The following is a 72089-nucleotide window of genomic DNA, read 5'->3' on the forward strand; positions in this document are numbered from 1 at the left end:
ACGTTTAAAAAAGGTCTTCCACCTTTGGCTGATCCTGGGGAAAAGTAATCCTGGGAGCCATCAGAGATGGGGATGTGGTGACCTTTTCTGCCAGCCCCAGCTTGACAAATGAGAGGACTTCTGACCTAATGCATAGAGAACCTATGGGATTCGTGAGAAAGACCTGCTATTGAATTCCTATAAGTGTAAGCCAGTTTTGAATCTGATTTGTTGATACTAGTTGCTGACAAGCTATTTAATTCCTCCAAACCTCAGTTTTCATCGTCTATTGTTTACAAGTCTTTATGCCAAAGAGTGACTTACTGCTTTTTATTTTCAAGCCGTTTCTCTGCAGCTATGTATGTACCATAAGTTTTACCAAGGAAGCCCTCGTACTCTGTAGACAAAGGATGTTCCCCCTTGCTGTCATCATCATCCACACTTGCAATCTGCTATTTTCATTCCCCTTGTTTCTTAAACTCTCCCCTTCCTCCAGACCCACTTGTTAATCCTTTCTTCCTACCGCATTTCTCCAGTATCGCCACTGTTGTGCTCCTACATCCCCCTGCAAACCCTTACATCGTCCAGGCTGGAACTACCTTAATCACCCCTTGTTGGTGTCCCTGCCTGCATCCATGTCTTTCTCCTCCAGTCTCTGTCCACACCAGTCTGTCACACCCAACGTGTGTGCATACCTACATCATTCCTCTCCATGACTTGTGTTTCCTAGCTGTTGTTGCAGATGGGGATATCAGAGTCATCCGTTAGCTCACCTCCCTCTCTTGGTAGCCTCCCAGATCTCCCCAGGCTGGGTGGGTCACTGCATCCCGTGTCCTCCTGACTATTGACACTGTTGATGTGACAAGTGAGGTTTGCACGATGTGCACACTGCTGCTATCACGCAGACACGTAAAACCTAGACGGCGTTTCTTATGTGGTATGCTATTTATTTTTTATACATTCTCTACACTAACTGGTGGATTCTTTGAGGATAAAGGCTGTGTGTTTTCGAGTAGGTATTCCAAGAACATGGCACAGTACTTTGTATATGTGAATGATCAAAGGCTAAATGAGCTAATGTAAGAACAACAGACTCTATACTAAAAAAAAAATGACTGTCCATTTTTTCCATGACGGAGCCCAGACAGTGAAGGTATCCAGTCTACGTGTGTCTTGTGTGGGTGTGGGGAAACATTTTTTTTTGTAGCGACTTCTAAGATTTCCTTTTAAATAAAGGTGTTTCTTTGGTTTGACACTCCTGGGCTCTGCTCCTGCTCCTTCCTAGTGAGAGGTGAAAGGATGCATTCTGATGGGTAATTTTGGAAACAGGACCTGAGCACATGTAGTTCGGCTCGTCTCTCCGGCTTTATTTTCGGGCGTTAACTGTTCATGGGAAACACGTTCTGCTTTGTGCCTCATGTCACGGAACACTGAGTGCCCCCTGGGATGGGCAGGTACATCTACCTAATTTTGGTATGTGGGATTCGTGGGCACTTGAGAATTACAGTTCTAGGTTCTTTAAAATGGAATTATATCTCCTTCATGTATTTCCAGTCCCATCATGGACATTGATGCTCTCCTATGTTTCTATTTGCAAGTTTAAGTATGTGTTGAATAATTGGAACAATAACTTAAGTAAGAATAACACTTACTTATAAAGAAGAGTAATAAATAAGAATAATAATTTAAATATTTTTTATAAGAATAAGAAAAACCTTTATAAATACTTAAATCTGTAAGGTAGCCTCATTAACATTTATTAAGCTAATTTTAATTTTTTTTCTAAATTTGCTAATTAGTTTTTTTCATGTTATAGAATAGCCTAATGTGTCACAAAATATTATTAAGTGACATAGAATGTGACAAGCCCTGTGTAAGCTGACAGGTGTAGTTCATTTATACCATTTTGTTGTAAATATTAGAAGTTTTCAAAAGTCATTTACTCTGAACATTATTTGGTCTTTAATAATATTTTCTAAATTGTGGGAAAAAACAGACCTTCGAAGATTTTGTTTCCTCTGTCTTACCTTATTTTCCTTCCTACCTGGTCCTGAGTCTCCTTTTGGCCTCTATTTTTCTTTTCTTTCATAGATGACGTATTCTTACTAGTTAATCATCCACAGTCAGCTATGGGGAGATTGCTGCTTTAAGGTTAAATTCATCAGCTTGGTGGTTTTGGTATTTTGATGATTTATGGATGTTTATGACTCAGGCGTGGATACAAACGAGGGCTGTCACAAGACCACCGTCTTCCTTTCCAGCTCACTGTAGTGCCTCACCATCCATGAACCAAACCAAATAGACAAAAAACTATAATTGCGAGCCCTGTCGCACCTCCAGCAGGAAAGAGCCCTGTGACGGATAGCCCCAGGCAGTGCTAGGTAGCTCTGCATACCACAGTGACGCAGATGTCTTTGCTTCCTTTCTAGAAACAAAACTTGGTTCCAGAAACTGAAAGTTTTTTTCAGTTTCGGAAGCAAAAATCAACATGACATTTAGCCATTCCCCTTAGACACATGGCCGTCATTAGGAGGCACGTTGTTCATTTCCATCTCTCTGGTTTACACGTTCCAGGCAAGATGTTGCAAAAGAGCTGCTTAATGGAAGAAAGAGGAAATATAAACATCCTACCTGCTGCAAATTTTTTCGAATTAATCAGCTCAGTGTGATTGGGTGTGCGTGGTGATAACGGTGCGGCTTGCAGGCATCCAGGAAAAGTGCTGTTACACACTCAGTTTGTGAAACTGTCAAGTGCTGACAAGGATGTATGAACCGGAGCAGTCTAAGAGAAATGGTCCTTGGCTCATGATGTAGGTACTGTACCTGGGACATTTAACGATGGAAATTATTGGCAAACATCAGCCTGTTTATCCAGTTCATTATTTCAACCCTGTTGTTTGGAGCAGGTAGAAATGACTGCTTCTAATGGAAGGAAATGTAGAAGAACATATAGTGGTTTATATTAAATGAAAATATTTTTCATGGCTAAATCAAATAAGCCTGACGTTTTAAGGAATTAAATATACTCTTAACTGCCAGACTTCTTTCAATCATATTAAAAATAAAAATATACACAATTAAAAGAGTCAAAGGTAATTAATATAATAAAAGTGATTATTATAGAACTCTATTCTTAAAATTGTACATTGTATCAAAATTAGTTATCTGTATTATAGCCTTGTTAATATTATACTAAATATTTAACATTTATTTCTAAAATAATCTATACAATGTTAGAGGAATTTTAATTTGTGTTAAATAAGAAATGGCCCTCCTATGGCTGGACAATATTCTTAACTGGTTTGATATGTAAGAAAGTCCTCTCTAAATTATGATATGAAATTCCCCTGTAATCTTTTTAAAAAATAGAATGAGAAGGTTTCAAAGGATTTAGAAGGCTTGTGATACTCAAGGTTATTGGGTATTTAAAAAAAACTTAGAAGACAGAACGACTCCGTACCCCCTGCCCACAAATAGCACAGTAGGCAATGCAACTTCCAAAACACTGACTCTTAAATGTTGATGTGTGAAGTCTTTTAATGATTAAAAGCTTAATGCAATGATTATAAAATAACATTATTTCAGTTTCAAATACGTATATACAGTTCCTGTTTTAAAATTTGGACTCATTGCTCATGTTTTCCTTCTGATTTTCCTACTTCTTCCTCTGTCTTTAGAGACTATACCTTTACACATTTCTCTCCAGACTTTGATCAAGTCTGAAATGTGTCATAACCCTATGTCAACTCTGAGGAAGCGAAGACTATCTTTCACTAAAATAATGGAAGTGTGTCATGACAGGAGAGGGATGTGTCTCAGAGTTTGCTACGCAGTTCATGGACGCAAGGTTCCTTTGCTGACCGATAATACTGAACCTGACATGACGATTCAGGCATGTAGGAGGCCTCACAGCCGGCCTCTGCTGGAGAGAAGGGGTTCCCTGGCCTGCACGACACCGTGGGACACCGCAGCCATCTATGGTAACCCCTGCATGGATGAATGACTCCAGTAGCAGCGGGACGGCCAGGCCTCTGCCTCTCAGCAGTTCTGTGTACATTTCTGGCCTGGGAGGAAAGCCCTGCCAGAAGAAACAACCTGGGCAAGAGTCCAGAGCTGGGAGGGTGCCTAGAGTGTTTGGGGAATGTGTACAGGTTTCGTAAGGCTGCCATAACCCAGGAACTGAATGTCTTGCAGTTTAGAGGCCTGAAATCTAGACGAAGGTGTCAGCAGGGTTGATTCCTTCTGAAGCTAGGAGGCTTTTATCTTCTCTGTGCCCTGTTTTTATTGTTTCGCAGCTGAAAGCCCCACATAGAACATAATTGTAAATACCTGCCTGTGCAAAAGTGGATAGGGCTTAAGTACAAATGGGAGACACAATTTAAAAAAATGTTTAAACACAACTCAGGTCCTGCAAGCCCCTGGACTCCAGGTCTGTGTAGTGGAGCCGCCTTGCCTGGAGGTCTACAAATCTATCTCAGGCCTCCCTCCTAGCTTCTCAACGTTTGCTGGCAATCTTTGGCATCCCTTGGCTTTGAGATGTATCCTCTGATCTCTGCTTTTATGGCCCCATGGCATTCTCTCTGTGTGCCATGTCTTTGTCCAAATTTCTTTATCTTAAAAAAACACCAGTTGTGTTGGATTGGGGCTCCCCTCTACTCCCAGGATGACCTCATCTTAACATCTGTACTGACCCTATTTCTAAATAAGTTCGCAGTCTGGAAATTAGGACTTCAACACGTGAATTTCTGGGGGGCACAGTTTAATCTGTAACGGAATATCTGAGAGGCCAGTGGTTCTGGAACACCATGAATGGGATGTGGTGCAGAGAGCGGTAGTGGATAAGGTCAGAGAAATAACAGCTGCCAGGTTATTTAGGGTCTTATGGGTCACTGTGACATCTTAGGTTCTTACTTTGAGTGATTCAGTGTTTGGAATGACCAGTTGCCATGAACTGGTATTACAAAGGTAACTGGCTGATGGATTGAGAATAGACTGTAGGCTGGCAATGGTCAAGGTGCAGGGAGAGACAGCAGGCTGTCGTGGACACCCAGGTAAGAGACAGTAGCGGTAGGTAATGGTCACAGTGGGAGAGCTACTGGCAAGTGGTCAGGTTCTGAGCTTAAAGAATTTTGAATGTAGATGGGACTTGCTGAGGAATTCCTGTGGCGTATAAAAAATAGAGGAGTCGGGGAAGATTCTACTGTTTCAGTCTGAATAACGGGGAGGAGAATATTGCCATTAAATGCGATGAGAAATGTGTGGGTGTAGTGGGTGTAGGCCTGAAATCAGAAGTAGTCTGAAACTCCTATTATGTGCCTGTTTGTTTTCCTAGATCTCATGGTTTCTCTTTCTTTGTGTTTTTCCTTTTTTTGTTTTTGTTTAGTTTTTCCAGCATTATTGAGGTACAGTTGACAAGTAAACATTGTTTATCTTTAGGGTGTACAATGTGATGATTTGGTACACACATACATTGTGAAATGGTGACCACAGTCAAGCTAACTAATACAGCTGTCACTTCACCTAGTTATTGTTTTTTGTGTGTGATGAGAACACTTAAGATCAACCCCTCTGGCTCATTCCATGGGCACACTACGGTAGTGTTAGCTTTGTCCCCGTGCTGTACACTAGAGCTCCAGCACTCAAGTGTCCCGCAGAACTGAAACTTGGTACACTTTGACCAATCTGTCTCCATTTCCACACGGACCTTTGAGGTACTTCTTTAGCTGAAACTTTAGGACAAAAATTCCAGTCTTGACAAAGGTCATTCCCATTCTCAATTTACCTCTGCAATGTGCTTTTCTTATATTATGAGGTTTCATTTATATTAGCAAGAACGTAATGACAACTTACCACATTTCAGAGAAATGTGCCCATTTGATCTTCCCAGTTCTTTACTCTCTGCCTTTGGATTCTTTCTTGTCATGGCCCAGCAAACAAAGGGGAAAAAGTAAGCATGGCAAAATACACTGACTGACTTTAAAACACACAAGGGACTTCTGTAGCTGTCATTAATATGCTTGAAGTTTCCTTCTTCCATTTATTTAAATAGCTTCCTTTACAAACAGCACACACGAGATTGTTCTGCATTGGATAAAGACAGTCTTCTTTTAATGTGATTATACCTCTTTACAGAAAGTAATATTTGGGAACATTCAAATAGATAAGATTTTTAATGAGTATACTGATGTTTTTGTGTAGACACTTAAAGTAAGAATTATTTGTTATGTCTAACACCTAGCTTATCTGACATTAATTAATTAGTTTATTGTTCATTCAATCAAAATTCATTATTGAGATTCTACATGTGTCAGGAATTGTGGAGAATGAAGCACAAAACTTACTTTTGACCTGTTTGTTTCCCTTGAGAAGCTGTTAAAATGCTTTAGCGATAGGACTTTTAAAACAGAACATACTCGTTTATAATATAATGAGGCTCACATGGGACATTTAGGTGTTTAAAGCTGCTTGTCCTGGTCCTCGATTGCCCCAGGCTACTTGACCGCTGGTGTTGTGCAGCTATTGTAGCCTTTCCTTTGCTGTCAGCCACTGGTTTTCTATGTTCCTGTCTAACATCCGTATATGTCTGAGGCCCATTCCTCTCTGTCTTCCTAGGGGCAGCAGTGGTGGCATCCAGGTAGAAGAGTCTGGGAGCCAAGGCAAGTGGAGGGAGGGAAAGAGAGGGAGGGGATGATACCTGGTGTATTTCAAGGATGAAGTTCTGTCACAGAGAGTCAGAGCCAGTGAATAAGATAGAATTTTTTAATCAAATTTGGAAGACAAGATGCTCCTAATTAGAAAAATGAAAAAAAAAAAAAGGAGCAGCAAACTTGATAGCAGAAGAATTGAGAGTCAGTAGGAATTATTGAAAAAGTGCTGCCCAATTCTAAAAGTTTATCCCCAGGGACTCCCTTCCTCCCTGCACACCATACACACACCCTGGTATTTCAGCTCTTGTAACAAAAGTCTCCTTAGTAGATGGAGACGCATAAATCCTTAATGGCTACAACATGCCTTCATAGGCCAATGGAAATCACTGTATAATATATGTGTCTAGACCTGGTCTGACAGGAATTCCTTAGCAACCCAAAGTGAGAAGAGACCAGTTACTTTAATTCTCGTTGGTCAGCCTCTCTTGGTGGGAGAAATCTCTGCCATTTATCGTAGGCCCAGGCCCCGGACTCTTTCTTAAATTCTCTTCAATACCCTGGTTTCTCTTCAGATCGTACAAATCTCTCGCCTTTTTAAATGCTCTTCAGACTCTAACTTCTGCCAGTGGACTAACTTTCCTTCTGCCTCGTCTGTTGTTCTTACACTGACTCCCATTTATGAGTGCGGCCATCTACCTCAGTCCGAATGGAAGTATCACCGTGTTCTCTGTGAGGTGTACGTCATCTTGGTCACATCCTGTCTGACTTTGCCTTCTACTCAAGACCGATGGTCCTGATCCATTTTTCTTGCTTAGGACCCACTTTTTAATAATAGACAGAAGGGAGCCTCTGACCTCTACTATAAATTGATTTGAATTGACTAAATTTGGAGTCACTCTTTTTCTTACTGTTCAGAGTACATCTTCATTTACTTCTAGGGCCAGGTAGAAGTCTGACTAGGATAAAAATTTGATTTTGTTGATGGTAGGATCAATAACATGCATCAACAGATTATTGCTGTTTCTATATGTTATTCCACACTGTTTTATACTATGGTCACATGATCTCCACCCCCGCCATCTGAGGATATGTTTATTGACTTTAGAGAGAAAGGGAGGGAGGGAGGTGGGGGGGGAGAGAGAGAGAGAGAGAGAGAGAGAGAAACACTGATGAGTTGCCTCCTGTATGCACCCTGATAGGAGATCAAACCTGCAACATTTTGGTCTACAGGAAGACATTCCAACCAACTGAGCCACCCAGCCAGGCATGTCACTGATCTTAAAACAACCACAAACTTTTCCTGTTCATTCTGATTTTTCCTTCTCTGGAGTGAAGGAAGGGAAGAAACATGATTAAGTCAGAACATGTTTCTTTGTATTTGTATTTGCCTTTAATTTTCCCAATGGAAATTGGAACTCACGTCTCAGCAAACTGTTCAAGTGTTCTATGGACACAGACGACTTAAAAATTGTAGATAGTTAGAAGTTTAAGTTAGAATTTAAGATTCAAAAATGACATAAAATTTAAAACTGTTAACATAAAACTAAATTAATAAAATTATAAGGATTCATGTATTGTACCAAAATACCGAATTGTGGCTTTAAGAAAAGAGGTCATTGTTGTCTTTGAAGTCAGCAAGAGAAACCCTGTTGGAAGAAGGTGTTCACAGATCTCTGAAGAAAGGCAGAAGTGCTTTCGAGTGGAGAGGAGTGTTGGATATCATTGCAAGAAAGAAATATTGGACCACACCAGTCTTCCTGATACTTCTGTCCTTCAAATACCTTCTCAAGTGGTAGTTGTTGTATATTCTTTGATGGCTCTCTAGTGTGGTAGAGGAAGAAACTTTTCTTAATCTTCAAAGTTTATTTCTGCTGGTTTAATAATCAAATAGACATGAGACAAATTAACAAGAGAAAGAAGCCAAATTTACATACGTATGTATGGGTACCCTGCATTCATGAGAGTCAGAGATCCCACATACATGAGATGTTGAAAGAGAGAAAGGGAATGTGTGTGTATAAGATTCTGAGCTAATGAAGAGGTAAGACACCTTGGAGCTCCAGAAGGTCATTGCAGGGAGAGCACCTGTTCAGTAATTAATATTTAGTCCAGCCCTGGCCATTTGGTTGGAGGATTGTCCTCTAGACTGAAAGATCATGGGTTCAATTCCGGTCAGGGCACATACCTAGGTTGTGGGCTTGGTCTCCTGTCAGGGCAGGTATTGAAGGCAAATGATCGATGTTTTTTTCTCACAACAGTGTTTCTCTCTCCCTTTCTCTCTTCTTCTTCCTTCTCTCTAAAAGCAATGAAAACATATCCTCAAGTAATTATAAAAAAAAGTTTGCCCTGATATATAGATAGGTCAAAAAAGTTACCTTTCATAATCTCCTTGTATTATGGGCAAGGCCCCTAATTTAAATTCCTCTAGATAGTTACAAGTGGGGTGGGGGCCAGAAGTTTCTCTTGAGCCTGTGGAGTTTTGGTTGCCATTAGCTTAATACAATCTGCATACCACACGGGCGCATCTTAGGGTTACTTATTATCAGAAAAGGTGGTTTTGTAGTATGTTACTAAGTCAGTTTTCAAACATCCTGATATTTTAAAATCAAACTCTAAGATAAAAGCCTTTGCTAGACCGTGTGACAATATAAATTTGAAAATAGCAGCCTAAATATTACAAATTGTTTCAAAACCTAAGCATACCTCTTTTGGGTTTTTTTTCCAAGTGGAAAGATTAGCTTTTTCACTGAGTTTTGAAGGTAAATGAGGATTACTAGGCAGCACTGGGCATCAGGCTTTTACAAGCTGTGTGGATTTTGCTGCCTTTATTGCGATTACAATGCTCTCATCACGTTCGTCACCATGCTTCATGGTATCGCATATAGCATGGACTGAGAATAGGGGATACTGTTAAATTTATTTTAATTTTTATTAATAGATATTTGTCTTTGCCAAGCTTCTATTTTCTTCTGACGGCTAACAAAAATAATGCCCATTTCAGGAAGAAATATTCTGGAATGGAGCATGTCCCTGAAGGTGGCTGTGGCGAGGTCATAGTGGCTCAAAAGATAGCGAGGAAGATTTGATAAGGCTTATCCAAGGATTGAGAGAATTTAAAGAATGTTCCAGAGCTCTGTGAAACAGATATCACAGGTATTGATATTTGGGGGTGACTGTGTTGTCAGTAGACAAAGGATATGCCAAAGGATGAAGATGTACTCAGCAGAATTTCGCTTGATCTACTCAGTGCTAGCGATGTCACACACTGATAGATTCAGGGGGCTTACATTTAGCTGGATCATTGTAGGTGTTGACCTTTTCCTAGTGGAATATGCCTGAAGTTGTTCTTTATTCTTTAGTTTTATCTTTTAGTTTTATCAAGGTTCCTACATCCTTCTTCCCATTTATTTTCCTTTTGATTCCCATTCCTGGGGTGTTGAGGACATATATTGGCTTTTCTTATGTTCCAGAGAAGGAAATTGTGACTTAATTAACTTCCCAAAGTGATTATGTAAATTAGCAAGTCAGAAGTTGCACATGATAGGTTAATAGATCCAGTAGTTGAGGAACAAAGGACGATTCTAATGAGGCATTGCCAGCACTGCTTAGTGTGACAAATGGAGATTTGCATGGGTTTCTCCATGCAAGGAAAGGAGTATGTATTTCCCCGTTGAGGAAATACACATAGCATACCTTCCATCTCCACATACCATTGCATTTGGGGATTGATTTAATCATAAAAATTTTGGAAGGACCCAAACACTCAAGTCTAGAGCAGCTTTCCCTCAAGAAAATGGTTTATGTATGTACTGTATGTATAATTTGTATGGCGATGATAAATATAACACTAAAGCGGACAAAAATGACCTTTGGAAATTACCTAGCCAAACAGAACAAAATCTTTTAAGAGACTGCATTGTGGAGTGTGCCAGAATGTTCAGGCCCCTGGTAGAGTTCCTTTGAGAGCTCCACTTTCTTTATTTTAAATAAAATGCCAGAATATTTTCTTCCGCCTAAGACTTGGGTCTCTGTGGAGTGTATAAAACCAATAATGATCATAGAGGAGTCTCCTAGAGGAGACAGTTGTTTTTTTAAAATCAAGTAAATTAAGTCTTATGTTCCCAGATTTTATAGCCATAACATGATGTCACTTTCACATAAAGAATCTTTAGAGCACTTTTTACTTGAAGTTTTATGTCTGTTTCTATGAAAAATCTATTTCAGTGACCGCAGGCTCCGCTTTTGGCACGAAAGTTTTGCTGTGCTGTTCAGTCCAAATCAAGCCATATTCTTCCACCTGCTGTCAGCTGCTGCAGTGCCTGAGAAGCTGCTACTGTTGTTTGCCTTCTTGCTGCTATAAGTGCTTGTCCCTCACGAAACACGCCAGAGGGGAGCCCATATATTTAGCAATCAGTAGAGTTTCTCACAGAAAGACAAAGAATATAAATACCAGGCAAAAGTGTTTTCTCCTAAGCTTATGGGGCCTAGGAAGAAAAGAATTAAATGAAATACAGATAGTGGAAGAATTTTTATTCAGTTCAGAACCCTTGACTGAGGAAGGCAATGGGTACCCTAAATGTGAAATTTTTATTGTATTTCCCATTTAAAAAGCACAGAAAAGAAGTCTGTAGTGTTTATTGTTCCAGGAAAGTGGGCTTTGTTCCCAATATAACAAAATAGAATTTATGGAGTCCATTCTGTTTAGTCGGTAAACTTAAATTTTTTATTGTATTTCCTGGTGAGAAATTCTATATAGGAAGAGATGAAGCTCACTCAACAGACGTATCTGTGAACACTTAAGACAGCTTCTTATGCCCTGACTATGGAGAGGAGGAAGGTGAGAGGCCCGCTCCGGGTGTCGGGCTCTGGCTCAGGGCTGCTTTGCCTCCACACCACAGCTATCGAGGATCTCCAGGTCTCTGGAACTGACGAAAGTGCAGTGAGTGCTTGGGAAGTACCTGCAGGAGGTGCCAGGAGGTGCCAAGAACTAAAACACCTGCTCTTAGAGCATTTTTAGGCATGTGGTGTGCTTACAGTTCTGATGTGTTTTTTTCCCATACCACCGAGTAATTCTTCAATTCTATGAAGATTTCGACTGGGTGTTCAACAAATGTGGTTCAGTTCTAACACTGCCTACCCGGAAATGGCCTCAGATCCCACAGGTTAAGGGCTCAGTCCTATAAGACTACCCCTACTTCAGACTCTTGTCCCAAGTCCAAGTTGTCAGCTGTGCTTCTGATTTGCCAGTTATAAATTGTAGCATTGTACGACCCCCTGTTTTCAGGCTTGATTAATTTACTAGACTGGCTCATATAACTTAAAGACACATTTACTAATGTTATTTTAAATAGTGGAAAAAATCAATGATTTTAAGTATATGAGAGAAATTATAGTGTAAGTTTCCATGTGAATCTGTGAAAAAATCATATATTGGAAAAACATAAGGTGAAAAGAGCTAGAGTAGTAATAGTAACTTAATTATGTGTTATAACTCTACTTCTAGCTGTCAGTAGCAAGGTGACTTTATAAAGTCTCAGCAAAGTGTTTGGTCTCTAGCATCCCTTTGTTTATGTTATCACCTTTATATACTCTCACACACATACACACACACACACAGACCAGAACTTGGCTTCCACTACCACAGGGAGATGAGAGCATGGCAGTAATGCAAGGAGAAACAAAAGCCTTTCTACTTGCAGTAGCTAAGGGCCTGGCCTAAACAGTATGCTTGGGAAAATGCTGCTGGGGAAGTAGGAAGGAAGTTGGAGAGGACATAAATGTCTTCACTGCTGTAGAGGGAGCTCCGCACCAGGGCCCAGTGAGGAAGTGTGTGGGAAGGCAAGGAGTGCCTGTGTGCAGCCTGGTGTCTTGAGTGAGTCTCTGCTTCTACTGTCTGTTTGCAGTTAACTCAGGATGACCCAGAGGGATATCACAGAAGACTTGTCTTGAGACACTTTCACCAGAATTCCTACAGCTGAGCAGCTGAACTCTGTCCCCCAAGAAAGAGATGAAAGTGAGGTGAGAAGGAGAATGAGAAAGTCAGAGAGAAGGGGTGGGGCAGAGCGTGGGAGAGAGCATGTAAGTGGACCTGAGGGCATCTGGAGAAGGGAAAGGGAAGGGGTCCCAGCCCTTGGGAATGGGCTATATGATCAAACTGAGCTGAGAGGAAGGGTGAATCAATTAACACGAGTCATGGTTGAAGCTGTCCAAGGGCCAGATGCCTGCCCTGATGCCAGCATGCTACTATACAAGCCTCAGAGAAAAGAGGTAGGGAAATGAACCATGTATGTGTTTAAGTAGATTAACTGAAACAATCCTGAATTGAATGAATTTTCCCTTTATTAACAAGACAAAGCGTTCTACAACCAGCGATAATGGCACCTTGAGATTGAAACTGTAGTAGTTATAAAAAATTAAATTGCAGATTCACACAACTGAGCTTTGTGGATTGAGAACACGCGCACACAGAGACACACACACGTGAATGCACACACACTGCATTGCAGACAACCAAGCCAGGGATGTATTTGTAGGTGTGCAGAGCGGGCCTCCAGGAAATGGGCCACTTTGGCGTGAGAATTATTTTGATCTGAAGGCAGTCAAGACCTTGCAGGCTCACAAGAAACTTTCGCCTTTCCCTTAAAGAATTTAAGTCAGGGGCCTTGTCTGTAGAAAGAGTTATCGCCAGAAATAACTTTCTATGAGCCGTCTGTAGGGCAGGACACACTTCTAATTGGTGAGCATCTGCTCTTTGTATCATCTTGCAGTGATCTGCCTTTTCCTGAAGCCCCAGGTGACCCTTAGCTCTGAATGTCGTGTGTACCTCATGTAGCCTCTCTGTATCTGAACGTCTCACGTATGTGGGTCTCTGACTCATGTAAGCGGGGTTCGCATGCATATGTGTGTATTACATTTGGTTATTTTCTCTTGCTAATCCATCTCATGTAGTTTTAGTTATTAGACCAGCTGAAAGAACCTTGAGGGGAGAGAAAAGTTTCCTCCTCCCTCACGTAGTCATTCATGAAGTCAGTTCTCACCCGACTTCATGAACGACTTCATGTAAGAGAGGAGCTGTTGTAAGGAGAAGGGTATGAGTGCAGCCTGCAAGAAGAGCCTGGGTGGACAGTGAAACTGCGGCCAGCAAACCTCCATCGAAGCCTCTCCTCATCGGGAGGCGTGTAAAGGTTCCTGCCTCGAGAGTTGTAGCTTGCTTGGGTGACATAGAGCACAGCCGGCACTTATATTTCCTGCCAATTCCTATGAACAGAACGCTCTTGGCATTTTGGACTGGATGAGTCTGTTGTTGGGAACTGTTCTGTACTTTGTAAGATGTTTAGCAGCATCCCTGGCCTCTTTGTTACTGGCATCCCCACCCCTAGTTGTGACAACCAAAATGATCTCCAGATGTGGCAAAGTCAACTTTGATGGAGCAATGCTGTTCTAGAATATAAATTCTTTAGTGTACAAGTGCCTCCTGGACTTGTAATATAGAAAACTCAAGCACCCAGCATTCTGCATGTATGACAGGTAGCCTGATGAAGGTAACACAGGAGATGTGATGAAGGGTGTGAGCGAAGTTGAAATGGCAGGCGAGTGGATATTAGAGGATTGGCTGTTAGAATTTCTACTTACATCTCCTTTTGAATTAAACCTATATAAGTCATTGAAATTCAAGACCTTGCTCTGGAAAACTGCTGCCGAATATATTCTGTTATAGCAGCTTTCTATTTTATCTAAAATACTACTTTTCATCTTCTTTATATATCCTATTTCCCAAACGCTTGATCACATTGATTGCTCACCTTTGGACTGGCTCCAAAGTCGGCATGTCCGGATAAAGTCTCAGGATGCTGGTAAAGAAAAGAGGAGGTTGGAGAAAGAGTGAGGCTATCAGAGGAATTCCTGAACTCGAGTAAGAGAGAAAACTTTACTAGTAAGTGCTGTAGAGCCGTAAGGGATTTGCAAGGAAGAGGATAAAACTTTGACTGAAGAAACTTCTTATATTTCATGTTCAATTTTAATGAGATGTACTAGCGCAACACTGTGACTTTAAAGTTTTGAGAATAAAAAATAATCTACAAGAAACCATAAAGTTAATGAGTCAGTAGACGCTAAGCTAGAAAAAAATCACTCTGCTTACACGCACACTTTCCTGATTTCTCTCTTAAGTAAAGTTTTATTTAGGTTTTGGGAAACAGATTCACAAGAGATGTACTTTTCCTCCACTTGCTTCAGCTGTTCTGAGGCTTATTTGCATTTCCTGGGGCACTGTTTTAGGCTGCCATGCCCACAAAGCCTCCATTTTGCTAATAATTTGGATGATACATGGGTTTGGGTGTGAAAAGCTCAGTGTCTTCACCTTATCTGATTCCCAAACTTACATTTTCCCTCTGAGTTAGAATTATTTGCCTCTAAATAATTTAGCAACTTCAAGTGAAAAAATATTTGCCCTATAATGAGTTTCCAAGGGCCATGGAAGCCTCATCTTTCAGGTGAGATGAAACTTGGTGTGTCTCCACCAGGCAGCCAGTGTCCCAGCAGTATCCGTCCATGGTTATGTTAGGGTAACAGTGAGCCCCAACAGTCCATGTCGACATGAGCCTGGGCGTACACTGCTGCTTGTTTCAGCTGGAACATGAGAAAGTGATTTTGGCTTTTTTATCCCACCGTGTGCTGTCACCTGTCTCATCCTAGAGCAGTTTTCCGGGCCAGCGACTTCGCGTGTTTAGCATTGCACATATCCTGACTTATCTAAGCATCCGGTGCCTAAACCTTTGGCTAACCTGGCCGAACAAGCCAGCGCTGAAGGGGTACTGCAGCATTTCCTAAGTGAGTAAGTATTCTAGAAACACAGTACTGAGGCTCTTCCCTTTCCCTCTCCTTTTGTGTTACTTTGCTTTGTTTCCTTTTATTTATTTATTTTCAGATTAGCTGAGAGCATTTGCCTACCAGATGTATCTTCAACAATTTATTATAAGGCATTTCCACTATTTTTTTTCCTGACATGATTATTGATGTTAGGTGTGAAGGCATTTTTTGCAGAAGTGATGCTGAGAAAGCATCTGGTTGGGTTAGCTAGACTGGTTCAAGAGGTGATTCTCAGGCTCATTAACTCTGCGCTGCCATCATCCAGTAATGGGCACCCTGGAGTAGCTGCTCCAGAAGGGAACACGGTGCTTCCTGCCCTACTGCCTTTATGGAGGCATGCTTTAAAGTCAAGCCATGAGAGATTGTTTAGCAAGTATCTTTGTTTACCTGCTATTTGCATAATATGTCGTTTTTATAAATGCTTTGGGTACTGAGAAAATAAAGTCATGTATCCTGTATACATTATTCACCAAAACATTTTAAGGAAAAGCTTGACTGTAAAACAGAATGACTCATTTCACTGAGGAATAGGCTGACATTTTAGTGACTTGCCATAAATAGTGCAGTGGGACTAAGTAAGCTGACTTTAATGATGAGTTTTACAAGGTAGTTTTTTCCTCCTGCTTCTTTGTGGGCTCAATGACCTTTTCCCCAAGAGAGAGATATTTATGGGAAATCCACATGTCTCTTTTATATTCTTCCAAACCTTCAGCTCACTAAGTAAGATCAGAGGAGGCAAGAGAGAATACAATAAGGAAAAAGAGGAAGGGAGGGAGGGGAAGAAAGAGGGAGGGAGGGAGGAGGAGGAGGAGGAGGAGGAGGAGAGAGAGAGAAACGAAAATGCTTTCACCAAGTGAAAGTACCAGCAGACAGCTTTTCTTTTGGGGGAGGAAATTAGAATCAGAAGTTTTTAGTGAAACACGAGAGTCCTGACCATCCCTCCACACCCCATTGCGGGCAGTACACGATACCACCGCAAGCAAGGTTCCCTGGCCCCAAACCCGGTCTCCACCTTGGCTGTTACCTTTCCTTCTGTTCTCCCACCTGCTCCTGCCCTTTCTCTGCATCTCCCATCCATGCTGCGGGTCATTTCCAATCCATCAACTTTCAAAGTCTATTTCACCTATTTTCCCCTTTATTTTGTCATGAAATACTTGACCCACATCAGTGCATAAATTTATAGTATACAGCGCGACGGTTTGATTTACACATAGTGTGAAATCATCACCACAGTAGGTTTAGTTACTATCAGTCACCTCATGTAGATACAATAAAAAGAAAATAAAAAAAAAAGAATTTCTCCTTCTGTTGGGAATGGTTAGGATCTACTTTCTTAACAAGTTTTCTATGTATCATTCAGCAGGGTTAACATATTCAGCATCTCAGCATGCTGTACATTATATTCCTAATACTTATAACTGGAAGTTCGTACCTCTAGACTACCTTCCTCTAATCCCCCCTCCCTCCACATCTTGCCTCTGTAACCAAAAGTCTACTCTCTTTTTCTCTGAGTTTGGTGGGGTGTTTTTATGTTGGTCCTTTTTTTTTTCAGATTACAGATTACAGTATTTGTCTTTCTCTGTCTGACTTATTTTGCTTAGCATAATGCCTTCAAGACACACCCATGTTGTTTTAAATGACAGGATTTCCTCATATTTTATGGCTGAGTAATACTCCATTGTGTGTCTACACACAACTTCTGTGTCCATTCTCCCATCCATGGACACTTAGGTTGTTTTTATGTCTCGGCTATTGTAAATAATGCTGCAATAAACATGGGGGCGCAGATATCTTTTCAAGTTAGTGTTTTTGTTTCCTCTGGACATATTCCCAGAAGTGGAATTACTAGATCACAAAGTAGTTCTGTTTTTAATTTTTTGAGGAACTTCCGCACTGTTTTCCATAGTGGCTGCACCAATTTAAGTTCCCACCAACAGTGCACAAAGGGTCCCTTTTCTCCACGTCCTTGCCAGCATTTGTTCTCTCTTGTTTTTGGATCTATCTTTGTGTCTTAACTGAGTTCTTATCTTTCTGTCTAACCACTATCACTTTTTCTTGGGCTGCCAGAAACACCTCGTAACTGGTCTCCTCATTTCTATTCTTGTTGCTCACACTGCCTCCCCCACAGCGTAGCTGCAGGGATCTTTGTGAAACTAATTCTTGTGGGGTAATGGCTTCTCAGAACACCACAAATAGAGATCTCAAGTGACTTTTAATCATCAGAAATTACTATATTATACTATCTGGGTATATACTAAGTGGATTATGTGTGTGTGTACACATGCAAACAACATGCATATTTTAGATGGAATGTCTCAGGAGTATATTATTCATAGAACATCCAATTATCTAGACATTTTCTCTTTCCCAGACATTTTCTAGGAATGAGATTTTATTAGAATTTCTTGTTATGCTAATGAACAGAAATCTTAAAATGTTTCTTATAGTACAGGTGAATCTTTTTTAAGACTTTTCCTGCTCTTAACTCATAGGTGCTTCTTTATTCTGCCATTTGATTATTCACTTGAATATGGAGAGACCTGGCTATGTGCCAGGCATTTTGCTGGAAGTTGAGTAAAAGAGTTAATTCTGGACTTCAGGAGTCTGGTGTCCAATATGGGCATCGCTACAAATACTCCTTAGACTTCTATTCAGTCTTAAACTTTGATAGTAAAATGACAATGATAAAAATAACAGCCATCATGACAGTACCTGTTAACATTTATTTATAACTTTTCATCACTGGCATTATACTAAGACCTTTATACGCATTATGTCATTGCACACTCATAGTCGTTCATAAGGTAGGTGCTGTTATCATTACCATCTCACATATGAGAAGCTGAGTTTCAAGAAGGATCTTGGCTAATGTGGCATATCTAGGAGGTGCCAGAGAACAATTTTTACCCCAGGTTTTTATATTCTAAAGCCCGAGTCTAAACCAACATGTAATAGCAAATGAAGATTAGGAAGATAGAAAATGAAATGATAATAATTTGCATCTACACTTACTATAATATTGTTTTAATATTGTTTACGTTATGGTGATCATTCAAAATACAACAGGCTGCATGGCTGATGTGGCTCAGTTGGTTGGGCGTTGTCCCACAAAGCAGAAGGTCGCCAGCTTGATTCCTGGTCAAGGCACATGCCTGGGTTGTGGACCTGGTCCCTGGTCGGGATGCATACAAGAGGCAACCGATCAATGTTTCTCTCTCACATCGATGTTTCTCTCCCTCTATTTCTCCATACCTTCCCCTCTCTCTAGATAAATAAATCAAATCTCTAAAAGAAACAGAAACAAAATAGGCTGTTTTGCTTAAGACAAAAACATGAGTTGAAATTATTATCTCATGGAAATTGCCCTTGAGAAGGATGGACCTTCCTCTCAGTGCATGTGGAGAATGTCACATGGGTCATCATAACCAAGAAACATTATAGATACTGAGAACAAGGCATCGTTTGGCTCTCTAGTAAGGTAGAAATGACAGCTCTTGTGTTTTTATAAAATATACTCTCATATGGATTTCTCTTCAATAAAGAAAGTAGCAAAATAAGAAGCTCTGCTTTAACTTTTCATAAAGGAAAATTTTATTGGATGAGGCTGTAATATCTTTAATGTGACATACATTCACCCTAAATTTAGAATAGGAAAACACCTACTCCAAGCACCTCGTTTATCTGAGCAGGGATAGGCAAGCCTTTCCCACGGGACAGAGAAGCACACTGTGCTCTGTGCCCTGTGGAGCGCTGGCTGCTGACCTGGGACAGAATCCAGGAGGGTCTGTGAGAACTTACACCAGGGTTCTTGAACCTTGGCATTATTGATTTGGGAGTTGGATGATTCTTTTCTGTTTTGGCAGGTTCTATGCCTTCAGGATGTTTATCAGCATTTCTGACGTCTATCAACTAGATATCCCTTCCTTTCCCTCTTCCTCAACCAGGCGACAACCACACGTGCCTCCAGACATTGAGATCTGCTGACTTATACTGATTGGTAGACATATCACAAAGTCACAAATCCATTGCAAGCACATTCCTCTGGTTTCATTTCTGAAACTCACTTTGTATGTCCTGAAACAAAGTGATCCAAAGCAACTGAACTGCACAGATGAAAAAATTGCTTTACTTGCATGAGATTTTTCTTATGTGCTCAGTGGCACAGAGGAAGAAGATGCCTTGGTTATTTTGCGAAGGTAGATAAGGTAGACAGTACAGTGTGTACTTAAGAGAATATAGTAATGAGGGCATAAATATGCTTTCCTCAGGCGATACTGACTTTGTTAATAAAGGTTGTTCAATTAAGTGATTCATAAATGATATATTTTTTGTTCTGAGGATCTAAGCTCCACATTTTAATCTAGTCTTTCAAATGTCAAAATTAAATTTGTGTAGTAGGTAACTTCAATCCTTATTTATCTTTTTCAGTATAACTTTTTGATTTAACTACAAGTAAAAGGTGAATATCTTAAGATTCCAAAACTCTTAGCAGAAATTGGGAGTTAATTCATTTTTTACAGTAACTCAGCTGATAGATTTTTTCTGTCCCATTTGTCATGGCCAATCTTTATGGCCATGAAAATAATGATGGAGGCCATAATGGTCAGACTTTATCGACTCTGATTCAGTCTTCAAAACTAAGACCAGCCCACAAACTTTCTGGGAAATCTCACTCAGCTGATGATATATTGAAAAAACACCTTGGATCTTCAATTTCCAATTCAATTTTAGTTCTGTCACTGAAATGTAAATACCCACAATTAACCTTGTATATTCTGTAGCTTATTATTTGTAGGATTTTAGGAATTTCATTCACTGGTGTCTGAAACAGTTGATGACATCATGACATAATAGTTACTGGCTACAGCCATATTTTGCCAGTAGTTTCTGTTAATGTTTTTTTCCTTTCCTAGGACCTCATTCTTCAAAATGGAATTCATCATTGTCCTCTACTCTTTTCAAGTGCCTTCTGTCTAAAATGACACTGGTGTGAAACCTCCGAAACCTTCTGCCTATTGTCTTTGAGGTTGTTTTCTCCTTCATTGCTTAAACACTGCCACTGAGTCCTGCCAATTTTACCTTCAAGTGCCTCACACATAATTAAAACCACAAAAGCTATTCCTCCTGCAGGGCTTATTCTAATTCAGGCACTCTTTCTACTGCCTTTTAATTAATCTCCCAACTTAGGCTTTTACCGCAGTCAGACTAATACTGCATACTGCTGAGAGATCCGCTTCTCTAAATATCTGTGTTCATGCTACCACTGTGCCCCGAGACCTTCAGTCATTCCACTCCTTGAGTTTAGCATTCAAAGCCTATCACAATCTGTCATTTGCTACCCTCTCCCACACATTTCCTCAAATATTGGAGAGAGCTAACACTTCATTCCCAGCCACTAGATTTTTTTCCTTTTTATTGAATTTATTGGGGTGACACTGGTTAACAAAATTATACAGGTTTCAGGTGCACAGTTCTACAACATGTCACCTGTACACTATATGTTATATTTATAACCCACTAGTTTTTAAAAAAATATTAATGTTTTTTGCAATTCAAAAGACATATCATCTACTTTCAATACAAATAGACCTCTCATCTCAGATCTTAGACATTCATTTTATTTTACTTATTTGAAAAATTAGCAAATACCACCAATCTCCTAACAACTTCATGTTAATAAATTTGTTGAACCTATGTAGTGGGGCTGTGGGAATTTCAAAGTAATTTATTGTATGGGTTATTCAAGAAGCCTCTAGTGTAGTTGGAGTAGCAAGGAAGTACAGAAGAAAGTTCTAAATTGTCTGCTGTAGTTGAAAACATAAGTATTTAGTATGCGTTTATGTATGGCGTGTGCTTTTTTGTTCATTTTTTAATGAGACTTTAAGCTCCTGAAAGGGTAGGGGCTGCCTTCCCTGTGTATGAATATGGGTTTTTGCATTTTTTTCATATTGTTAGACAGTGCTTGAGAAAGACGGATTGCACGAACTTGTAGAGTTGGGAAGGAGGATGTTTTTTCTTGCCAAACATCTTAGGTGAATTAGAAATCCTTACTTCTCACAAGCAAGGCCTTAGAACGTGGTTAGTTCATCTTCCAAATGCCTGTGGAAGAAAAAAGGCAGGTAAGATGGAGGCACGGTGAGCTGGGCAGGTTGGAGAGGTGGGGCCGGGGGCCAACTGGAGAGCCGATGCCTTTTCCAAGGGAGGCAGCTGCTCCTCTGCAGGAGCTCTTGTGGCCACATGGACTTTCAGTCCAGTGTTGCCCGATCTAAGTTTCCGGAGAAGATGGGGATTTGAACTTTTATGTGAAACATCCAAAATTGTTTCCCTTAGAATTTGACAAAGCAGATTCTACAGCCGTGTAGGCTGAATTTGTCCTTGTCCTGCAAGCTGTGAGTTTGCAATCTTGGCCATAGAAACGTTTTTGTTGTTGACGTGATTATAGTAGAAATCTCTCATGGGACATGATCAAGGTTGGCATCTGGTCAATTAGTTAGAGAAGTCAGTTAAAGTGGCAAGTCAAAAACAAATGATTGACTTGTATGGAATTCTTAGAATAATACACAATGATGCACATGCAAAATATTTTTAATTAATTTTAATATGCAAATTAAGTTCTTTTACCAATCTTTTCATGTTGGGCTAAGGCATTTTCTCTGAGTGTGAGTTCACTGATTGAATTGCTGAATTATTTTTCTTGTGAAGACCAAACACATTGTTATTCTTCATTCCTAGCTTCCATTTCCTTAAAGTGAAGGGAGAAGTTTAAACGCTTGACAGGAAGGTTGAGTGCAGAATCCTTCTAAATTTCTATGACTTCCAACTGTTGTGTTGCATTGTCCCAAAATGAGACTGCATTATTTTTAGTGACTCAGCTTTGCCCAAAGCATTACCCAAAGCATTTAAATTAGTTTCCTTAGAAGCAATTCTCTTTTGATACCCCTATTTCACCAGTTTAGATAATATTTAATAACCCATGTAATTACAATGTAAAATAAAACTAGCATATACAAATTTGGGAGCAAATAAATCTGACTCCTGACAACCATTTAATTCAACAGATGGGAGCAGGAGAGCACAGAAATATAAAGATTAGCTTTTTAGCTACGAGCATCAGCATGTTGTGGGCAGCAATCAGTAAATTTTAAGAGGAGACTAGAAAGCCTGGGTTAATCCAGTCACTTAATTAAGTGAAGGTCAGTTAGGCAAATGATGTGGTACAGCATTAGAGTTCATTGTGCTGATCTCTAGTGTTGCCCTATGCTATGAAACCCTTAGCATTGCACAGCATCGCCTGTGCATCCCAGAGAGATGGTGCAGAGTTGGTTACAAAGGCTTTAATACGCTTTCTGTGACTCTCTCTGGGAGGGGCACCAGGCATGGGAGATTGATGCTAATCCTCTGTATCCTGTGTACAAATATATTTTCTTTCAAGGAGGTTTTCTCGAATAGAAATCATTTTATGAATGTACTATGATGTCTACTGGGAGAACAAGAGGAGTGTAGTGCAGCATACAGAACCTTGCTTTTGAAACCGGCCGTTCCAAAGTTCAAGTTGCTTCTCTAGGAGAAGAATTCTGTTTTCTCACCCAGAAGCTCCATTACATTTTTTTTTCTCAGTTCTTCCATAGAGCAATTCTTTAGGACCCCCCCCACACAAATATGGTTCACAACCAGATTAGAATTCTGATTATACAGGCTATGGCAAAAGTAGGTTTACAGTGGTGAATATGCAAAACACAGAGTTTGTTCTTGCATTATCTATTAATTAATTATTTTCCACATGAACAAGTGTAAACCTACCCTATATTTGTCCTTGTAAAGCAATTCATGTTCTTTGAAGGAATATAAAATTTTCTATGCCTTTTTTTTCTCCATGCTTATTATTTTTAAACTATTGTTAATGATTGTTTGTGCACCTTGAGCTGACTATGTTAAATCTCAAGGCCTCATTTAGGCTCACAGATATTATATGCATTTGCTTTAAAAAATTAAGGATATATTTGAATTACAAAATTGCGGAAAAGTTAATGTTTAACTACATGACCAACTGTAAAATGACTTGCGACAAACTGACCTTTCCTACTGTTTAATACTTTGCAAGAGCAGTGCTAAATGGTTATAGTAGGTATTTTAATACTTAATTCATCAGTAAGCATTTAAAAAGCATCTGCTAAGTGAGACAGCTTTCCCAAGTGAGTGTCCAAAGGTTTTTTCAGATGGTTTACAAAGCACCTGTAGAAGTTTGTTCAGTGTCCAGCTGCCCGGAGCCCATTGCAGATGTATGTAGTTGAGTCTTTAGCTGTGGAGCCTGGAATGTGCGTGATTACCAAACCCCGATGGCAAGAAGGCCATTGAAAACCACTTGTCCTGGCATTTGCAATCCCCAGGTTAATAAGAAGTGATCTCTTTCCAGAGTCGGCCCAAAGTGGTGGTTAAAATCTGGCAGAGGGCAAATAACCTTGTCCTAAGGTTAGAGCTCACACTGAGGCTTTGCTGTCTGGGCCTTTCTGCCTGTTGAACTTTGCTTATATAGCCAGTAAGAGATTCAGAAACCTGCAAATAAATCCTGTTTCTGACTGACCGGCAACCTAGAAGCTGGTATTTCCACACAGGCTGCCTTGAATCTCAAGATTGGATCAATTTTTTCAGTGCCCACAGCTCAGCATCCAACCCTATGTGGGGGGTACCCATTTAGAAGCTGAACTTTATTGATAGTTCATTGTAAGGAGTTTGTGGGCTGTGTAAAAGCTATCGATGAAACAACAGCATAAAGGAATCTTTTGGTTCTATTTATTGTATTTTGTTTTAAAGGTAGACTCAATCTTGTTTTCATAGATAAGTACCATTCTGGAATTGATTAAAGTCTGTTAAAACATTTCAGGTGTCTGGTATTTAAACATAAGAAAGATTCTTTAGTTCCTTATTCAGGGAATGTATAATAGGTGGAGACTTATGGGTATTTTTAAGTTTTATTTGCTTTGAGTGTCAAGAAGTGTTAGAAGATATAATATTCTAATTTATACCCATGTTCACTTTGAAGGATACATAAAATTCTCTTTTTAGTGAGTCACATTTTGCTACTTTTCACCTTTTGAAAATGTCATGTACAACCTTTTAAAATTAAAGACTGCAGGGCTCCTTGGGAGCTTCACACCACGCAGCAGAGGCGAATAGCTCTGAGCGATTATGCTATAGATTATGTATGTGCTACCTACCATGAGAGGTTATATGGAGGAGTCACATTCTGGAGATCTTAAAACAGAAAAAGGAAAGGGTGGACACTGTGTTCTTGAAACACCTTCATGGCAATTCCCTCTGAGAGACAAGAGAAGAACAGACTAGTTTCATGAGGCTGTTCAAGTCTTGAGTTGGTTCCCAGGTGGACAACTCTGCCTTCCCTGGACAGCTCTCAGGGATGTCAGCCTTGTCCTGTGACTCCTGGCCACATCCCCATCATTTTCAATCTTCCCATTTTAACTGCACCAACAATAATGCATTGTACATTTCACGTTTCTGAGAAGTGGTGTCTGAATGTTTCTTTCCAAGGCTGGATAAACAGAATTGGCATCATTAATCCATCCAATCCAGGGATATTTTAGATCTCCAAGAATTTGTTAATTCTTCTAAGTATTGATATCTTTGTCCTAAATTAAACCTAATTTGGTTCTCCTTTTAGTTCTGTGATCAGATTCATGATACCCATTTTTAAGTTAAACTGTTCAAGTATCCTGAGCCTGGTGTGGTGTCCCATAAGAACTGAAAGCCCCTACAGAGTTCTTAATATTAACATTGATAATATTATGTTGCCCAACCCCCTAATAAGCAATTTAAAAACATCAAAACTAACCCATAAAATTTATAAGAAATGTCCGTGTTCTGACTTTGTGCATGATTCCTATTTCAGTACTGTTTCTAAAATACTAAATTTCAAATTATTACTAAAAATTGATTGTGGTTCCTCTGGCTGGTGGGAGCTTCAAAGTTTTCTTCCTGTTGGGTGCTCTACATTGAAGAATGGTGGTCTTTGTAGGGCTGGTGGCCCAGCTACCTTGGGTTGGCCTCTTATTTTGGGGGACAGCAGATCATTCATATTAAATCCTATATTTTATCCTCTGCCATTTGTACCACAATTATTGATACAGTGTTTCTTCTTGTTTCCTTAAAAGAAATTTAGAGTTTGAATCATGGGTGTCTTTTCCCCCAACTTTTTTTGTTTGAGTTGCACACAAGGAAAGCATTATCATTCAAATGTTCTTCTAATCATCTTGTCCATAACCTTACCAGCAGTGAGAATAGATCAGTAATTTGTAAGCCATGTGTGAAAAACAGATATCTTGCTTCACTGAGAAAATAGACAATTTTGTGAAATATTGGCCATTTATCTGTCAAAGTGGGCCATTATACATTGAACCACAGTAAGAAGCCACTGGGTACCTTCAACTCTTTTTATTTATGCTTTAATGAGGGATTTTTTTTTTTTTGTATCTGGTGTAAGGCTGATCCAAATTCTGCTATATTTTGATTTTTATTTATAAAACTAGGTAGATATAAATATTAATGAGCACAATGGCATTAGAAGAATAAAATTAGAATGCATAGTGAAGATAAATGTATTTTTTAAATTAAAAATATCAATCATCAAGAAAACAATGAAGAAAATCGGAGTAGAACAGAGTGTGGATTATCTGTTTCTCTTCACTCTCTCTACCAAATATGCTGGGTGGCTTCTAATGCAGCAGACATGCAGTCTGTCCAGTTATCTGCCTTTGGGATCCATTATTTCTTGTAGACCATTCAAAATGCAGGAGGCTTTTCATATGTTGGAATAACTATAGAACTCATTGTCCGAAGACTTGCTTTTAAATTCTTGGTCTATAGTCTCCAACATATAAATTATGTGACCCTGTATGAGTCATGAACTCTTTCTGAGCCCTGACATTCTCATCTGAAAAAATGAGAATAATAAAAATATTTTTGTTTTCTCTGTTACAGAGTTGTAATAAGCAGCAAATAATTTAATGTATGTGAAAGATACTGAAAACCAAACAGCACCCTCAAGGATTATTATTTATGCTTGAAGGCATGCATTGAACGTGGTCTGCATAGTCTGTATTTTCGGAAATTCACTCTCCATCAGGTTGACACTTGCTAATTTTAAATCATGCTGCAAATGAATGGTTCAGATTGGAACACCTGCTATCACCATTTTTTTAAAAAAGAAAATGACTATCATTTGATTTACAAGAACATTTTATCTTAATAAGTTCAGTTCAGCATTTATTAGCATGTGTTAGCCTGAAATTCCCTTAACAGAACATCATATTTAATTCTCAGATATCAGAGTATTAGCCATATTATCCTTGGACACTATACTCAGTAGGAATTGCTGGCCTCGATAGTTCTCATTATTTTCCCAGAAGTACTTTAAAAATTATAGGGTTTCAAAATAAATAAGGGAAAAAACCATAGCGTGGCTCAAGAGGATACAGTCTTTTGACATCATGTTTCTGTATTATGTTCCATATGACATAAACAGGATGTCTGCATTTTCTCGGCAATAACCTACGGAGAACCACTTTTCCCATTTTATGTTATTAAAAACAATATCCATATTACAGGACAGTTTCCAAAGATGAACATGAATATTCATCATTTCACAACACAAAATAATTTTCATTTTTATTTTATTTACTTATTTTTATGATTTCCTTTAACATATAACCTTTATTACATTTTCCATTACCATTTAGTTCCCTTATACTTCCCTCCCCTCAGCAATGTTGTCCATGTCCATGAGTCCTTTTTCTTTTTCTTTCTTTCTTTTTTTTTTTTGCTCAATCCCTCCACCCCTATAACTTTTATTTTTTAAAAAGTTAGATTTGTTGAATTAGGTATTGAGAAAAGAAGAAGGTTGCTAGGACATCACAGGGCTCATGCTTCTTCTCATGCAGTGAGCATTCCTGAAGCCTGGCTCTGTCCTAAATTTTAAAGGGAGGGAAAAGGAAGGAATGTTTGACCAGTAACATCACAGTGGACGGCAAGGGAAAGGCGTGGAAAAGAATGATCAGTACTGTGTGATTCTCGGCTAAAATAAGCAATCCAATTTAAAGTTCTATATTTGTTTAGAGCAAGTAAGCATTATGTTAGGGGAGACACCAGAATAATGAATGTGGTAGCTGAGCTGAATATGTACATGATTTGCAAAGAGGGGAGAGCAGAGAAAGAAGTTGCAAAATGGAAGAGCCACACAAGCAGCCTTGACATCAGAAGGGAAAAAGATTTATGAAGCCCCATTCTTTAAAGATTGCATTGTGAGTTGCTGCCTACCTAACACTTTATGGTTTTATGTCTCTGAAAGTACGATCATGTTAAAGGGAGAAAATTTAAAGAGCCTTTGGAAAAATTCATTATCCTTGTTGCCCTTATATGAAACTGAACGTGACCTGCTCACTTTTCTTATTTCAAACCTCCTTCACAGGAAACCGTCTAACAGTTCATTTTATAGCATTCATACTTCTTGGTGAACATCATTGTTTCCACATAAACATTTGCTTTGACTCACCTCGAAACATCCTAACCTGGGTGTTTTGAAGTTGTATGTATTCTGAGCCGGAAACCTTGTGAATAGCTTCTAAAGTGTAGAATTGAAATAATATTATAGTTTCAAAATTATTTTGCTTCTCCTAAACACACTCCACTATAGAGTAGTTCTTGAAAACTGTGCTGCACAAGATTGAAGAAAAACACACTTGTTTTGTCTCCTAAGTATTACCCATTTAAAGGGGCTGACAGGGTGTCCGAGCTTCTGGTGTCTCTGCACCACACTGGAAGAAGAGTTGTCTTGGGCCACGCATTAAATACATTGCAACATATAATCACCAAAAAAAAAATCTCATAATGTTTTAAGTAAGTTTATGATTTTGTGTTGGGCCACATTCCCAGCCATGCTGGGCTGCATGTGGCCCACGGGCCGCAGGTTGGACACCCCTGCAGTCTGCGATATTTTTTTCCTAGCATTGCTTAGCATTTGCAATGGTAGTATGGCTGAGAGTACAACAGGCCCTCTTATTCACAGGGGGAAGTTCCAAGACCCCCGGTGGACGCCTGAAAAGCTCAGATAATACCCAACACTAACCACCTTCTTCAACTCTGCCTAAAATGTGGCAGCAGCGTTTTCACTGGCAGACGCAGCTTCTGCAGTCGTTTTCGTACTTTTCCGTTCAGTCCTGTTCCTGGATCTGTGGAACCCATCCCTTACTTTCAGTGAATGGCCTGGTCACTCGTTTCCGGGGATCCCTTGCTGAAGTCTTCTTCATATAAGCTCGATGCTTTCTGGGACATGTTCCTATAAATCTCTGTTCTTGACTTCCACAGTAAATTTACTGCCTTTTCCATCTTAGGGAAGAATTTATCACGTACTGTGGCTGTAACTTTTGCAGTTTGAGGTGCGACACCAAAACTAGCATGAATTCTTTTTCATTCTTCACAATTTCAGAGACATAAGATTCATTGTTACCGTCGATCTTAGCAACCTCAACATACGATTAGTTTCCTTTCCTTTAAGTCAAAAACTTCACCTTTTCACTTAAAGGAAGCACTTCCTAGCTCCTCTTTGGCATATCCAAGTTTGCTAGCATCACTACTCTTGCTCTCTGTGGCCATTACTAAGTAAAATAAGGGTGACTTGAACACACGCACTGTGATAGTATAACAATCTGACAACCCAGTGGCTACTGAGTGACTAACAGATGGGAACAGCTGCAGTGTGGACATTCCAGACAAAGTCTCCAGATTTCATCATGCACTCAGAATAGCATGCAATTGAAAACTTTTGTGAATTGTTTATTTTTAGAATTTTCCATTTAATATTTTCAGTCCACACTCGATATTTGGGAACTAAAGCTACAGAAAGCAAAACTGCAGATAAGCGGAGGCTACTGTAGAGCATAATCTCAAAGTCCATTGCCCTTTAAGTGCCATCAATAAATAAACATTCCAAACTTTGTTCCATTTTGTCAAGAATCTTAATGTGGTTTTTATAATATGCATATAACCACTGAATCAGTACCCTTATTCTGTAAACAGCATGAGGGCAGGGAGTGCAGAAATGTCCACATATTGTCTTTTCTGGGGCCTTCCACCATATGGTGGAATTTTATGAGTGGTGGAGGCATGCAGAAGGAACCTTCAGAAAGCACATTTCCACTCTAAACTTTTAAGAACATCCCAAAATATAGTACTTTATGGGTACATGTAGTTCAAGGATAAATAGAGGAGTAATTTGCCATTTGTACCAAATTAAATCAGACTTTCAGTTCAATCAAAACAGCTTGCAGCTGGATGCAATAATCTGATTTCCTGACACTCGGAGAAAAAATTGAAGCCCTCCAAAAGCCCCTGCTGATCTCCAACATGAAATACAGTTTGTTGGCAATATCACTCAACCTCTAAATGCCTTCACATTTCAGAAGCTAAAAAAATGCAAATTCAGGCATGAGGTTAGCTGGAGATGGCTCTCAGGTGGTGTTTTATTAAACTGAATGAAATAACACAGCACATGCCTTGAAAGGATCATGTTCTTGTTCTTTCTCAAAGCAGCTATTTTGTTAAATATGCCATTAGTTGAATCTCCGTATTAGTGTCCTGGGAGTACTGTTTTGACATTGGTTGTGTGTTAAAAACATAATAAAAGGCTCCAGAGAACAAATTCCAGAATTCTGTTTGAATAACTTGCTATTTTCTTGGGTAGGTAATGAGGTGGTTAAAGGTAAATCCTAAAGTATCCATTAACTGTTGGTTAATCAATACAGCAAGGATCCAAACTTACAGATATGCATAGTCCTGGTGCTTTGGTTCAATGTAGAATAATTGGTTTTCATCTTGAGCTTTTACTGGTAAATGTGGGCCTTTCTGCACATTTAGTGAACTTTTTCTAGTGCCCTGGCATTAAAAATTGCTGAATTAGAGACAAAGGAGCATGAAGTGCTCTACCTGTGAAAGAAAGCTCCTTGTATTTAAAATGTGAACCTCCCTCTAGGGCCTATAATGGGGTTTTAAAACCTTCTTGCCCCTTTGTCACACGTCTGACACTCTTCTGAATAAGCACACAAGTTAGCGGAGAGGCAGAGGATCAAAGGAGGTCATTGTTCAGATGAAGAGTCCTCAGCGTAGGGATGCTGGGATTTTCCTTCCCTTCCTTTTGGGGCGGGAAGAGAAGTGCTGGGCCTGTTTTCATTCAACATCCTGACAGTAAACAGATGGCACACTCAGACAGGGCAATTGAGGAGAGATTAATAAGGGGACCCTTTACAAACGTGTGAACAAAGTTAAGGGAAGCCGACAAGGCGTGGTGAAGCATCCCGGCTTTAACCACAGAGGGAAGCTTTAACCACCACCACTCACTCAAGGAGATAGGAGAGGAAGTGGTTACTAGAACCCAGAGCTGTAGCTGGAGAGGAGGGCAGCCTGCCAGGACTTGTGGTCTTCTCAAAAGGAACCAGCTGCTGGCAATTTGGGGGCCCAGCAAGGGGTGGGTCAAGGAAATAAATACCTCAGGATCTGTCTTCAACCTCTGATCTGGTACCAGTGTTTCCCTTTGGCCCAGCCTAACGAGCAGCCAGTGAGCAAAAAAGCCCAGTTGAAGCTTCATGTAGAGAACGGCCTTGTAGTTGGCCTGGAGCAGAGGAGAGAACTGGGAGTGGATCTGGAGGGGCGTACAGAAATATCCAGCACACTAAGATGAGGGCACTTCAGGAGACTCATTTATGAAGATCGAAGGGCTCTAGAAGGAGGCAGCCTTGGGATGTTATCCCCTGGCTGGGATCTTAGCTATTCTGCTGGTAGAAGAGCAAAGGTGATCCAGCAGCACCCCCCTGCTCCATACCTCCGCCACCCTGAAATTCTTTGGGATAAACTCAGAGGGTAATGCTGGGGAGGGGGAGAGGAGGAACATTAAATCAAATACAATGTTGGTATAATGTTGAAGTGTGAAGCTATGTTGAATTGTATTAGAGCTTCTGCTAACTAAAAGTCAATAGGAAGCTTTAGGACCTATTTAGGATGCCATTAAGGGACATAAGAAATGGTAGTTCAACAGAGCATGGTTGTAGTCAATGATTGTGAAAAGGCAAAATCATTAAATGTTTGTACTATACTGAGTTAAGAGTTTTCAGTAAACTAGTTACATTGGAAAACTTGGGAATCATAGTGCACGTGTACAATTTATGTGACAGTTTATGAGCTTTGGATCTAATTGTGGCAGCACTCCGAATGTGTAAACTGCGTATTCTTCACTCTGACTTGTCAGCTGGAAGACTAGGACCAGCACCTCCTTGCCTAAAGTGCTATCATGAAATTTTCATCCCTATATTAAGAATGATTCGTCTTTTCTTAATGTCTAAATGAAATTACCCTGAGTATAGAAATTCTCATGGAAACCTGTAGTGTTTGATCTTGATTATTAAAGAACTTGGCACTACTTGAGGTATTTCTAGTTTGCCGTGTACTGTCTCACTGTAATGTGTGTTATTTGCTTTTAAGCAATAACAAACCAGTGCCGATCTAGAGGAAGAATCGAGAGGCCCTGTATCCCCTTCAAAGGTTGTCGGTACCCTTAGAAGACCTCTCCCTAGCACCAAGTGAGCGCTCTGGCGTTGGCTGAGATTGCTTGGTGGGTGCGGTAGCCCACAGTTTTGCTTAGTGACTTCTCTCTCCAGCACTTGAAAGGCTAAACTTCCTGCCCTCTGTGGTGGAGTGGAATCATGTTACTAGTTTGGGCCAGTAAAATATTTGAAATAGTATTTATTTCTAGACCAAAGCACATACCTTTGAAAATTTGGGGTGGTCACACACCTCATCCTCTTCTGACGAATATACGTGGGAAGGGTGAAAGCGTGCAGGCCCTGGGAGTCAAGAAACATGTATCGGTCTCAGAGGTCTGTTTATACAGCCATGGGATTTGCAGGCATCCGAAATCACATACTGTCTTAAGATCGCCTGAGCCTCTAAGGCTGACTGGGAGCCATGTCCAGGGACGGCCTGACAGGGCAATACCACTTTGGTACTTTCAGAGAAAAAAATAGAGAATTCTACTGAGCCTGTGAGAACACTATAAAACATGTAAAACAGTGGACTCTTTTGCCTCATGTCCTTTTCCCTTAACCAATATTTAAGGTTACTCATGTCTTTTCAAGCCTGCAACTTTAAGGTTATCTGCCATATGTAGTATTTCTCTTGCTGCCGTCTTGGGACACCTAATAGCCTCTTACCGGCAAGAGTCACCATCAAGATTTCCTTCAGAATGTCTCTAACTTGCTTGTCCTCCATGGTGTCCCTGCCCACAGGAGGCTCATACAAGTTTTTACGTGCTAGGGAGGCACACAGTTGCCCCACGGTCGACCTCTCCTGTTCCGTCACCACCACGGGGAAGTCAGTCTTTAACTGCATCTATCTTCATCCTTTTCTGGCCTGAGGAAAGTCCACTGTCATTCATTCCATCAGCTCAGGGGACACTTATGAAGCTCACTGACTGGTCTCCCTGAGCGCCATTCATGGGCACATCTAACTTTACTTTCCTGTTTCTGAGGACACAGAAAGAGTAGATTTCCTAGTCTTCCCTGCAACTGGATTAAAGCTATGTGACTGGGTTCTAGCCTTGAAGTTTTGTTTGAAGAAATTTTAAACCGAAAAGAATAGATGCTACACTGATTATAGCAAAAAGGCCGAGAAATGATTGAAGTAATTCTGGACACTTCCAAACTTCTTCCCTGAAAACTTCATGTTGCTTTTTTTTAATCCCTCTTCCCCGGCGGTGTTGATCTGAAGGGCTCCTGCTAAGCTGATGATGGCTGAGGATGGAAGAAACCCAGGTCCCAGTGTCTTCCGATGGGAGGGCTCTGCTACCAACATACACTGGCTTTTTTTTGTAAGTCACAAAACCTTTGGATTTATCTCTTGGGGCAGAAATGTTAAGACAGTGAACCTTTTCACTCTCAACCCTCATGCTTTTGAGGTGAGTTTGGGCTACAACTTGCATAATTGTGTGATTGACAATTCCTCTTACAGTTCTGCATGGTTAGTTTAGGTCCTCTCTCTGAAACATAAGGACTCAGGACACAGATTGCTATGTCCTCACTCTGTTGTGACCTCGTCTGCTTTACTCACTCATTTTCATGTCTAATTGGTAATAATTTTAAATATTCTTTGTAAAGTAGCTTTTTATACAAATACGTTTTTCTTTTCTTCCTTCAATACCTGTCTTCCTCCTTTTCCTCTTCCTCCCTCCCTCCCTTTCTTCCTTCCCTCAATTTACTTTATTTCTTTTGCACCTTAGTTTTTGCACACATAGTATCTTTTTCTTGGAACTTTATTTCTTCCTTTGTCTTCCTTTCACCTTGATAAACCTGACTCAATCATCAGGAATCAGGTTAGAGGTTCAGTTTTTCTAGGAGGCCTCCTCTTTGCCCCCAAGACACATTTCTACGGTATTCGGAATATGGCCTTCGTGTAGGACTTCTCACTGTTAAGTTTTCCTATTTCAGCTCTATCTCCCCTGCTAGGATTCTAGCTCTTTGAGGAAAGCAGCCCTACCTTCACTGCATTGTTAGGTTCTAGTATAAATGACTGGAACATAGTTATCAAAAATATTTGTTTAGAATGCAATAAGATATCTAGAAAACCACAAGGTTGCCCATTTATTATAAACTTTGCTGAGTGCACTATGGCAATAGACTTCAAGATTTGTGTTCATTTACTCCGTAAGAGAATTTTGAGGAGTTTTATATAAGGTCTGTCTGGAAAAAGTCCAACCATTGTTAATATAATGAGGGTGGTTTGCACAATATCAATGTAACCTGGCAGCCAGGGAGAGTGGACTGGAATACACGTGTGAACAATGTCTTCACCATTCTAGTCAGTGGGGGTGTAGATGCCATTGAGTGAGCATGTGTACTGTGTGGCTGCCACACTCAAAGTGAGCAAGTAGAGCAATGAATCTGCATCAAATTTTGGGTTAAGCTTGAACATTCCTCTGCAGAAACTGTTCAGATGGCTCAGAAGGCCACAGCTATGGGCAGCTGGTGATTGGCAGCTTCATCAGGACAACACGCCTACTTATGCGTCATGTCTGGTGCAGAGTTTTTTGATGAAACATCAACTCACTCAGGTGACTCAGCCCCACTACAGTCCAGATTTGGCACTCTGCGACTTCTGATTTTTCCCAAAACTAAAATCACCTTTGAATGGGAATAGATTTCAGACTGTCGATGAGATTCAGGACAATATGACAGGGCAGCTGGAGGTGACTGGGAGAACTGTATGAGGTCCCATGATGCCTCCTTTGAAGGGAACTGGGGCTTCATTGTCCTGTGTACAATGCTTCTTGTATCTTCTTCAATAAATGTCTCTATTTTTCATATTACATGGCTGGGTACCTTGTGGACAGACCTAGTACACTCTATAGATTTTAATGGTGATATCTAAAAGTTCTGGTGATGTATTAATATAGTCTTTAGGAATGTCATTTATAGTGCCAGTGAATATTGACATTGCAGAATGAAACCATTATATCATTTTTTGAAGGTATCAGTGGAACATAAATATCATGGTGAATTGATGACCCGCTGTCATTCATTTTAAAAATACATGAATAAACCCATTTTTTTAATCATAAAATTCACCTTGTTTTTTTTTTCTTTTTGCAATTATATTTCCATTACTTTTCCATCAACATATTTTGTTACTTTAGTACACTGTTAGGATTAAATGTGATGTTAGTCTGGATTTGCAGAAGACTATTCTGTATTATGATCTTTTACTTAAAATGCATAACTCATCTGTGCCTTTGCAGGGAGTTATGATTTACATGGGTCATTTCTGCCCATTCTTTACCTTTTAGATCTTAGTGGGATAGTGAGTGAGCAAAGAGCAATTTAGAGAGTTTAAGGAGCAATGCAACAATTTAAAAAAATAGAGTTCTCTCAATGCAATGAAACATAAATTGGCCTGGTACAACAAAGCTGGAAAGACCTAGGACTTAAAATAAGAACTATTTCAGTATCTCAGATTATACCATGAGTATTTCAATGAAAGCAGTTAATAATTAGTTAATATTAACATGACTAAAATAGAATGAAAAGAAAAAGGAAGAAAATAAGTGACATAAAATTTTAACAAATATCTTATTTTTCAGGTATAATAGTGCATTTTCTTTTTACATATAGTCTCCTCTACTCCCTACAGCAACACTAAGAAGTTGTTATTGTTACAACTTTGCATATGAATAAATTGAAATTTAGGGAAGTTAAGTAAAAAACATTAATCTACAGTCAATCAGATAAAGTAATAGAGGCAAACTACAAATTCCAGGTGGGTCTTAGTGCACTGCCCATGGTTTGCCCAATTAGGCCTTGTCTAAGTGAATGCACACTGATTTGAATGATGCTTTTTGATAAAAGAATAAAGCTTGTCTGTGGTATGAATACACCATTAAACCAAGTCCTCTGCATTGGGAATGACCCACAGGATCTCAGACTCTGACGACGTGTGTCTGTTCTGGGTGATAGAAATGATGGGCCGTTTCACAGCAGCAAAGCAGAGTAGTTGAGGAAAAAAATAATTTCAAACAAGGAAGTGTTAGAATCAGCAGGAGATGACACTTAAGAAAATATATACAGAAAACTTAAAAACGATAAAATTGCTAATCAGTCTTCAGTAAACTCAGCAGGCAAGAAGTTCCAAAGAGCTGCTAATGAATTATTAAACTGAAACGTGGCCCTGGATTAAGATAAACAGGAGCTAGAAAATGACATCTACACTATATGAAACAAATGTGACAATCAGCAACTTTGAAAATATTGTGAGGATGTTAATGGGGTGCTATTTGCTTCACATGTTTCTACATCAATTATGCATTTTAAAGTAAACTTAAAGAGGTTCCTAATTAGGCTCCTTGTGCAGCTGTCAGAGGATTTTTTTCTTTATTTCATACCAAGCTTAGAGCCTGTGATAAAACATCCATGATTATAAATACCAAGTGAAAGAGCAAGTGAATTAGAGATGGGCCCAAGATTCTGAGCACAGTTCAGGTAGCTTCTGAGTCACGGCATTTACATTATCTCAAATTGCTCCATTTGGAGTTTTCTGGTATGTCATTCTCTTTCCTTTATCTACATATAGGTGTGTATGTGTTGGCACATGATTCAAGTGTACATGAGTCTAAGAATGTGAAATTATTAAACCATCCAGAAGGCTAATGACCTCCCAGGGAAGGAGAGGATGGAACCACCTGGAACAGAGAGGTTGTGAGAGGCCATCCATCAACTCTGAATCTCAGTGCTGATTCAGAGAGGTAGCAGTCTTGAGAGCTAGACTTTGGAAAGAGAGAAAAAACTGTATCTCATTTACAAATTGTTCCTTAATTTATCAAAGGCCATAGTGCTGCAATCAGACTAAAGCGCCTGAGGTTACACTCTGGGCTTGACAAAGTGACTGCCAGAGGTCGAAGAAGCCCTCTGAGAAGATGAGTGTGGGAAAGACAGGAGGACAGGAGGTTAGAGGAGTTGTCTGTGGCCTGGGTGGGCAGAAGGAGTGTTTTGGAAACACCTGGATATGTTTGGGGCAGTAGAAACTCCTGATAGGTTGAGGGAGAATCCAGAGACATCCGGAATGGTACTCTGCTTGCTCATGACACATTTGATAGTGTCGCCAGGCCGAACAGTATCTGAAGACAGAAGAGGTATATAGATAAATGAACGTTTTTGATTTCCCACAACCTATGGAGAATGTGAAGGAAATCCAGGATGCCTCACCCAGGGCAGAAGTGGTCAGACTCCTTGTGGACTGGTAAGGGCCGGGGGTCAGGACCCGGAGGACACAGAAGTGCAATGGTAGGGTCTACACTCAGCTAGTAGTAGTGGTAGAAAGGCACCTGGAGACTGGGGGAGACGGCCAGTTTGGATGCAGTGTGGTGGAGACTGTCGTGTGGACACACTGACCCAGAGGACAGATGTAACAAAGACCTGGAAGGCTGCACATAGAACAGAGGCCCCGTTCATCACTATGATGAACATAATGGCTTGCTTTCAGGGATGAAGATGCCATCTTGGTAAAATGAAGAAGTGAGGAGGGAGCTATGAAAGATTGAGCATCTCCCCCAAAGAGACTGAGTTTCTCTTATGACGGAAACTTATTTTTAACTGGCAAGACCCAGTGGCCTCTCTGAGTCACCCTACTAGAGCACCCTACTAGAGCAGAATGAGCTTAATTATAGAAAGATCATAAAGAAGTGTGCTTTATTTTAATTTAACCAAGAACGAAAATTCTTTCTCATGTAAAAGTCCAGAGGAATGTGAACAAGGGCTGTCCCATCATGCCAGGCCCTCTAGGCTTATTATTCTTCCATTTCTAGGATGTCACCATTTCCCTTATGGTTCAAGATGGTGATATTCACATTTCAAGGGGAAGGTTAAAGAAAGTAAAGAAGAAAGGGAAAAATAAGCACCCTGTTTCTTTTATGGAAGGCTCTTGGAAGCTGTCCAGAGCACACACACTTATGTTTTGCTAGATAGATATTACCCTCATGGTCACATCTAGTTGCAAAGGATGTTGGGACATACTGACTTTATTTGACAAGACTGGCTAAACATTCTACTATGTATTTCAGAATGGTGGGAGAAAATTAGGACCTTGACCATGGAATGGTGGATGTAAGACAATGTAAAGAGGGTGCAGATAACAAATATATAGGCCATATAGTGATTTGTTCATCTTTGAGAGTTTCTCCCACATTTGGCAATAGTTGCGCTGCAAATGCTAGCTTATATGACAGTGATTTTTTTCCTTCTCTTTGTCACTGTAGGTATTTCAGAGAGAGATTAGGAGAGGTATGTTCAGTTCTGCTAGCCAAATCCCACTCAAAATCTGTCTTTGAAGTTTTAATTATTTAGGAGCTATATAGAATATTTTAAGACTTTGTTGTTAATGCTCCTGCTTAGCTTTAAAACAATCAAACAATTTTTTCTCAATTTATTCCCCAATGACTAATTGTCCCTCTCTTCTCATTTGAAATTCCCACAAGAGTAGTATTTAGTTTTATTCCCTGTTTGCCTCTCTTTTCATTTTGGAAAAACTATTTAAGAATAAATTTGTTAAGGTGCTTTAAAAATAACTACTGAGACATAACTTTATTACTTTTTAAATAACTTATATTGAGTTCCAATGTTTTATAGCTTCACGTGACAAAGACACCAAATGTACAATTCAATGACATTTTTAGTGAACTGACCAAGTTGTTCAATCACCATAAATAAGTTATATATAATATTTATACCCCCCTCCCATAATCTCTTTCTTTACTCTTCATTCGTATTTGCCTTTACTCTTCATCCCAGGCAACCACTAATCTGCTTTTTGTTCCTATGGACTTGTCTTTTCTGGATGTTTCCTCTTAGCTGAATCATAAAGTACATGGTCTCTGTCTGACGTCTTTCACTGAGTGTAACGCTTTTCTGGGTTTCATAGCTGCGGTAGCTTGTAGCAGCACTTAATTCTCATTTGTCTCCAAATAGTATTCCATCATATGGATATGCCATCTTTGTCTGCCCATTCATTTGTTGGTGGACATTTAGTTTACTTCCAGTTTTTGGCTCTCGTGAATAATGTTGCTAAGAACATTTGGGTCCAGCTGTTTCTGTGGGTATATGTTTTCAGTTCTCTTGAGGATATGCCTGGGAAGAATTCCTGGGTCACATAGTGATCTTATATTTATCATTTTGAGTAGCTTCTAAATCATTTCCCTGGGTGGCTGCAATCGTCTGCTAGGGTGCCGTAACAAACTATCATAGACTGGGTGGCTTACTCAACAGTAAGTTCTGTGACTCAGTTGTGGAGGCTGGCGGGGCCGGGGGCCTCTGGCACCTCTCTCCTTGGCTTGCAGATGGTGCCTCCTCACCGTGTCCTCATGTGGCTTTCTCTCTGTGAGCATGCCCCCTTGTATGTCCGAATTTTCTTTTCTTACAAGGACACCAGTCATTCTGGATTAGGGCCCACACTAACTGTCTCATTTTAACTTAATCATCTCCTTAAAGGCTCTGAATGTGAGGTGGTACAATTCAATCCTAACAGTAGCTGTGCCATTTTATATTTCTGCTAGAAATGTATGAGGATTCTAGTTTCCCCATGTTCTTAGCATCGGTTCTTGTCTTTATTGTTGTAGCCATTATAGTGGGTGTTGATATACTATTCTGTGGTTTTAGGGTGCTGTTCCTTAATAACTAATGATGTTGGACATCATTCCAAATGCTTATAGCCATTAGTATATCTTTTTAAGTAACATGTCTATTCAAATCCTTTGCTGAGTTTTTAACTGATATTTGTCCAGCAAAACTGGATACAGTGGCTTCTAATCTTTTTTTTGAAGTGCCTATAATGACAAAGAAAAAAACACCTCAAAGGGTAAAGATAAGATACCGCCAGAATAGACAAAAAACTCATATACCTCAAAGACATGAAAATCATGTTCAAAAGTTTCCCACATACAGTTATGATAATTAAGTTAATCAGCATCTCCTTATATCTCTAAACATTTGATTCATCTGAATGGGGGCTGAATCTCAGCATAGAAATATTCTGCTAGGTAAGAATACGATTTTTTCTTATTTTTCTTCACCATTCATATGTGATGATTCCTACTCATCCAGCACTAAAAACAGCAGACATCTGACCAGGATTCCTAGGCAGACTTTGGAAACTGGCAGGCCCATGTGCCTTTACCTCCATTTAGCATCTGAGTTTGCAATCTATAGGCATCTAAGTTGGCCACCCTCAGTCTAGACATTCTGATGTTGGGGCAAATTAATAGGATCCTTTGGTTGAGCTGAACTTAATTCTTTCAGTACGGGCATGGTCAGGAAAGCATACTGTTGTAAGCTTCCTGATGGCAGGATCTTTTTTTAACTGTTGTATCCCCAACACCTAGAATAGTGCCCAACATGTAGTAAATGTTTTTATAGTGGATGAGAAAAACGGGGGGAGGTCCCTTAGCTAGCTATAGTAAAAACCACTTAAATCTGCTTGTCCTAGGTGAGAAGATGGGGAGTGAGTGTGGTGGGACCACACAGAGGTTTGGGAACAAACCCTATAGGGCCGCAGTTTTAACCTTTTTTCATCTCATAACACACAGGAATGCATCACTAAAATTCTGCATTACTAAAATATGTTACTTTTTACCAATCTGACAGAATATAGGTATAATTTTTACTCATTCCCTCCAGGCGGCTAGTGTTGTGTTGGCTGTTGTCATTGTTTTATTTGACAATCCGAGGGAAAAGAGGTCAGCGCCCTGACTCAACATTCACGTGTTGCATGCTTGAAATGCTCTTGCAGCTCACCAGTTGAAAAGTCTCTGTTCCAGGGTAGTGACGAGTCCCTTAGCCCAGCGGCATTACTCTTTCTCTGTCTCTCTTTCCATCAGTCAGCACTGATTGGCAGGGCAGGAATTTAGAAATTGGGTTTTAAATCAAAATCTGTTGTAAAAGGATCTTTCCATAGACTATTAGTGAAATTTTTCTTATCTGAAAGGAATTATAGTTATAATTAATAACAACAACTTGCATCTGGGGAACCATAGGACTCTGAAGGATATGGAATTACAGAAATATGGATTATCGTTGAAACAGCTAGCATAAAAATGTATAGTTAATCTGCATCCTACTAAAAAATAAAATGTAAATTTCTCTGTCAACGCACAGCTATACTTTTTGGTCTCAGTGTAGATTTGAGTCTCATTGTATCAAGTTTCAGTTGCTTCATTCTTCTCTTTTATTACCTTCTTCCTGTTCATCCCTCATGTCTTTATGCTGGCAACATAAATAAATTCAAACTGTAGAAGATTTATAAGTTTTGTGTATGAGACATTGTAATTTTTTTGCATCCATTAGTTTGGCCTACGTGGATTTTGAATAGTGTGGGGCCAGCAGATTCAATGTATGTGTTGTTGGGAAATTTGAATCTATTACCCACTCCCATGCTGGCTTGTGAACTGTGCTCACCTTTGCTCTGTTCTCTTTTATATTAAGGTACTTTCTGGGCTATGATAATGACTTATCTCTCCTCCTAATTGTAAATATATAAATTCATGAGAGAAGTATGCTAACATGTTTTTCTTTTAAATGGAAAATAGCATTTTTGAGGATGTTTTTATTACAGAGAAAAACTAGATTTGCTTTCAATACAGCTTCACAATCCACAAATTAAATATGAAGATGTATGGAGGGAATAGGACTATAAATGTAGGGGATTCTTGATTAGGATGGGACTAAATATATATGATACGATCTTGCTCTCCTTGTTACGTTCTTACTCTGTGCTAGGTACTGGAGCCTCCCATGACTGTGTCTGTGATCCCTGATGGAGTCACTTTAGGTCAAAGTGAGTGTGTCTACCCACCCACCAAAAGTTACTGGGCCATCAGCTACCTCAAGACATGAACTGTGTGTTAAGTTCCCTCTCCCTAGGTGGACACTCCACCCAAAGGGGGAAAATGGGGACAACTGGAATAGAATAACAATTTAAAAAATCTTAAAATCTGAAAAAGAGAAAAGCTGCAGAAACATCTCAGTGACTTACAGTGTCCAGCTAGGTACTCTGGAGAAGGTGTCCAGCTGGGCCTTCTGCAGTGACGGTAGTGTTCTGTATCTGTCCAACATCTAATATGATGACTAGCAGATGACATGTGGCTGGTTTGACGTAGGAACTGAATTTGATTTTATTTAATTTTAATTGAGTTTAACTTAAGTAGCCACACATGGTTAGTGGGCACCATATTGGACAGTGCAGCTCTCGAGCCATGTCGAACGGTTGCTACGAGACCGTGCACCCCGGTCACTACCACAGGTCTCCAGCCACTTAGTCTCACAGGAGTTTTTATATTTCTGACCTCCAGCCCTTCACTGCCCTCTAGTATTCCCTCTGGATTTGAGCTTTTATAACATCAGTCATCCTTCTATAACTAATCTTCTCAATTTTTGTTCATATAGCTGAAATTTGACAGTTCCTCTTGAGGACATAACTTCCTAAGAGCCATTTCAAACAAAGGATGATTTTTCTTTCATGTTCCATGCACTGTAGGACCTTGGGTAGAGATAAGCATCTTTCTTAGCTCTTTGGGGCTGTTCCCAAAAACCATCCATCCACTTGCCTTCTTTAAACAAAATCACAGCTACTTTGAAGCTCATGCTGTCACTCCATGTCACCTACAACCAACCTGTCAGCCCCCACCCCTCCACCACACTCACTGCAGCCTTTAATACCTGCTTCTCCAGCAGCACATTATCGTTGTTCTTGGTAACTTCAAGGTTTATATGAATAATTCATTGAAAACTTTGGCCTATTACAGTCTTGGTTCCTTTATCCACAATAATCTTTCTTCTACCTTAATAACTGGCTGTTACCATCATATCCTATAACTATACTACATTCCAAATTCTTAAATTTGAACAGTCTATTCTGTCTTCTGTCCCACCACTTCTATTCCCAATTAACTTTTCCCGTCCTTTTGTTCAACAATTGTGTGACTGATTGAGGCCTCTTAGTCCATTGATTCCACTTTTTGACTGTTCCATATTTTGTTTCTCTCTCTCTCTTTTTTTTTTAGCTATGATACCATGTCCTCCATGTCTAGGTACCCTTCAAAATACTTTTCAAACTTGCTCTCCTTTCCTTCTGTTAAAATTTCTTTCAACATTAAAACCCTGATAACCTAATGACTTAAAACAGTGCTTCCTGCACGAGCAATTGAGCATTGCTACGGAAAATGAACGACCATGCTGACTTGTGCCAGCCTAATTTAAATGACCCGGGCACTTGACACTGCCCGGTAGTCCTCCTGTATCTCCTTAGTGAATGTGTTTTTCTCTCATATATTTTTTCCATTTTACCCCTCCCTTCTAACAGGGCTAAATATTTATTTTTCTTTATATTAGAGTACTCAGCAGGATAAGTATGGCGGTCGGTGGGGATATTGGTATGATAGTGATCCAATGTTATTATTTGGTAGGCATCAAATTTAACATAAGGGAGGTGACACATATTGTATACGTTGTTTTAAAATTCTATTTTGCACTTTTAAAATTTGTAAGGCAGACAGTTTCAGCTCTATTTATGAGCGACATCTTGACAAGGTAAATTAGAGGTCCGCAGAACATACACACACACTTGTTTTCTAGAATGCAATTGTTGCAGCTAATGTGGTACGTCGAGGACAGACGTCTCCTTGGAAAGCACATATTCAAGGCTGGAGACCCTGACACCTTGTCATTGGGATAGTTCTGAGCAGCAGCTCTTGCGTGGTTTACGTGGTGTCTTCCTGATGAATTATTAGGTGGATTAAATCTCTGGGCCATAGATAACTGCTTAGTTCATTTGGAACGAGTGCTAAGACATTGCACCTCTGTGGCTGCAGTATCTTGAGAACTTTGGTTCACGCTTTATACTATTATTGTACATCTATATACAGCACTAAAATATCCCTCCATACCTAGCTTCCCATGAGTGGGTTGTATCTGGGTTGTAATAAAAGCCTTACAGTTTGTGCATTAGTATTTAGTCCATACCAAATGTTTAAGTGGTTTGAGCAGAATACCTGGGCATTTAAGTAATGTTTTTTTACAAATTTTGGGATGGTTTATTTTTGAAAACTTCTTTGTTGAACCTATGAATTGACATAGGTATTCTTTACAGTATGACATTTAAAACTAGTGTCTTCGTTGCTGTGGATAGCCAAGGGTGTCCTAAGTCTTTTCCTAATAGTGGCTGTGTTAGGCTTTGTACACAGGCGGGTTTGATCAAGTCTGAGAATAAACCTATGAACATGAGCAGAAGATTTTTCAGCTGATTAAAACAACATGAACATGTTACTAACAATTCTTAAGGGAAAACGTACAAATATTAGTATGGATTGAAAACTCTTTTGAGAGTGTAATTAATTACAATTAGTATTTTTCCATAGATGTTTAAATTGTTACAATTTCACTTTCAAGTTGGATCTTGTGTTATGTGGCATCAACACGGAGCCCCCCGAAGCCTGCACACAGCAATATGTCTTAGACTTGCTGCTTCAAAACATTGTTCCCACCCTCTAAGGAGCTCTGCTTTCTTTCAGTAGAGAAAATAATATGGAAGATCAAATGCTGTGCACCAGGCTTCATGTTAGGCTCACAGAGCTGAGGTGACATGATTCCTAGGTTACACCAGTAAACAAAGCTAGAAATTGTATATATTTTAAAACTATGTATGTATACTGACATTTGCATTTTAGCTCTAACATTTTGACTACTAAAAATCTGTCAGTCTTTAAAAAACTGTAATTGAACCCCCTTTTCGCTGTTGATTTGCTTCTCTATACAATTACTTTTTTATTGGAAATAATTTCTAACAAAGCTGAAATAACTACTTTTTGTTTATGAGTTAATCAAATAATGTTAAAGTTGACACAAAACAATACTATTACTTAAACCAACAATATGGTTATTGTGTAAACACTTAATGTTATAGTTGTTTGATAATGGTCCTTTGACTATATCCTATTCATGATGTACTGCCAAAGTCATACGAAATCATGTTTTATTTATGGTCATATAAAACTTTTCTTATGTTTTTTACACTGATTTCTTAAAAGTTTATATAGTGTGTGGGGTTAGTGTTTCAATGGGCAGTTTTTACTTGGTGGAGGCTTGTAATTACTGCAATTTAGGAGAAGTCTGCTTTTTTTTTCTAGTGCACTTAGAAAAATGAAATGTTGCATATAAACAGTTCATTTTCTAAACCTATGAGGAAGGACTTTATTTTATTTATTTACTCTCTGGTCCACCAGAAGTGGCTCAAGACGTGACTGTAAGCACATAGTCACAAACCTAATGGTCTTTATTGAATAGACCTAATTTATCTTTTACAGATCATTAGAAAACATTAGTATTATTATTGCATTCCACACAACATTAAAAAGCAACTACCTAGCCCTGGCCAAGGTGGCTCAGTTGGCTGGAGCATTGTCTGTAGACCCAAATGTTGCGGGTTTGATTCCCGGGCAGGGCACATGCCCAGGTTGCATGTTTGATCCCTGGCTGGGGCACGTGCAAGAAGGAAACCAATAGATGTTTCTCTTTTGCATGGATGTCTCTCTCTCTCTCTCCCTTCCTGTCTCTCTCTAAGAAAAGCAGTAAGAAAATGTCCTTGGGGGAGGACTAAAAAAAAGTCCCTATCTAGATGGTTAGTTATGAATTTGGAGTTTTATATTCAGTTTGTACCAGGTTTAAAGATAAAGCAAAATGTAACTGCTCACACGTTGAAGTAAAGTTTAGCTATCTCTGATTTAACTTTGTTATATCCTTTCTGGTCTTTTCTACATTAGGAACCTTTAAGACAGTCTTTCTTTCATTATCAGCTTTTTACTTCTCTATCACATAGATTCTTGTTAACTTCAGTATATCAAGTTATGTATGTACTTATTATTGTGCTAAATCAACGCCTATTAACATTCTTTAAAGTTTCAGGAAGCTTAATTTTTAAACCTATCACAATTTCTTTAGTTGGATATACATTGATAATTAATATGCTTTTCTAATTAATTCACTCTTTGTCATTGTCCTCTTATTTCTGTTAATAAACTTTGTCTTGAATTCCATTTTATTATGAAAATAGCCATTCCAGCCTTCTTATGCTCACAGTTTCCATGGTAAATCTTTTCCACTTCATGTTCTTTCAACCTCTCTGTGTCTTTGTAATTACAGGGCCTCTCTTGTAGGCAACATTGGAGTGGGATGTTTTTTATTTATTCTGTCAATTTCTGCCTTTTCATATAATTATTGATGTGGTCGGACTTAGGTCTATAGTTTTACCCATTTAATTATTGACTTTCTGTTGTTTCGTTTGTTTTCCAGTTTCTCTTTTCCTTTTTTCTGACCATCTTTTGGAATATATTTAGTGTTTTACTACTCTATCTTTAAATTATACAGTGGCTGTGTATCTTTTTATATATATATAACGAATTCTTATTTCTATTTATACACATATAAAACAAATTGCTTAATTTCTAATTTCAAAATAAGTATTTTAGTGCTAATTTTAAATTATAATTTTAGACACTGAAATTTGAATATATATGTTAATGTCCTCAATAAATTATTTTACCATTTATGGTATTATTATTAATTTTATTGTTATTAGACCAGAACAGAAACCATTGTCTTACAGTCAGGAAAGGTTATAATTTGAACAACAAATGTAAATTGTGTACACACAATAATGTATCCATATTTATTTTGATCTAAGAACCTACTATAAGGTTCATGATATGTAAATGTAGGTAAATATCCTGGTTAGTATGATTTTAATAAAAATAGTTATATTTCCTGAGACCATCATTAGGAAGGACATATTATGTATATATAGCACATTTTATGATTACTAAATAGAAAAATATGGATATGAACAAATTATAGATATATCTAAATTTTTAAAAACTTCTTTATATATTACTAGCCAGAATTATACATGTAATTGTTACATATATACATATTAGTGTCTAGAGATAAACTTTTAAATATTGAAACATCTAGAAATATGCAAAACATTTTATTAAACTTAGTACTTAAATGTCAATAAAATGCAATAAATATCATCATAGTTTTTAGAGAAACTATTTTATACAACCTATTAATTATTTAGATCATTACTCCATTTAGGGGCAGACACACATTTAGATTATATTACTTGCTCTTAGGTATAATTTTAGTAGGTGATAACTGCTTTGACATCAAAACAAACGAAAGACCTTTCATTTAGAAAACTTTCTTCCATGAAGTCTTTTGTCCTGATATCCAACTTCTTAGAAATATTAAAATGTCATACTTTCACTTTAATCTTTCTTATAGTATATGGTAATCACACTATTCTTAATTCAATTTTTTAAAAGGACTTTTGAAATCAAGAGAATTATGTACACTTTTAAGTTAAAATAATCTTGATTTCGTTTTCACATACAACTTTACCTACTTTAAATTTAAAATTAAAGACTTCCCAACTGGAAATTGTTCCTAATTTGAAATTTCTACAAAATTACCCTTTAATGAAAGGAAAGTGTTAAGGGACAAGCCTTCTTGTAGTCCAAGCAGGCTTCAAACCGAAATTTTACAGCGTTAGTCTCCACACATCTAGCCTTTCATGACTGATTATTAACACATTGCCAACTTGATAATGTGAGTTCCTTTTCACTGGTTGAACTTACAACTCAGTAGGAATACCAAACCAACGTAAACCAAAATTAGATGTGAAATTCAAAAGCTCATTGTTTAAAGTAGAGCCCAATTTATGATAACATTTGAAACTTTGTCCAAAAAAGGAAAAGATAAAGGCAAATTGTAAATTATTTGTTTAAATAGTGATAGTTTCTATGTGTGGGTAGAAGAAAAAGTGTTAACTGACCTTTTGTCCATGCATGAAACAATTGATCTTTTTAGCGTGACAGATTCCCCACCTGACCTGGAGATTTATGTGAGAAAAAAAGAGAAACAAAGAGATTTAAAAATAATAAAATTCATTAAGCCTTTTCTCCCCACATTAAAATTTTCCAATTATTTCTGCTCACACTCTATTCCCTAATTAAGTACACTGTCTTTAAGGTTTTTGATGTGACCTTTTACTAATCTAGAAAATCCAGATTAATTATTTAGTTACTCTTCTGTTTTTATTTTTTACTGAGTTGTCCTTTAGTATTTAATTTTATTTTTCAAGTGTTATGTTCAAAGCAAATCAAGAGGTCTACAAATTGTCTAAGGCAAGATCAAATTGGTACACTAAGTTATTTTCCCCCTGAATGAAGGACTGCTTGAGTATGTCTTGGCACTTAAGTATGCAAGAATGCAAGGCAGGACCTTTCTCTTGAATTTCTTCATATTGAATGGAAAACAGAGGGTGTCTTTTCTCTTGAAAATACATCCACTCTGAGACATGCAAGGCTTTTACCAAATAGTAATAAATCCCATTTCAATTAAACTTCAGTTTGTAGGTTGATTTATATGAGGCAAAGGAAAAACACACCCACACGGGGTGGAGCTGTATATTCCTGTCTCCCTTGATCTGACCAGACAGAAAATACATTAGACTTTCTGTTTGATAATTTTCAAAACCTTTTAAGCCTTTCTCTTTACTTTAGCTTAGAGGGGATTCTTACAGGCTCAGTAGCAGAAAAAGAAACAGCTCCACATAAGTGGTAAACTAACAAGAGGACCCTACTCTTAAAATTCTCATTCAAGATTTAGAACCTTACTTAGTGTCTAAGGATATGGCAATCATGAGATTCTCCCTGACAGTTCTCTGTTTAAATGGAAAAAAGATATTTAATGCAAGTGGAAATGAAAAAAAAGCTGGGATAGCAACACTTAATATTTGACAAAATAGACTTTAAAACAAAGGCTATAGTAAGAGACAAAGAAGGACACTGCATAACAATAAAAGGAGCAATCCAGCAAGAGGCTATAACCCTAGTAAATATTTGTGCACCCAATGCAGAGGCACCTAAATATGTAAAGCAAATCTTAATGGACCTAAAGGGAGAAACTGACAGTAATAGAGTAAGAGTAGGGGATTTTAACACTCCATTGACATCAATGGATAGATCTTCCAGACAGAAAATCAACAAGGAAATGGTGGCTTTAAATCGAAGACAGCAAAAGCTTGTTGGGAGCATAAATAAAATTATGCATTATGTCTAATTTTACAATTGCCGGAAGCTCTTAATTTCTTTGCAATATTTTTGTCCTTTGCAAAGGGGAGATAAATAACCAAAAAATAGTCAACACCAAACAGCTCTGGTGGCTTTTTCTGATATTTTGGGGAACAAGGATGTAAAGGAAGAAGATAGATATATAATGTCATTTCCACTGACAGTGAAAAGTTATCTGCACATATTTTGTTAACTAACACTATTTTCTAAAGAAAAAGGATTGTTCTTAACCCAGGAATTTCTGTTAGTTATGGAGGTTAGAGGTCACATTGAAGATAAAGCTGTCGTAGTAAAATTTGACACAAACATCCTTGGAAAGATATCATAAATGATAAAAGCCCACTTCATGAAATACAGAGCAGGGGATGGTTAAGTTTAGTCTCTTGAGGACCTTCTTAAACTTGATAAATCAGCAAATCAAGTTTTTATTTAGTGTCAGGGCCCTTGTCAAGGAGAGCAAATCTTTCCAACACACAGTCTGTATGAGTAAAACATGTTTCGGTCTAGGGAGACTGCTGTCTGCTTGGCAATAGTTCTGTTTTCATTCAGACAAAATGGAGACTACATAGATATCCACATGAATACTTTTATATTTTGTTTGATTTCACTCTTTAGAGAATATTATGAAATATTTGACATCCTAAAAGGTCAGAACAGCAAAGCACAGCAAAGAATCCCTGCATATACTCTACCTGGCCAAAGATCTTGAATATTACTCAAAAGTTCATAACACTTGTGTATGCCTCTCGATCTCTCTTCCTCCTCCACAGGGGTAACTACTCATTTATATTCATAATTCCCATGAATGTCTTTAGACTATTTTTACAGATGTGTGAAAAGCTCCAATGAAAACTTCAAAGTTGAAGCTTTTTTCTTTGTTGCATGTATTTCTTGTACGTCGGTCTGTTTATTTGTTTATTTATTGCTGGAGGTTTAGATCATGCTTTTTATTTATCATCTTTGGTAGATAAAGAAATATATATAACTTAACTCTATATATCCAGCCATAACTCTAATATATCCTGCTTTATTTTATCTTTTGCTGGCATTAATTAATTTTGCTACTTAAATTCCATTGACTTTCTGTTTTTATTTGGACTAATTATCTCATATTTGGATAATTATTTTCTTGTGAAAATGTTTGTTTTAATGAAACATACAGTTTACTTACATTAAAAAAAAGGAATTCTTGACCTCTGTTGGATGACCATTTTTATTGAACTTCTCCATTATTTGGTGTTCTGTGTGTCCCATGATACCTCACTCCCAAGCTCCTCATCCTCCCTGCTCCAGGCTGGACGAGATATTTGCTGTGACTGCCCATCTGAGTTGGGCACACTGTTCCTATTTTCTCTTTCTCAGTTTACTTCTTCCTGACCCTCAGAAAGCTTCCCAGACAAAGGACTGTCTATAATTTGTCATTACAGATTTATATCCTTTCTCCCTTCCCTTCCTCCCTTTCTTTATGTCCTTCTTTCACTTCCCCCTGTATTTTCAAAGTAGCTCATGAGAGGAGTTGAAAGCACATGCTTATTTGCAATTTGCAATTTAAGAGATCTCTTAAATTTTTTTTGAAAAAATTTTATATTTACAGAAAAGTTGTAAAAATAGTACAAATAATTCCCAAGTGCTGTTCACTCAGATTCTCCAAATGTTAACATTTTGACACATTTGTATTACTTAATTTTGAAATGTTTGAAAGAAAATTGAGACAACATGTTTTTTCTCCAGAGATTTAAGTGTACATTTTCTAAAAGCAAAGGCATTTTCTTACATTAGCACATTACAACGATCGAAATCGGAAAATTAGCCTTGATAAAATACTTTATAGATAGATAAAATTTATCAAATATCCAACTAATGTCCTCTATTATAGAAAAAACCCTTTTTTCTTGTCTAAGGGCTAATTCGAGATCACACATTCCACTTAATTATCATGTCCCTAGTTTCCTTTACTTTGGCACACTTCCATAGATTTTCCTTGTCTGTTATAACATCACATATTTTTAATGTCAGATATCAATATCAGAGGTCAGTTACTTGTAAAATATCCCTCAGTTTGGGCTTGTGAAGTGTTTTCTCATGAGTAGGTTCAGATTGTGCATTTTGGGACAGCATACATCAGAAATGCTTTTTTATTAACCTCGATGCACCATGTTAAGATGCACACGATGCCATTTGTCTCATGGCGATATTAATTCATGACGATAGTAACTTTGATCCAATGGTTCAGATGAAGTTGAGGTTGCTTTAAAAATTTATAAGGGCTTTTACGGAAAGGATAATGAATACAAGTGACAACATCTTGGAAGCAGAGACGGGATGAGTACTGTGAGATTAAGGAGCTGGGGAAGGTGTGGAAAGGGAGTCAGAGGATCAGATAAAGACTCACCGATCATCCTTCCTGAAACACAGGCGCACGCAGGGAGCACGTTGACTGAATTTGCAAGGAAAGCCAAGACGCCCACTATGTCCAGTTGCCAAAGTAGGAACCCGAGGGAGAAACTTTTGGGATCATATTGTGTCTACATGATTATTGTCTCTGTGGATACACAGGTAAGTTCTGGCAGTGATTCTGGGGTGCCTATTTCTCAGAAGAATGAGAACTACATGGGAAAATATGAAACAGTTTTTCTCAATTTTGAATTTCCTTTAAATATTAATTGAGAACAATGTCATTTATAATTATATGAAAAATATGACATTCCTAGAGATAAATGTAATCAAATACATGCAAGACAAATAGTGACAACAGCAAGTCGTTGCTGTGATGTATTAGAGAAGATCTAAATAGATAGACAGAGTTGGGAAATTCATTAGTGTTAAGGTGTCAACTATCCCCAAGTTAATCTACAGTTAAATGCAATCCAAATTAAAGTTCCAGTAGTCTCTTTATTTCCTGAAGAAATTGCCAAGCTCTTTTTAAGATTATATAAAAATAAAAAAGACACTGCATAACCCAAATAATTTTAAAATGGAAAGAAAAAGTTATAGGATTTAATTGCCAGATTTACATATTTTTTTTTTGAAAGCTACACTAATCAAGGTAGGATTAGAACATATAGATCAATGGCAGAGAATAGAAATTCCAAAAATAAACCGAATACACAGCCAATTGCATTTCAGTAACAGTTTCTCGGCAAGTCCATTAGGAAAGGATAGTTTATGACACAAAACAGTTGACTCTTACCTTTTCTTCATGTATAAAAATTAATTCAAAATGGATTAGGGATCTAAATGTAACAGCTGAAATTGTAAAATGTTTAGAAGAAAACATAGGAGACAGTCTTAGTGAACTTTCAATAGGCAAAAGTTTCTAAGTAGGATATCAAAAGAAAAATGATAAATTAATTTCAACAAAAAGGGAGGATAATTCTATAATACATTATTTTTGTCCTTGAAAAGTTAAGGATTGTTCTATGAATTTTTATTACCCAATTTTAGGAATGAAAAGGTGAATCAATCCTATACATTTTCTATTATTCAATGATTATTTGTAAATACTCTAATATTCTAAGGTGAAAATTATTTTATGAAGGTTATCACTTTTGACAAACATGGAAATATGTCTTTTTTCTTTCTAGTTCATTTATTTTTTAAAAATATATAATCTTCATTACGTCTTTTTCCATTGCCATTTAGCCCCTTACACCCATGTTGTCTGAGATACACCATTCTATTTTCCACTTGAAGTTTATTTCTTCCCATACAGCAGAAGGCACAGTGTATAGTCTTGACCAGTTTGTTGTATGAGTAAACCAATAAACTAAAAAAAAAAGGAGATTCCTTGGGATAAATAATTAAGAAAAAATAATTGAGTGTATAGTATTTAACTGAATAATACACAAGGGAGTATATTTTTAAATATATGTTTATAGTCATGGAAAGAAAAAAATTATTGTATATTATTTATAAAAGCTTCATGCACTTATTTCTTTATTCATGGGAAATATTTAAAAAGTATTAACTATAGATAATTTATATTTCTTATTAGGATTAATGAGAATGCAATAATAAATATGAAATTAAATAATTGGGACATGTGCTTATCTAGAATATAAAAGAAGTGAACTTAAGAAAGGATTTAAAAAAATCAAATAGTGTCAGGTGTTTAAAACTATGCCAAATGATTTTCAGATATTTTAATCACATAACAAATTAACCAAAGACAGTGTTCATCCATTAAGAATTATAAATAGCATATGTTTTCCTTCCATTTTTAATTTTTCACATTTGGTATTTAATTTCATCTGACATTTAAGAAATTTGGGTGTGAGAAAAATAACAGTCTTTTAGTATTTTCAAAAAGGTCAATTAATCTAATTGTGATATTTAAAAATGACATCTTTTACTTTCAACAATGGGTCTTTAAAGTCAGCTATTTTATTGAGTGGAAAATTATATACCTGTTCTAGAAAACACCATTGTTGTATGAACTCATATGATTCTTTTATTTCCCTGTGAACTGACAAATAAGGAGTAGAGGATATCCATGAGCTTATGAAGTCTCACTTTGGGTTTTGGTTGTTAGGCTCACTCGTGGTGGAGAGTAGACAAAAGGCTGGATTAAATTCACTTTGCAGCCAGTGCCTCCTAGAGGGAGGGCAAGACATCTCTCCTCTTGCCTGCTGACTGAGCAGGTACAAAAGATCTTGTTAAAAGGCTGAGTTTACCAGCATATATCAGTTTTTAAAGTATGTACAGTTCCTCTACTGGATTCTAGAATATAATATTTAAAAGTTTTATGCTAGGTAGCTCATAATCTAGCAGAAAGACAGACATGCTAACTTAATAATAATTTACTATGACAAGGAATATAATAAATCTAAAAAGATATGTACTTGAGGTGTAAAAGATAGCGTTCACCAAATTTTAGAACCAAAATAATGTGTGCTTAGTTTAGGCTTATACATTTATTTCTGTCAGACATAGCCTTTCTGTAAATAGAGTTATAAGCAAAGTAAAATGGAGAGAAAATAAAATCTTTTACTCACGTGCTCTCAATCAAAGACTTCCCACTTCACAGGACAAAATTCAAAGTTCTTCCTATGTCTTTTAAGACAAACGTGATCTGACCCTTGGTTATGGGTACAGCTTCACCTTCCTCCACTTTCCAGGTACTTACTCTGTTTTGGCCACACTGGCGTCCTTGCCATTTCTCAGAAATGCTGAACACTTTCTTATGACAGGTATTTGCATGTGCTATTTCCTCTGCCTAGAATATTCCTTACCCAGATATGCACGTCACTTACCTCTTCACCTTCTTCTTTTTGCCCAAGCATTACCTCAGAGTGCCTTCCTGAACCATCCCATATATAATAGCAATCCTCCTTTGCATTTTTCATGCTATTTTTTATTTATAGCACTTACCATAATTGATACATATATTTACATGTCTGTTTATTACTGACTTCCCCACTGGAGTATAAGTTCTTAAGAGCAAGGGCTTTTATATTTTATTTAATATTGTGTCCCCAGCACTTTAAATAGTGCCTGGATTTCAGTAGAAATGTAATAAATATAAAATTGAGTATTGAGATATGCCAATTAGCCATCCTTTCTTATGGTTAATTGTTAGAAACTTAGACACAACTCCTTAAATGAAAGAGAGACAATAAGACAGATATATCATCCAACTTTGTGTCCCAGATATCTGTTATAATTTAAGACTTCCACTTGGATAGTGATTTAATAGCAGCCCTAGATATGCACAGTTTCTGTCTCATTAAAAGTGACATCGTCCAAAATTACCAACAGGTTCTGCTTTGTTTTGGCATAACTTCTGGTAACTTATTCTAGTTCATTCTCATTTAAAGTATTCTTCATTGTCTGATTATCAAATCCTTCTATAAATTTAGGCCACAAGAAGAAACTCTCTAATACTAATTAAAATATAAACTGACACAAGTGCAAAAGCACGAGGAAAGTAAGAACACTCAAGTCCAAGAAGGTGACTTATGTCAGTTAAGGATAAAAAAATGAAAGAGGGGGAAAAAAAAAACACCTGAAGAGAGCTGCCCAATTAAGATCTAATTGGAAATGAATAGTGCACAAATCAACCATTCAGAATTTACACTAGACTGCGAAAAGAAGTCACTTGCACGCAGAGTACCATGCTAATGTGGCGATCTGGAACTGACCATTAAAAGCTGACTAGAAAATGTTCAATTATTTTCTAATGTCAACAGACTATAATTGAATCATGCAAAATGACATTCCATTAACATCCAGTTAACTGCTTGAATCAATGGCTATAATTTCTTTCTATTTTTGTGTAAAATAATTAGCAGTCATTATGAAATCTATAGCAAGCTCGAGAGTAAGGTTAACTAAATATTATTTCTCATTATGTTTAAAGTGATGGGGGGGAGGGTTTATCAACATAGGTGGTTCCCTTAAATAGGTAACCTTGCATGTATTAAATCTTTGATATTAGTCCCAGTAGGTTGGAATAGCATTTTTTTTTCAGTCATTCAGCTTCAAAATTGGGAGCCTACTTAGGACACACCCTATGAGGGGTGTCCAACCCACAGCCTGTGGGCCGCATACAGCCCAGGATGGTTATGAATGTGGCCCAACACAAAATTGTAAATTTATTTAAAACCTGTTTTATGCTCATTAGTTTTCATTAGTGTTTGTATATTTAATGTGTGGTCCAAGGCAACTCACCTTCTCCCAGTGTGGTCCAGAGATACCAAAAGGTTGGACACATCTCTTACCATCATGGGTATGGTACAATGATTATAATCAGGTCACATTGAGAATTGGATGGGGAATAGTAAACTAAAAATTATCGACAAGTTGTATAACATCTTAAAAAACCAAAGTTTTTTCACTGTAATAACAGCTGAATATTCACAAACATTTCACTTGTCAGTGCACTGGTTCTGTGACACGTTGGCCCCCCTGAGGCGCTATAGCATGGCAGAAAGAATACGGCTTAGAGTTAGAGAGACCCAGTTCAAATGATCAAACCCTCTCTGGTGTTTAATGTCAGGCTCCCCGTTGACTAGTAGAAAATGCTTTGAAAGCTTATTTTCTTTTATGTAAAATAGGTGGAGATTATTTTATATATATATATTTCCCCCCCAAAAAATAGAATGTGGGAAGTGCCTGGCAATGAGTGCACTCTCACAGATCGCTAATAGCACCTCTCCACTTAGTAACATCTCCAATATTCTAGGAGAAATTAAAAAAAAATACTAGAGCCCCCCTCCCGTTAGCTAGTTCTATGTCCTCCTGTTTTCAAAAATAAAAATGAAACAGACACAACTAGTTCTCATTAAAACAGGTATCCTTTATGTCATTGCTTTATGTATTTTTAAAAAATCACCTTTGAGATATAGCCACAATAAAATGCACTCATTTGAGTATATATTTTAACATGTTTTAAGAAAGTTACATAAATCTGTGTAGATCAATCAAAATAAAACATAAAAATTACCCTTGGATTCCATCCTAATCAATCTTTTCTTCATTGCCCCAACTTTAAAAGCCAGGAAAGCACTGATGTACTTTCTCTGTTGTATGTTTGGTTCATCTTTCCTAAGCCTTTTATGAATGGCGCCACACAGTGTATACTCCTTTGTGCCTGGCTGTTTCCACTCAGCATAATGCTTTGAGACATATCCGTGTTGTCATGTCTATTAGTAGTTTATTATTTCGTTATTGCGGAACAGTATCCCATGGTATGGCTATGTCGCTGTTCTTTATCTTTTTTCCTTGTTTATCCTCATCCAAGGAGGATAAAAGAGGATATATATATATTTTTATCCTCATCCTTTTCATTGCTGTTTGAGAGAGAAGGAGAGAGGGTTTTGTAGAGAGAGGAGGAGGGAGGAAGAAAGAAGGAGAGAAACATCCATGGGAGACATAAACATCGATGATTGCCTTTCATGTGGCCCCAGATGGGGACTGAACCCGCAACTTAGGCATGTGCCCTGACTGGGAATTGAACCGGTGATGTTTTGGTTTCTGGGACGACCAGTAAACTGAAACACACTGGCCAGGGTTTTTGCTTATCTTTCTTACCTGTTGGTAGACATTTAAGATGTTACTGAGGATAGAGCTGCTGGGAATATTCAAGTAGATGATTTTGTAATGATGATTTTAATTTGCTTTAGGAAGTACCTAGGAGTAGGATTGTTTGGTCAAAAGGTAAATAAATGTACGTGCAATGATACCAGCAACTCCTAACCTGTTTTCTGAAGAGACTGCCGTCTTGTCTCCCGGGAGCACTGCAGGCGAGTTCCAGTGGTCCCACATTTCTGTTAGCGAGTGAGTGCCTTTAATGTTAGACTTTCTGTCGGGCAGGTGCATATGCCATGGAAGTTCACTGTGCGTCTAGCTTGAATTTCCCAGCAACGAATGATGTTGAACACCCTTTCATGTGTATTATATTTAATTACCCTCTTTGGTGAAGTGTCTTAAAATATTTTCACATTTTACAGTCGAATTGTCATTCTCTGGCTTCTCTTCAGGTCGTACAAACCTTTGCCTTTTAGAGTTGAATTGTGCCTCTTTTTATTATTGAGTTGTAAGAGTTATTTGTCTGGATACAGGTCTTTTATCAGGTATGTATCTTTCAAATATATTATTTTTCAGTCTGTGCTTTGCCTTTTTATTTTCTCATGAGTTTATTTTAGAAAGCGAAAGTCTGTAATTCTGAGAGTCTCTAATCTCTAATTCTGACCAAATCCAGTGTATCAATTATTTATTTAATTACTCATGTTTTTTGTTTCTTTTATGAGAAGAAGTAATCCAAATTTCTTTGATAGGCATCTTCGTTAAAAAGCAACTGACTATATTTTGTCATATATAGTATGTTTATGAATACTCCATGTCAGCTATTGGCTAATCTATTCTGTGCAGGATAGAGAGTAAAAAATTTAGAATTTTCAGGGCATTCAGTTTTAGGTTACAACCACAAAACTCTGCCATTGTAACATGAAAGCAGTCATAGATAATATGTAAATAAATGGGCATTCCTGTGTTTCAATAAAACTTTATTTACAAAAAAGGCCCATGTGAGATCCAGCCCATGAGCCATGATTCGCTGACCAATGTTTTATTTTATTGACTCCATGTCTATTGTTATACCTGCAGCACAATGTATTAATTATTGTAGTTTTTTCACTGTGACAGTGAAAAGATTTTTCTGATATGGTAACATCAATACAGAGTAACTCCTTTGTGACTACAAATACCAACATCCTTTTAAATTATTTAAATGATAATTTTTGAATTATTATTCTGAGTTTTTTTTGCTTTTATCTCCTTTGAAAGGACATTTTTGCTAGTTATAGAGCCTAGCAAGCAGACAACTGTTTTCTTTTACCATGTAAATAAAATGTACTATTTTCTTTTGGTATCCATAGTTTCTGTTGAGATTTCAACTGTCAGTTTTATACCTGTATAATGATATATAACAACATCTTTATTCTCTGATTGAGTTTTAGAATTATTCTTTATGTTTGGAGCTCAGCAGTTTGACTCTGGTGGGCCTAGGTATAATTATCTATTCTGTTTAATGTTCTACTGAATTCTGATATGTGGTTTGATTTCCAAAATTTCATCAATTTTGGAAAATTCTTGGTCATTATCTCTTCAAATATTTCTGTAGCCTGATTTTCAGTCTCTTCTATTTTTAGTTCCAGTTATACATGTGGTGGTTTCTTTGATATTTTCTACAGATATTGTATATTTTATTATTTTATTCCTATTCTTTTTTTCTCTTTGTATTTCAGCTTTGATAATACCATTGACAAAGTGTAAGTTAACTGATTTTCTTTTCTGTGATGTGCCAGGCTTCTGATAAACGTACTGAAAGAATTCCTCATGTATGATATTGTACTTTTCATTTTTGACATTTCCATTGGGCTTTATTGTATAGCTTTCAGTTCTCTGCTGAAATTCTCCATCTATTCTTTCATAGTGTACACATTCACAATAATTCTTTGACCTATTTATCATTGTAATTTTAAAGGCTCTGGGTTTGATTCTATAATTTATTTCCTGTGTTGTTGATTGATTATATTTTTCTATTTCTTTGTATGACTCACCTTTTTTTATCCTACACGATGTATTACACACTGAAGGTGAGTAGAGGTGAAAGTAAATGGATTTGTGCCCAGATGGGAGCATGCCCCTTTTGTCAGAGTGCTAGTGTTGAGATAAACCAATTTGTAACTGAAGTAGGTCTGGAGTTTCGGGTGGCTTTAAACTGATTGTTCACCATTGGCTTCAAATGATGTGAAGATAGGAGGAAGACCATTTCTTCAGAGCTTGAGAGTGGAGTAGCTGAGGGTTTTATCTGTCTTACTGGTCTGTTTTCAAACTTCTACAGATGTACAGTGTCTCAGTTGGTGTCATTCTCAGGTCTTCTGCCTTTCCCTAGCCCTATTATCTCTTCGGAGTATTCAGTGGGGGTGCCTGGAGATTTTCTCATATTTTCCATGGCCTCAGTCTTTAGTAAATTTAAGTTTAATAAATGCACGTTACTTTGCAATCTCAGCTCTCCAACAAGTTTGACATATGATTTTGTAGTTACTCAACTTGTTCTTGTTGTTGGGTAGTGGCAATTTTCTTTTGCGACTTTTTATGATCTAGGTAGAAATGGAATTTTCAATGTCATTTTTGATGAAAAGAGTTATTTGATTTTAAAGTGGTTCATTTATCAAAATTTTCTATATATTGTCTGTATTTTTGTGTTATGTTTGAAAAAATATTGCCTCTTCTGGGGTCACAAAAATATTTACTTCTCTTTTCTTCTGAGACATTTATTTTCTAACAATTACTTTAATAAAATCTGAATTATACTCAAGATTTGAGAAGAAAGATATCAGCTTGAGGGATGGATATTTTGTGTTCCATGAGGGTGGAATCCTCACCCCTGGTGTATATCTTTTCTTGCTTTTACTGGGTTTGAGAAAAGGGACAAATAATAATGCTTTTACTTTGTTTCCTTTAATCAGAGTCTCTTCTGTTACTAAATATTTTTAGATTATAATAATTCTCAAATGTCCTTGGAATTACATGAATTTATCTAAATTAATTATGATTTTAATAGCACTACTTCAATTTTTAACAACATAAAAGGAATTTAAGTAGATTATTTAATCCCAGTATAATTGTGGTCAGAAATGAATAGGGTAAAGTTTTGAAAACTTAATATGTCTGTATATATGGCTCAAGGGATTTTATTGATTTTGCCTGTCTAATCAGTCAAATTCCAATTACACAGGCCTGTCTAGATTCATGTGAAGCAATCTATCTAATTTTTGTATTGCTTGCCAGATCTGGTTATTATAAGAAAAGTAGGCTATTGGGATATTTAGGAAAAAAAAGAGATTTTAGCTTTAATTTAAGACTAATTTCTTTAGTTTATAGGCATACTTAAAGCTATACTTATAGGAGAATAACATCTTAGAGGAAAAATCTCTGTGATAATTCTTATTAATCTTTTTTCTAGAATTTGAAAGATATAATCCTTATAGGTGACATATATATGTGAATTATATGCTATTTAAAGATAACTGATTTAAATTCTCTTTTCTCTAAATACATCCGTTGGAGTGAAGAAAAAAATTGTGAAAGGGTTAAATCCTTATTATCCAAAAATAATTTAAAAATCTTTGAAAATAATTTTTTCTTGCTTGTTCCTCTGTTCTTGTAAATAATTATAGTAGAATAAGTTATAGCTGAAGTTACGTAATTTTGTTTTTATATAAAATATATTGTGTTGTAAAGGCAGGGAATATAGGTCAGTCTGTTTTTGCATTAATAAGTTAAATGCAACATTTTTCATAGAAAAAAGAAATATGTTTTTCTTCTTTCCAGAGATGTGAATATCTCTCATGGGAGTATATTAAAATTCCATCATCCAGATTGTTTATCAGTGGGAAATAATATATTTTCTTTCAACTAGTATTAGATGCATCATTTGTACTAAGCTCTCCCAGGGATATAGAAGCACATGACAAGGTATTACATTGTTGAAAATTTTAAAAATGCAATTTTGTGACATTTAAAACTGTGAATCGAGTTATGAGTGATTTCAGAACAGTGAGGGACAACACCAGTTAAAATTGGAAATTTGAAATTAACCATTAAATTCCTAATTATTTTCATAAACGTTTATATAGTCAAGTAGTCAGATGTGTTTTGAAAGTGAGATAATGTAAGTATCTGTTAAAGGTGGTCCTCACTGATCCCTACCTCCTGATTGTGATTGCTTTGAATAAAGAAGTGTGAGTTTAAGAGTTAAGATTTTTAAATTTTTTTTAAAGCTCATAATCAAGCTTCTTAAAATTATGGCAACAGGTGAGTATTGGGGAAGATTTCTAAAAAATCAAATGCCAACAGGGGACATCCTCTGCTGAATTTCTAAAATAAATTCTTACTATGTGGCCTTATCCATCCATGTATAAGGGCAACTTGATTAAAGAGAGTTGCTCAGCATTTTAGAAACATAAAAAACCTGTCTTGTTACTGTGTAAGCTAGTTAGAGTTACTTTATTGGTTATTAAGCAACTAATAGGAATCTTAAAAGGAAAGTGAAATTGGATTGTTTATCATAGTGTTATTGGAAGATACCACATTTTTTTGGACTCTAAGACGCACTTCCCCCTGAAATTTGGGAGGAAAGGGGGGTGCGTGTTATAGTCCGGATGTAGCTTACCTGGCTCACTGGGTGGTGGGGGGCAACGGTGGAGTGGGCTTTTATTTTCCTATTTTCCTCCTCACAAACCTAGGTAGGTCTTACGGTCCCGTGCGTCTTAGAGTCTGAAAAATACGGTAATCTTTTAAGACTATGAAATACTCAGCAATATCTTATCATTTTACTATGAGATGCTGCAAATATATTTTTCTTTATTATGGAGATAGATTTGTGTGACCAAAAAGAAGTTACAGGAAAAAAAGAATATTAAGTTTTCAAAGTAAAATATCAACCTTTTATTCGACCCTCTCAATCATGAATATTGCACTTATTTCTCAACTATTACTCATTACGTTTTTATTCACTTGGGGAGGTTAAATTGAAGAGACATGTTTAAATCTTTCTTCACGTGTAGAAAGAGCTGGAATAGCATAAATATTACACAAAATCACAGGACTTGGAATAAATAAGTATGTTTCATTGATTAAACAAAATTATAGAGAGGGTCTGATTGTGCTATGTCATATGAAAAGAATAAAACTAAAACCTTTGGCCTTGAAAAGTTAATTTATTGTGTACAATGCCTTTAAAGCCTGGAGGAATTTTATTTTTCTCCATTTCTGATAAGCTTACCGAGACGCTTTTGAGATTTGATGACTAATTACGGAAGATGTGTTCCACTGATTGTCTCTGAGAATGTTACATCTACCTATATATGCAACGTAGCATGATAGGCTTGTAGTACTGTGTAAGGACGGTGCCCTTTTTGGTTGTGGTCGTTCTCTGGCCATGAACTTTTAATACCAGGTGATTTCCTAAGTCAGCTATGGAACGTGGAGACCAAGAAGAGAAAGTGTTAAAATGTTATGGAACATTTTAACACTGGCACATGGAGACCAAGAAGAGAAAGTTGATTAGTTGGACATGAAATTTCCTCCGAGGATCTGAATTCATGTCTAGCATGTCTGGCCCCTTAGGTAGGATAAAGCCTGTAGTGTGAAATTTTTTTTTTTTTAATTGCAAGTTACACATTACACAGAGGCCAGAGATATCTCTTGAGGACTTCTTCCTCTGCAGCCTTCTCAAGGGGGTGACTGTTTTTCCACTCCCAGACCCCTTCCACTGATCCCAGTGATAGGATAGGTGCCATATTGTTTTCCGTTGCCACTTTTACCCTCCTTCCTAAAATTCTCAGAATTGAACTTCTTGCCATCAAAATTTATCATCTGCCATCTCTAATTGTGGCTGCCATCCCTATCCTGGAAACGTTAGTTCCTGGATCACTGTCGCCCTCTTCAGTAGGGCAGAAGTTTTAATTCTGAGTGATTTTGAAACACATGTAGGTGATCTTCCCAACAAACTGGACTCTCAGTTACTTCAGTGCCTCTTCAGTTATTTTTTTTTTCATGTCTTTAGTCATACACTTCATGGTCATATCATGGTACTCATCATGGAGGAGATGGCAGAGGAGACTGTGATTCCTCCAGTGGCTAAATTTTATCCATCCCACTCTAACATCCACCCCCTAAATTTCAAAATAACTCCTTCTATTATTCTGACCCTGATATTCCTTTGACTCCACCAAGACTTCTGATCCATTCTTTCTATAGCATTTTGTGGATCTTCTTACTGAGCATCAATTCCATGGTAATCTGTTTAATCACTCCATTGCGTGCAGCCACAAGCCCATCGTTGTGTTATATTACATTAGCGAAATCATAGTCCTGTCTGCTCCATACCGATATCTATGTTGTGATGGCGGCTGGGAAAAAAGCACACCATGGGTTTGTCCATGGTGAGACCCAGTGGGTCCTTAATGCTGCCTGGCAATCATAATCCGTCTTCCTAGGCCATTTAATGGTCCCCTCCTAGACAAATATTGTATACCTCCTCCTTTCTCCTCAAACTTTTAAGATCTTCCCTATGTTTCCTCTCAGTTGGTTACTCTGTTCCCTACTTCACTGAGAAAATAAAATCAATCAGAAAAGAACTCTGCATATTGCCACCATCACATCTATCACCTAATAGCATCTGCACTGTGTACTGTGCCTTCACATCTGTGATTCCAATGAACAGTTCCTCTTTCCATCTAGGACCTTCTTTACCAATTGAGAATTTTTTTCCCTCTCTTAACTTTGTGTTGCTGCTCAAATATTATCCTTGGAATGATGCCTATATTGAGGTCCATTTTAAAATTGCAAACTGCCTTCCCATAGGGACAACTGATCTTACTTGCCCTATGTATTTGTATGGTACTTGCCACCTTCTTTTTTTTTCTCTTTTTATTTTTTCTCTGCTTTATTTTTATTTATTGTTTATCCTATTACAGTTGTCCCACTTTTTTCCCTTTTGACCCCCTCCACCCAATCCACCCCTCTAGCCCACAATCAGTCCCCTCTCCGTTGTCCATGTCCATGCATTATTCATACATGTTCTGTGACTAATCCCTTCCCTCTCTTGCCACCATTCCCAACCTTCCTTCCTACAGCTATCAGTCTGTTCCGTGTCTCCGTGTCTCTGGTTCTGTTTTTTTTTTTGTTGTTGTTGTTAGTTTATTTTGTTCATTAGATTCCAGTTATAAGTGAAGTCATATGGTATCTGTCTTTCAGCAACTGGCTTATTTCATGGTACTTATCACCTTCTAACACGCTATGTAACTCATTCATTTATTTTAATTACTTGTACCACTGCTAGAAAGTAAGTCTCCTTGAGGGTAGGGATCTTTATGTTTTAGTTATTGTTGTATCCCAAATATATAGAACTGTGGATATAATAGGTACTAAATATTTTCCAGTAAGTCAATAAATTATTGTTCAAAAGGATTTAAGTCATCCAAGATGGGAATTATCATAATTTTGAAACATATATAGTACTTTGATGACATTTTTAAAAGAAGTCTGTCTTAAATTTTTTCCCACTCAGTTCAAAAATTTTGTGTAAATTAGAGATTTTATTAATTTACTTTATATAAAAAACATAATTCACACTAATAAAAATTACTTGGGCTAAGGGATCTTTGGTACCACCCAGTCTTGACAGCACCTACACCCTTTTCTGCTGTGCCCACACTCCCTCCACATATTCTTTTGGCAGAGAAGAGTTGATGTCTAATGGCACATGTATTACCTTGTAGATAAAAAGTTGTAATTACCATATTTTCTAGGTGAGCAATACCTTCTAGACTATAACTATAAAAATACATTGATGTTTTTGTTTTTAAAACGGGATTGTCGATACGCTCCAATTTCAGATATTAAAAAATTTTTTAAGTACACATTTTAATTCACTCATGATTTGAAAGAATTACACACTGCCATGATAATGTGTTCACATATCACTTATTTTACGCTTTCTTCATTCACAGATATGTAAAATGCTTTTGCAAACAGTTCATTTTAAAAAGAAAGTCTCCACAAGTTGAATATTAACCTAAGAAATAAAAACTTTATTAAAATAACTCAGGATTATCATCTTTTAAAACTATTCCCTTACATCTATCATTTCATTAACTCACATCAACTCAAAATATAACACCGCATGAGTACATTTATTCCACAACATTTTTTCATAATGCCGTTAATATTTTCTGATTATGCAGCAGAAATCGGGAATGTCCCTGGAGTCACCAGACCTGCCTTAATTGATTTGTGTGTAAGGCAAGCTAAATTCAGACACGCATTTATCACAGCTGAAGAATTTTGTTCTTTTTTAGGCTGAAGTGTAGAGGAGGGAAAGTGCCACTCCAGCTCCTTCCCATCTGTAGGCAGCCCGCATAGGGACAGGGTCCCAGCACAGGAGAGGAGGGGACCGAAGCTCCGCGGGTGCTGCTCCAGCCTCCCCAGATCTCCCTTCTCCTTGGTGTACTCTCCTCCTTCCCTCTGATCAGAGTGCCGGAAACCACCATACTGACGGCCGCCTCCATCCCTGTGAACTGATCTGAAGCCACACTTCCACTTTGTTCTGGGGATGGCTTTTTCAGTCTCCCGCCTCTGTTCCCTCCTCACCACAAAGAATATAAGTGAAGGATGAAAGCATGGTAATAAAATAATCTTTTCTTTCTTTATCCGAGGCAAGTAGTATACTTGCAAGGTCAGAGTTCTGATTTTTTTCCTAAAGGACTTCAATTCAACAGTTCCTTGAGATGTCTGCTGTGGAATAAGTATCAATTGCAAAGCTTTGTTGCTTTTGAAACTTTATATTTCTTTTTCTCCTAAAGCAGCTTCATTTAGCCAAGCTTGCTATTTAGCTCAGATTTGCCACTCTATAGGACAGTGAAAAGGATTAAATTAGACCCAATTAGATGCTGGAAGTTACTACATAGTCCATAAATAAGAGGTTTCCTACTTGGAATAAAGGGAGTTCAAAATTTCTGAAATAAGCGTATTATGCTGCTCTTCCCTAGCTGGCTCAAAGTTTTATCAGCTTTTTAGTGCCTTTATTTCTGGGTAGGAAAGAGGAGATGCATTAAAATACTAGGCACCCTCCTGTAACGGAATAATCTGAAAGGTTCCCAAACCTCTTTGTCTTTAAATCTCTCTTTCCTGAGGACTCTTGAAAATTCTCTCATTTTTTGATTTACATGATTGAGGCAGTGAACTTAGCTACTAACATAATGATATTACTTGGGTGCATTTAAAATACATATTCTCAATAATTTAGCTTACCTGTGCTAATGAGAATAGCCCTGAAAGGATAAGACGGAGTACTATTAAGTTTCTGTGGTAGACCAAGAGTGGAATTAAAAATAAAATGCTAGTCCTTATGAGACGGTGGAAAAAGGATAGCCTGGTAGCAAAAAAGCAACATGAACATTTTTGAAAAGGGAATGCTCAGAATGAGTTGGAGAAGAAGCAAATGCTAACTTTATATGTTCATTGGGCATTTATTCAGCTTAGCTCTCTAATGTGCATTTAATAATTATTTTTATTTTTTCTAAGATTTTCTTATGTTTCCCATGGTAGGGTCAGGTTGACGCTGCTTCTGAACTTTGGTGAGTTTCTTGGGGGAGGAACCTGAAAAATGGTGATAGTCAGAAAAAGACCAAGAAGGGAGAACAAGAACACAGATTAGGGTCAGACCGTCAATGGATACATTTTTTTTTTCAATAAACACTGTTGAGAGAGGGAGAAGGAGTGGAGATGAAAGGAAGGAGGAAAGAAGGAGGGAGAAAGGAGGAAGGGAGGGAGAAAGGGAGGAAGAAAAGAATGAATTCATACCCAAAGGGCAGTATCAATGGGGAGAGCAAAACAGAAGGTGAACTAGGCAAAAAGTCCGTAAGTTAATAAGCCTTTTAAAAGTGAAATCTGACAGTAAACAGTCCAAAGTGGGGCTCTTGTCTCAGAGGAGTGAGAGGTCTTGGGATCACAGCCTCCTGAGCCTCCTTGCTGGCTCTGGGTAGTGTCCCCCAGAGCAGCACCTAAAAACCCCAGGGATCTGTTAGACCCAGTTAAAATCTCTGGATAAGTGAGTTTTTCATTTTGAAATAATTTTAAACTAATATTCTTCTTCTTTGGAGTTAGGCAAACACCTGTTTCTACTGCAGACGGTTGCATACCATTGCACACCCCAACTTCACAAACATGTTTCTATGGCTGGTTTTGTAGGTGGGCTTTGTAGAAAAGTGCTTGTGATGCCATATAAGTAATGTTATTTTATCCGTAGCTCGTGTATATTTGGTCAACTAAAATCCAAAAGCCTTTTCATCTACCCTGCTGCCGAGTCAGTTCTCCCCCATTTGGTATTCACATAATTGATATTTTGATCCTTAATGGAAGCTTAATTACTAATACAGAGCTATCAGAGAGTGTGGCTTGAGTACTTGACAGCAATGGCCCTTCTACAATTTCCTCCAGAATTAGGCAAAGCTTACCCTCTGTCGGGCGGTGCAGAAAGCCACAGGGCTTTCTGGTGGTGGTTGGCGGGGGACCCACATTACCCTGATTCAGAGAGCAGAGCTGTTCACATCTGCTCTGCAGGCACGTGGACCCCAAAGGTCAAGGGGGTAAGGGCAGGGATATATATCCACGCTCCATTCTCCCCCTGATCTGACCAACTGGATGAGTAACTAAGTAACTCACTCCCTTTGTACTTGGGAGGAGCAAATTAGGTCGCAAAGAGAGCCTGGGGAATAATTTTAATATATAGATATAACATCATGATAAAGGAAGTTCCTTCTTAATTGGCCCTGAATAGGTAGGTGCTCAGACCTGCCTGGAGGTGGGGAATGGAAACGGGGTCAGGCATTTTGATAACTGTAAAAGGGCAGGAGGGGTTTTGCACTGACGAATGTAAGAGGGATGTATTCAGGCTTGTCTTTCTCACATACATCTCCATAATAATATTCTGCTAGCTCAGGCTTAGGTCTCAAATCTTTGCTTACCTCTCTGCCCGGGCTCTGCTTTCTCAAACCCTGTCAGCCCTGTAATTATCCAGTATTGAGTGTGACAGATCTGTCCCTTTTGAAATGCTCTGGGATTATATGAGTAGTGTATTCCTGAGTGTTTCTAGGGATCTAGGATTCACAAATATTCTTACTCTACTTTGGAGAAATAGGATATGTTTTTTTTTTCTTCTCTAGATTTTTGACACCTCTGTATTTTTCCATTGTTCCCTTAAAGATTGGTTAAAGTATCACCTTCTTATTCCATCCTCTACATGAATTTGATATGGAACTAAAAATGTGAATGCATTTAAAGCTGATCTCCCATAAAATTAATGGACTTTATTTTTAATCTGTATAAACAATATTTACCTCTAATTATTTTAAATCACAATAATATGCACACATGGCAAAATATTCACTAGTAGAGCAGAATTTATTTTTGATAAAAAAAGTGACCACCAGTTTTCTGCCTTACGGTTCCTAATCGTTTTGGCCACTCCCCACAGCCAACTACTCTCAGCCACGTGAATTTTCAGCATTTTAGTAGCTCCTTTCATAACCCCAGATAATATGTTTGTGCCACCGTTTCTGAACTTAATCACTTGACATACTTATCTAATGCTTCTCTCTTTTGAAAGATAAGAATTTAGCTCATGCCTTCTTGGCCCATATTCTTCTTCTCTATATTCTTGTTTTTTTGTATTATTTATTCTTTCCTGGTTTGCATTGGTAGCTATAAGTAATATACTGCTGAGTTTCTTGATCCTATCATTTTAATCAGCAAATGACACTATTTTTTATAAGATGATTTCACATTACATCTCCTTTTATATTTCCTACCCACCTTTTTGGCACTTACAGTTTCATTTACTTCTAATTCTTACATTGTCAAGAATCTTAACATTTACATTCTGTAAATCTCTAAGTTAAGTCTTGTTTGTGGGTTGGCTGTAAATGTTAAGAATCAATAAATAGCTCACATGAGTATTGGCTATGCAAAATAATGTAGGTCATATTTTTTCATATCTTTGGTTTATGTCTTCTAAATTCTACAAGATTTTGTAAAAAGAGTTTGTTATTTTATTTCATGTGCATATTTTTAACCCTTAAGTACTTGTTTCTTGTTTTCTGCCTATTCCTTCTGATCACAGTGGATTCTTAAGTTTTTGAGTACCCTGAGTAGAGTTTTATTTAAACTCTTCTCTTACTTGAATTACCTGTACTTCCTCAGAAATTTCAAAACAATAATTATTTATCTAATTATTTGTTATCCATGGCTATCCTCCTATGTCTTATCAGCCTTGGTTTGTGTAAACACGCACATTTGTTCTCGGCCTTTCATAGGGTACTCCTGGGTGTAATTCTTAGTTAGCTAGGTCGCAGGGCTCTCGGGATCACCAGCCTGCTGGCTCCTAAGAAGCAAGCGTAAGAAGAATTGGATCCTGTTGTACCGCCCTCAAGAGAAATTCCACATCTTCCCAGCTCCTAGGTTCAATTTCTTAGAGATGAGCCTTCTGATGTTTTGTTTATAGTAAATAAACCCTGTTGCTTGCATTCTGCATTGGGGGTGAGAAAGAGGACTCAAGGGTTCAGATTAGAGATCTTCATTTAAGCTTCCTGTTTTAAGCTTTGATTTTAACTCGCATCCTCAAATGTCTCTGTCACTCCATGGGGTAGACTGCTCCTCCCTCTCCTACAGCCCTCTGGTGGTCTGTGCAGGCCTGTGTCTTCCTAAAGTCCATTTCCACCCACCCACACTATCCCCCCACCTTTCTCAGAAATTTGTGCACTGACCTTAACCCTGGCGGTGCTGCCTTTGACTTTGTTCATTCTTTCATTCTTATTCCAAATTTAGTTTTATTCTCTCATTTCAGTGAGATTTGTGCTTCTTCTGCCATCTTGTACTGAAAGTTCACTTTGGAAATGAAACCATTTTAAATGTGTTTTTTAAATCCTCATTTTACTGTGAATAAGTCTAAACACATCTATTCCTGATGTGGATGTTGGGAATTATTTATTGCTTATTTTACTGATAACTTCTGTGTTTGGGAGGCAGGAGGCCAGTGAAATCTTTTACCGCAAATTACTCTGTGTTTAAACTTCAGATATGAGAATTTGTTTAAAACTCCTGTTTACCAAGTTTTCTGCATATCTCTCCCTCTAACCACCACTTATTGGTCCAGGGATGATTCAGACTATCCATAAGAAAGACCTCCTTTTTCTTTCTTTTCTTTTCTTTTCTTTTAAAAATCCTGTTAGCAATAATGAACTGCTGGCTCAGCTGCAGTGGAGCTGTTGATGTGAGTGTGAGGGGCACAGGGGTCACATCTGCACCATGTGGACGAAGCCTGCCTGAGAGGGTGCAGCTGGCCCTTAGAGAGAAGAGCAGATGAGATATCAGAGAAGGGAAGATCATAGCAGTGTATCTACTTCTCATTCAGGTCATTCTGTGAGGTTGCTCTCCACTCATACCCTCTGTATGCTTCAGCTTCCTAGCCAAGAACTCTCCTTCTCACTAAAGTAGCAGTGTATTTCTATCAAATGCAACTGAAAGTTCGAATTTTAATTCACAGCCTGGCCATCATTTCAGTCTCTCAGCAACATATGCAAATTGACCCATGAATAATATACTCATAAATAATTCCAACTCTGCCCACTATAGTCACTCTCTCGAGACCCAGGAACAGCAGCAATTTCAGAAAATAGCCAAGTGGTTCTAATACTATGAGTGACACACAGGAATACGGACACAGTTGTTCTCTTAGATTCACTTATCCCTTAAAACAACAACTTTCTTGTGTTATTCAAAGTCATTGAGATGTGGTACAATCATCTGAAGGTTATTAAAGATGGGAATTGGAAAATAATTTAAAAAACTGTATTCTTAACTGTAGTTAATAGACTAGTATTTCCTGTGATTTTTATGGACTCTCAGTGGAAAAGGTGATTGGTCAATTGTTCAAACTTTTCTTTAAAACTGAGCTACTCTGTGAGATCTCTTCTAAAATAATGAAATCAATTATCTGGGTTGTTGAGCAGGTGTCAGCCTGGATTCTCTAAAAATAAATCATGTCAGGCTAATCTGAATTTTTTGATGAAGTTACTAAGTTAATTTATGAAAAGGCATAATTTATCTTGATTTTAGCAATGCGTTTGATAAAGCATCTCTCAAAAAACTTGTGAATAGGTCCCAACATTCTGTCGTTAGCACAGGATTGCCAAAATAGATGACTAGCTGGCAAACTAGAGGAGGTAATAATACATGGACAGTGATTCTTTGGGGCAAAGTTGACAAGGAGGTTTCCCAGGGGCTCAGAGTTCAGGAATACTTTAAGTAAGATTTATATTGCTAATTTAGCAATAGGATCACAATGTGCCAGCAATGCAATCTGCTGATGACTCTTAGATAGTAGCTTGAGATTCATAGGAAGATGGGCAACAGGGATGGGTAAACAAGTAAGAGCCCCAAACCAGATCAGAGTCTGAATCCGGAATTTCGGGCTAAAGGAGCAGCACGGGAAGTGAACAGTGATATCCCTGAGGTAGAGGCAGGAGTTTGGGTGGTGTTGGATGTCACCATTGTTGAACCGTCTGTGCTCTGCAACTGAAAAGCTTGAGGCTGAGGATCGTTTGAGATCCTTTATTGTGGGCTTGAGTCCTCTCCACCCCAAGCAAAATTTTTGGGCTTCCAATCCCATCATGCATTTGCTAGAAAACTCTTGTCTCCTCTTATTTAGCCATCTAATAAAAGACCAGCACTCGCCCTGGCCAGTGTGGCCT

The sequence above is a fragment of the Desmodus rotundus genome, chromosome 9 (assembly GCF_022682495.2).
Source record: "Desmodus rotundus isolate HL8 chromosome 9, HLdesRot8A.1, whole genome shotgun sequence".
In the NCBI taxonomy this organism is placed as follows: domain Eukaryota; kingdom Metazoa; phylum Chordata; class Mammalia; order Chiroptera; family Phyllostomidae; genus Desmodus; species Desmodus rotundus.